This window comes from Gastrolobium bilobum, unplaced genomic scaffold (genome assembly GCF_033153095.1).
Source record: "Gastrolobium bilobum isolate Gb01-03AN ecotype WA unplaced genomic scaffold, APGP_CSIRO_Gbil_v1 utg26390, whole genome shotgun sequence".
Lineage (NCBI taxonomy): Eukaryota > Viridiplantae > Streptophyta > Magnoliopsida > Fabales > Fabaceae > Gastrolobium > Gastrolobium bilobum.
Window position 1 is genome coordinate 7,359 of NW_026895105.1, and position 72,089 is coordinate 79,447.

At 37.0% G+C, this 72,089-nt stretch overlaps 1 protein-coding gene, 1 non-coding gene and 1 pseudogene across 2 annotated transcripts; 2 read left to right on the plus strand and 1 right to left on the minus strand.

Moving 5' to 3' along the window:
- Window positions 1-3,010: 3,010 nt before the first annotated feature.
- LOC133306535 (small nucleolar RNA R71) lies at window positions 3,011-3,117 on the plus strand. The gene has a single exon (XR_009750913.1). It is a non-coding gene; the product is annotated as a small nucleolar RNA R71 (small nucleolar RNA).
- A 12,363-nt stretch (window positions 3,118-15,480) lies between these two features.
- Window positions 15,481-16,899, minus strand: LOC133306080 (zeatin O-glucosyltransferase-like). Its single transcript, XM_061506386.1, has one exon. It carries the CDS (start codon window positions 16,897-16,899, stop codon window positions 15,481-15,483), a length of 1,419 nt encoding a protein of 472 aa, XP_061362370.1.
- A 33,110-nt stretch (window positions 16,900-50,009) lies between these two features.
- On the plus strand, window positions 50,010-57,676 carry LOC133306326 (zeatin O-glucosyltransferase-like; annotated as a pseudogene).
- The last annotated feature ends 14,413 nt before the right edge of the window (window positions 57,677-72,089 follow it).

A 72,089-nucleotide genomic window follows, 5' to 3' on the forward strand; every position in this document is an offset into this window, starting at 1 on the left:
AATTTTTGAAAAATCTTTTATAAACCGCCTGTAAAATCCTGCATGACCAAGAAAACTCCTCACACCCTTAACATTTACAGGTGGAGGAAGTTTCTCTATCACAGAAATTTTTGCCCTGTCCACCTCAATTCCATTCCTAGACACCTTGTGTCCAAGAACTATACCTTCTGTCACCATAAAGTGGCACTTCTCCCAGTTCAAAACCAAATTACAGTCTTGACATCTTTTCAAAACAGAATCTAAATTCCCTAGACATACATCAAAATCAGAACCAAATACAGAAAAATCATCCATAAAAATTTCAATGCATTCTTCTATCATATCTGAAAAAATGGAAAGCATGCACCTTTGAAATGTGGCAGGAGCATTGCATAAACCGAAAGGCATCCTCCGGTATGAAAATATTCCATATGGACCTGTAAAAGCAGTCTTCTCCTGATCCTCTAGTGCCACAGCTATCTGATTGTACCCTGAATAACCGTCCAAGAAGCAATAGAAAGCATGTCCTGCCAACCTCTCTAGCATCTGATCCAGGAAAGGAAGTGGAAAATGATCCTTCCTGGTTGCCTTATTCAGCCTCCGGTAATCAATGCACATTCTCCAGCCAGTGATTGTCCTTGTGGGAATCAACTCATTGTTCTCATTTTTCACCACAGTCATCCCCCCTTTCTTGGGCACGATCTGCACAGGACTCACCCAAGCACTGTCTGAAATTGGGTAAATCATCCCAGCATCAAGCAACTTCACCACCTCCTTCCTCACTACTTCCTTCATAGTGGGGTTGAGTCTCCTCTGTGGTTGCCTTACTGGTTTGACCTCTTCTTCCATCAATATTTTGTGAGTGCAAAAGGAAGGATTAATACCCTTGAGATCTGAAAACTGCCATCCAATAGTCATTTTATTCTTCTTGAGTACATTAATCAACTTCCCTTCTTCCTCATCAGACAACATTGCATTAATGATTGCTGGATATGTTTGATCATCCCCAAGGAACACATACTTCAAATGTGAAGGTAATTCCTTAAGTTCTACCTTAGGTGCTCCTTTTGGAATGTCATCAATCTTCTTCTTAAGCTCTTCCACTTCTGGCTCTTCTTGGTAATCCTCTGTACCTATCTCTTCTTCTGATCTTTGCTCCTCAACTGGGAATTCTTCTTTTTTATTCACTTCTTCCACAACCTCCTGTATCACATCCAATCTAAAACAATCCTCCACATCAATAGGATGCTTGATGGTTTCGAATACATCAATTGTAACTGTTTCCTCATCCACCCTTAGCAACAACTTTCCTTGTTCAACATCTATCAAAGATCTTGCAGTTGCTAAAAAGGGTCTTCCTAACAATAAAGGACTTTCTGTATCCTCTTCCTCCATGTCAAGAATCACAAAATCCACTGGAAAAATAAACTTGTCTACCTTGACCAAGACATCTTCAACCACACCTTCAGGCCTCTTGATAGATCTATCTGCAAGATGCAGAATAAGATTGGTCTCCTTTAAAGTGTTAATTCCCAAAGCTCTACATACTGTCAACGGCATCAAGTTTATACTGGCTCCCAAATCACACAATGCCTTTCCCACCTCCACATCTCCTATAGCAATAGAGATACTGAAGCTTCTTGGATCTTTCATTTTTGTTGGAAGCTTCTTCTGGATTAGGGCACTACACTCTGCTGTTAGGGCCACTGTCTCACCATCAGTTAATTTCTTCTTCTTAGTAAGAAGATCCTTCATGAATTTTGCATAGTGAGGCATATTTTCCAGTGCTTCAGAAAATGGTATGTTAATTTGTAAATTTTTGAAGATATCCAGAAATCTTGCATAGTGCTGCTTCTGAATCTCTTTCTTCAACCTCTGAGGGTAGGGAACTTTAGCATAGGGAGATAAACTATCTGGCTGTTCTTTCTAGTCAGCCATCTTCTTCTTTCCCCACTTCATCATCTTTTGTGGGGAAGCATTTTTACCAACTTCTACCTCTCCTTCATTCTTATTATCCTTCCCTTCCTCTTCTTTGTCAACTCCAACTATAACATCTCTAACAACTACTTCCTTCTCACTTTTCTCATTTCTCATTTTCTCTCCTTCATCATCAGAGACTACATCTTCAACCACAACCTCTTCTTCATTCTTTTTATTTTCCACCTTCTTTTTCCCTGGTTGAAGTACCAACCCACTTCTTGTCATAATTGCTTTACAGTGCTCCTTAGGATTCACCAGTGTATCACTTGGAAATTTCCCTTGTGGTCTCTCTGATATCTGTCTTGATAATTGACCAATCTGGGTCTCCAAATTTCTGATTGATGCTTCCTGATTTCTGAAAGAAGTTCTGGTCTCCTGCATAAATGCAGTTGTCTCTTCCCTGAATGAAGTAGAACCCTGAATATAATCCTGAGTTGTCTTAGATAACTGAGCAAACGCTTTCTCCCATGCAGCAGGATCACTTGACTGCTCCTTCATATGTGGTGGTGGAGGATGTAATGGTGGATTCAATTGGTGGTTGGAACTATAGCTGAATCCTGGGTGTTGATTCTTGTTTTTCCATGGTGGCATATAAACATTCTTTCCCTGATTGTTGTAGTTCCTTTGATTATTCTGATCATACCACACTCCATTCACCTCTGCTTGTTCTGATGATCCCCCATAATCACACTCCTCTGTCACATGGCCCTTACCACAGATAGCACATACACTCTTTGTTTCCACAGAAGCTACCTTTTGTGAAGAGAGTTGCTTAATAAGGGTATCTAATTGTTGCTGCTGTTGTCTCTGTGTCTGCATCAGTTGATCATTCCTTGCCAACAAAGCATCATACCCATCCAACCTGATAATTCCTGTCCTTCTGTCAGCCACTGGAGCATTATCAAATTCTTGAGATGCTAATGACTCAAAGATATCTAAAGCTTCTTGAGGGGTCTTGGTAGTCAATGATCCACCAGCAGTGGCATGCACCAAGGTTCTAGTGTTAGTGGTCATTCCTTGCAGGAAGATTGCTGCTTGTTGCCATGCCTCAATTCCATGCTGTGGACATTTCCTCAACAAAGTCTTGAATCTCTCCCAAGCCTCATAAATAGATTCTGACTCTTTCTGCTTAAAGCTTGTAATTTCATCCTTCAACTTGGCCCTCTTGGATGCTGAGAAAAACCTTTGCAAGAACTTGGTTTGCAAATCATCCCAAGTTGTTATACTTCCTTGTGGCAATGATTGCAGCCATCTCCTTGCATCATCCGTCAGTGAATGAGTGAATAGTCTCAACAGAATTGCATCTCTTGTGACACCGTTTATCTTCACAGTATCACTTAACAATAGAAAGTTCTCTATGTGCAAGTAAGGGTCCTCCGCACTGGTTCCAGCAAACTGATCCTTCTGCACCAAATGTATCAAAGCAGGCTTCAATTCAAAGTTGTTGGGCTCCAGTGTTGGGCGCACAACACTCCCAATTGGAGGAACCACTGCAGGAGTCATGTACTCTCCCAGTGTCCTCTGTGGTGGTGGTGGTATGTGAATCTCTGCCATTATATCTTCCTGATTAACCGTACTTGATTCACCAATTTCTTGCAACTGTCTCCTTTGCCTGGGTGCCCTTTTGTGCTTCCTCAATGTCCTTTCTAATTCTGGATCATATAACAACAAATTTGGATCAAGTGTACCTCGCATGTACCAGAATCAAAATTGACCAGAATTTTAACATAAACTAAAATACTGAAAATAAAAGGATTCAATCTCAGAATTCTATAGTATCAGTTAGTGTTGAAAAACAAATTCCCCGGCAACGGCGCCAAAAACTTGTTGGACGTTTAGCAAGTGCACTAGTCGTACAAGTAATAAAATGATGAGTAAAGATCGTTCCCACGAGGAATTGTGTTCAAACACCAATATACCATAGAAAACTAATTTGAATCAAATAAGAGTTTGTAAAAATCATGAATAATTTGTCACCAGAAAATTGATTTTGAGTAAATTGACACAAGTAAATATGGATTAGGAATTAATAAAAACAACAAGTAGTCAGAAAACAACTTTCCTCCATGATAAACCATATAAGAATTGATCATATGATGAATTCCTTTCCATGTGGTGTTAATCAACCTTTTACTTATCATCAAGATGTAATCCCTTACTACCCTGATAGAAACATTAATCAGAAACCCCAATCCCTTGGTGATTTCTTTCTTAATACATGCATGAAATACTAAGGTTTTAAGATTACATCAGAACTCTAGCATCAATCCCTTGAGTACTAGAATTCTGATGTTGAGATTATCAAATACAGAAGTCATATAAACATCCCTGTTCTATACTACTTCATTGATAGAAATAATTAACTCAGAAAATTTCAAATCAGCACATGAAAAATACTTCATCATATTAATCAAATCAACATAATATTATCATGGAGTTTCATTGCATTCAGACTACAAAGACTCTACTCAGACATGACTAAGGAATAAATAAGAGAAGAAGAAGAAAACTTCATTTCCATGTTGAAAGTCTTCAATCTCCAACTATTACAAGGAAATCCTAATACAAAAACTAAAATAATTTAGAGAGAAGTCAGACTAAGTTTAAGAGAGAGAGAGAGAGTTCAGATCCCCCAAGATCCTCCTCTAAGTGTCAAGGCTTTGCCTTATATAGTGTTACAATTAAAAACAGAAAACTGATGTGGGCGCTAAAACGTCCATAAGTGGCCGTTTTAGCGTCCATGCTTTACGTATGCTCAACTGCTTTTAACTGATTTCAACGCTAAAACGTTAAGGAATGACCGTTTTAGCGTCCAAACTTTGTGAATGCTCAACTAACTTTAACTGACTCCAACGCTAAAACGTTTGATTTGGACGTTTTAGCGGTGAAGACCAGAATCTTTTTCCACTTTAGGGCGCTAAAACGCATATTGCAGGCCGTTTTAGCGTCCAAGACCAGCAATTTTCCATCTTCTTAGTGTAGCAGCGCGCTAAAATGCTCTGTGTGGACGTTTTAGCGCTCATCACCAGCAAGTTTTGGCCTCTTCCTGTAACAGGGCGCTAAAACGCTCAGTGTGGACGTTTTAGCGCTCAACACTTAGGAAATTTTTCTCCTCTTGAGCTCCAGAATCTTCTTCCTTCTCCAGTTGTCTTTCAAGCTTGCTTTTCCTACAAGAATCGTACAAATTTCCAATAAAGCTCTTGAACTTGTAATTGAGGACATCTTGGGACATTAACCTTGTTTTTCATCATTTAATCACACAATTTGATCCTAATTCCTGCTAAAAATCATGATGAACTAAGGGTTCATCAATTACATATGAAAGTAATTGATTACCAACTCTGTTAAAGGTTGGAAATTTGATAACAATAATATTATTTCGTATTTTAGGAATATTTGAGTTATTCTTGTCGGATTGATGAGTTCTTGGTCTCGTTGAAAAGATAAAAGAGAGGTCTACAACTTCTATGAAGAACAAAAGATCCGGTGATGTGGCATGTCACTTAAGTGGGAGTGGGCCCTACAAGTGCCACCTCACTTAAACTCACTTAACTTCACCACTAATATTCAAATACTTCATAAATTATCCATAAAATTCAAAATTTAATATTCACCAAAGTCATTTAATTGCACTTGAAAAGATGAATCCGGAGTTTTCCGGTCTTTCGGAGAAATCACAGTTTTAGCCTAATATGTGCACCATTGACACGTTTCACCAAAAATCCTAATTTTCATCAATTTTCATCAATAATCATAATTCTTAGTCTTATGTACCTTTTCTAACTTATTTTTAAACCTAGAACTCAAATTTCACTTGGCACGTTTTTCGATATAATTGTACCACTGTATTTTTACTCGATAAAAATATTATTCATCATATTTCCAAAAACTTGCATACCCACTCAATGTTTCATTCTGAATTCGTTTCTAGGATTATTTTTCTCTTTTGAGACCTTCTACTAACATTTTGCTGTTTAGGGTTACGTGTTTGTTAAATTATCGTTTTACCTTTTTTACGTATTTTGACCCAAAACACAGGATTTTCACAAATCCTACCCGGTAATCCTTATTTTAAGTATAATTATATGTTTTGAATCTGAGATGTTATAATACCACTAATGAATGCTGGGATCTAAGAGATGCAATGGAAAAGTATATTAGAGATGGAAAATTGCACCAATATCTAATAAAAACCCAAGGATGGAGCAACAAAAAAAAAAGATAAAGGGTTAAACTTGGAGTCCGGCTAAAGAAAATAAGCTGAAGGAGGAAAGCTAGGGTAAAAAGTCGATTAAAGATGATGATGAATTCATAGAACCAGAATTTGAATACAATGTCATAAGTGGAGCTCTTGGAAGAGGGGGAGATATAGTAAGCGCTCGAAGAAAATATTTAAAGGAGGTGCGTTCAGTCAGAGAATGGCCTAAATTTAAGGAGGACCTTAGCAAGCCAGAACCACCACTTTTGTATTTTACGAGAGATGGATTAGAGGATGTGATGCCGGGACATGTTGATGGTTTTGTTATCGCTAGAACATTGGTTAACTGTCGGGTTAAGAAGATCTTTGTGGATAATGGTAGCTATGCTGACCTAATCCTATGGGATGCTTTCAAGAAGATGCATCGGAATGAAGAAGACTTAAAACCCTGTAAAACCACCCTGATTGTGTTCAACAGTCAAAACACCTCCCTTAAAGGGTACATTGACCTCAGACTGACCCTGGGATCGAAGGAGGCATTCAAATCTGAAAGGGTGAGGTTTACTGTTGCTGACTTTTCTTCACCTTATAATGTTATTTTGGGAAGGCCAACTATCCACAATTGGGATATGTTGGTATCCACTTAGCATCAGAAGTTAAAGATGGTAGGTAAACATAACACAGTAGTTACGGAGGAGATCAGAAGGAGTCTCAAGAATGTTATTTCAGGTCGGTAAGGGCCATTGAGGATGGGCCCTCATCTCCAACCCGGATTAGGGAGGGTGATCAATGTAACGCCTAGCAACTTGCAAGGATCAAAGACTGTCCTCACACACTAACACGAGACTTTTCAGCGTGCTTTGTCCTCACTCGCACACTTCCCGAGAAAACTTCCCAAGAGGTCACCCATCCCAGAATTGCCCCAAGTCAAGCACATTTAACTATGGAGTTCTTTCATTTCGGGCTACCGAAAAGTAGATGCATCTTGTTAGTATAGATAATACCTATTAATTCTTATAAGCTATTCCCAACTGTACCGTCCCATACCAGCACACTCTCTAGAATCCTTCTCTTTCAGGTGTCGATTCGATTCATTCATGTACCCCCGTCGCTGGAAGCCTGCCAGAAGCCGCTCCTTGTCCATGCCCTTTCGCACCGGCGATCACTCCTCGTCCTTGTCAGCGCTCGGGATGTTACATGCCCACCAACTTCCGCCTAGTTCATCCTCGAACCACACCTTACTGGAAGAAAGGCCCTGCTCTGATACCATTTGTAACGCTTGGCAACTTGCAAGGATCAACAGCTGTCCCCGCACACTAACACGAGACTTTTCAGCGTGCTTTGTCCTTACTCGCACACTTCCCGGGAAAACTTCCCAGGAGGTCACCCATCCCAGATCCCAAGTCAAGCATGCTTAACTATAGAGTTCTTTCGTTCCGGGCTATCGAAAAGTAGATGCATGTTGTTAGTATAGGTAGTACCAATTAATTCTTATAAGTTATTCCCAACTGTACCGTCCCATACCAGCACAGTCTCTGGAATCCCTCTCTTTCGAGTATTGATTCGATTCATTCATGTAGCCCCGTCGCTGGAAGCCTGCCAGGAGTCGTTCCTTGTCCATGTCCTTTCGAACTGGCGATCACTCCCTGCCCTCGTCAGCACCCGGGATGTTACAATCAAGCTGGTCAGTCTTCAATAGAACAGCAAAGACAGAAAAGTTCTGTTAACATGGTGGAATTAGACATGAGAGACGACACTCAATTGCCTAGACCCAAACCTAATGGCGAACTTGAGGAAATAACAATAGGAGAGCAGAAGCTGACAACCAAGATTGGAAAAGGGCTCGAAGATTAAGTGAAGGTTGAATTTAACCTTATGAATAATAAAGACATCTTCGCATGGAAGTCGTCAAAAATTCCTGGAGTAAGTCCCACATTTTGTTGTCATAAGCTATCAGTATACCCGGGGGCTAAGCCTGTGGCCCATAAGAAAAGAAAACTTGGCTTTGAACGTCGGCAGATTCTGGAGGATCATGTAAAGGAGCTTTTAGAAGTCGGTTTCATCAGAGAAATACAATACACTACTTGGTTATCTAATGTAGTAATAGTGAAGAAGCCAAATGGAAAATGGAGGGTATGTACAGATTATACCGACTTAAATAAGGTATGTCCGAAGGATTCATACCCATGTCGAACATTGATTAATTGGTGGACAGTTCTTCTGGATTCAGATTGTTATCCTTTATGGATGCGTATTCAAGATATAATCAAATCTCATTGTATCCTGATGATCAAGAGAAAACAACCTTTATTTCAGAAAGGGCAAACTACTGCTACAACTTCATGCCATTTGGATTAAAGAACTCGGGGGCCACTTACCAAAGGATGACAAACCGAGTTTTTGAAGATCAGCTCGAAAAGAATGTGGAGGTATATATTGATTATATGATGATATAATCATTAGAGCCCGTTGTGCATATCAAAGACTTGGAGCAGACTTTTGAAAAATTGAGAAGGCATAATATCCTGTTAAACCAAACAAAATGTGCCTTCGGAGTCCCCGCTGGAAAAATTTTGGGTTTCATGTTAACCCAAAGGTATTGAAGCAAACACGGATAAGTGTAGAGCCGTACTAAATATGCAAGCACCAAAAAGCAAGAAGGAAATACAATAGCTTACAGGAAGGTTGGCTTCCCTTACCAAATTCTTGCCACGATCATTAGAAACGGCGTTGCCTTTCTTCAGGTTGTTGAGGAAAGAGGTACAGTACGGGTGGAGCCCGAAATGCGAAACAACTTTCTAGGAAATAAAAAAATGGTTGGCTTCCCCACCAGTTTTGTCAAAACCAAGGTTGGGAGAAACTTTGATAATATATCTCTCAGTTGGTGAGATAACAGTCAGTGTTATGTTAGTACAAGATGATGAGGAAGGCCAACAACTGATTTACTTCACAAGTTGATTGCTATAAGGAGCGAAGCTTAGATATCAGAAGCTGGAAAAAGTAGCATTCGCTTTGTTGATCACTGCTAGAAAACTCAAAGCATATTTCCATGGACATAAGGTGGTGATCAAGACGGATTTACCAATTATGAAGATCCTTCATAAACCAGATCTGACAGGGCGAATGATGAATTGGACAATTGAGCTATCAGAGTTTGATATCATCTTTGAAAGTCGAAAGGCTATCAAATCTCAGGCTCTAGCCGACTTCGTCAAAGAGCTCACTTCGATCCAAGATGAAGATTCACTACGTCAAGATGTTTGGCAAGTATATGTTGATGTCTTCTCCAATGCAAAGGGAAGTGGAGCCGGGATAATCATTGTAAGCCCTGATGATATATCAGTGGAATACTCACTCCAACTAAATTTTAAAACATCAAATAATCAGGCAGAATATGAAGCTTTCATAGCCGGGTTACAGCAGGCTAAGGAATATGGAGGGATTACTTCGAACTCGTAAAAAGAGATGAGAACGCAGAGCTATGGAAGACACGGTCCCCACCAAAGCATCCCGGCAGCAGGTTGTATTATTAGATATCCAACTTGAATGGAGGAATCCAGATAAGCAGCAGAGTTCGAATTGAAGAGCTTGAACATCATTCCGAGGTAGAATAAACTCCGGATTACATCTAAAGTCGGGGTATAAGAACTATATTGAAGTCCAGGGTAAAGACTTGAAGAAAGATTGCTATACCTTGATAATCTGGACAACCAATCCTTATGTTGGAGTGGAAAACTCTAATTTATGCACCCCGGTAGCCTGGACAACCAGTCTACCGTGCTGGGGGCAACTGTTATGGACTTTTATAAGGCCCATATACTTGAGAGGCCCAATAGAGGATGGACTGTTGAATAACATACAGACAATGGATTGGGCCTAGAGGAAGGAAGCCCAAATGGTTCAAATCTTAAGGTAAACACTATAAATAGGAGCTAAAGACCACAGGTCTGGACTAATCTTTCTCTACTATTATTATTACGCAATTACTGTGCACATACACCACCTTTTTTTTGGATAAAGCTTCATAATCGTGTACAATGATTTGCTACTTCCAAAGTACCTAATTCATAGGTATCAAGAGAGAGCACAACATCCTATATTGATCCACTATCGTTTGGCTAGACATATTTGTCACACAGACAGAACAATTACAAAATAATTATATTTAAAATGTACAAAACAAAAACATGGACAGTTCACGTGGCTATAATGTGGAAATGTTGTCGTCCAATTGAATTTGCCTTGCGTGGGTTTACTAGGAGCTTTGATTTTGTGGTCTAGGTGCACATTTCAATCGATAGGCTGGAAAAGAAAGAAAGGAAGAAGAGAGAGAGGAGAGAGGAGAGAGGAGAGAGAAGAGAGGAGAGAAAAGAGAAAAAAAAATCTACAAGTGTCACTCTTTTAGCATAAGGCCCACCATGGTGCACATTCCAATTGAAAATAAATTTTTCCGTTTACCGGGATTGTTAACAGTGTGTTTTGGTTTGGGAATGGTTTTATCGTTGAGAACAGTGATCATTGTGCCATTGTTCATCAATTTTTTTATCTAAATATCACGCGAATAGTACTATTTTCCAATCTGCCACGGGGCAAGTTCGCTTCTGACACAAGCGACCTCGATTTGCTGATGTGTCAGTTTCCTGGTGGTGTCAGAGTTCGCTTCTAACACAGGCGACCTCGGTTCCAACAATATTTTAATCAAGTTCGCCTACATGATAGGGGAACTTCATTTTTTTTGAATTTTTTTTTTTAAATTTAATATTTGTTATCCACTAAAAATGTGACACGTCAGCAAACCGAGGTTGCTTGTGTCAGAAGCGAACTTGCCCTCGTGTCAGATTGGAAAATAACACTGTTCGCGTAATATTTAGATAAAAAAATTAGTGAACAGTAACATTTTGGTCAGTATCCCTTATCGTTGCGGAGGAAAGTTTTCGACTTCGAGTTAGTGAGGTCCGAAAGACTGGTGTAATGTGCGGCCTTTTCATAATAACGTGAAAAGTGAAATATTTTCACTCATCATTCAAAAGTCAACTAATTTTTTAAAATAATATACCTGTATGAGAGAGAGGTGTGCATTTAATTGCCTATATATCAACATAAACACGTACGGAAATAATGCGAGTCTTGCAGTACATACGTGACAAAATCACATTGGCTTTTATACGAGTCATGCACGTACCCAAAATCGTATTAGCTTTTATACAAATCATGGACGTATGGGCATATCCCTTATCCATATCTCACCCTATTATTTCGACAAATTATTTCGCTTTCGAATCAATCAGAAAAAATAATTTCCTTTTAACATTAAGTAGATCAAAAAGCCATAATGTACCGATGTTTGTTATGCATTATGGTTAATGACTTAATGTTATATAAACTTATATAATTTATCTTACCTGTATTTATTTTATCAATTTTTACCTTTAATATCAAATGAGTTCCTAAAGTTTCTGTATTTAATATTTTTTTATGATTAATGTTACATGATGAATTTTAACCGTGTTTATTCTATCCATTTCATATGATTAATTTCACATAAATCCTTTTTTTCTAATTGCAGTTTAAGAGGGGGGGAAATGGCTTTTGGATTTAAAATGACATTAGCGTTTGGAAATAATGGAAGAGTAACAAAAAATGGAAGAGACAGCTCGAGGAAGGACACTTACGGTGTGTTTGATATAATATTTACTAGTAAACTTTTTTTTGATAAACGTCAATTATCATGTTTAATAAAAGTAACAAAAATTAATTTCTGGATATTTAAGATTTACCAGTAATTTGATTTACAAATAAAAGACACTATACAGATTACCAAAAATAATATGGTAATTCAGAATTTCAAGTAAAAGGAAACACAACAATAATTTTTGAGACAAAAATACTCTAACACATCAAAACCTAGTCCCAATCTATCAATTACAAAAGTAAAAATAGTTTGGGGTTATTTTTGTAAAATAACCTCATATTCCAAGTCATATTACGTTCTAAACCAAACATGGAATCAATAATCTTTACTCAATATTTTCGGTAATATTTTGACGAACCAAACACATTTTCGAGTAAACTCAATTTCTAGTGTATTCCTCGTAATCGTGATTCTCGAATACCAAAAAATTTCTCTTCTGTCAAACACACCTTTAAGAAATAGTGATCAAAATATTACTGTTTATCAAAAAATTTATCCAAATGACAAATGAATAATATTTTTTAACAGATTGACATGCAACATAATTCATTATGACTGATAGCGAATTTTGTCGTCTATGATTTCGTAACACGTAGCCACATTGAGTACCAAATTTGTTATCACTAGTAGCGAACTTTGTCCCGTCATCTTTTTTCTGTTAAAATATGTCACGTGTCACAAAATTATTGACGAACGTAATTTGCTACCAATCATAATGAATTACGTGGTGTGGCATTTTCATAAAAAATATTGAATATGTGATATTTGGATAAAAAATTTGCTAAAACAATAATATTTTGGTCGATATTCAAGACGTTTAAAGCAATACATATCCACAATGCTAAGGAGTGCATCTTGGTATTATTGTGGCATCAAAAATTGGATGCAACATTGATTTTATATTATGCATTACTCGTAATATATAAGTAAACCATACTTTTTTTTTCTGTCGCCAAAACAATTGCAACTCACGTGGTATATTTTTATTCGTCGAATATTCCCACTCTCATTGTATATTAGATTTTACGACTGCTGAGGTGACACTAATCACGTGTGGATATTTTAAAAATTTCTTTTAATACCTGTTGAGTGAATCATAGCTACATTGAAAATTGTCATCAGATCGGTAGTTATATACTGTGATGCACGTTGATACGAGACACGAAATACGACATGACACGATATTTTGATACGTTAATTTTAAAAAATGATATATTTTAATACGTTGAGATACGTTTTGATATTAAATATATTTTTAATATATATAATATAATTTATATTTAATACATATAACAGTATATAATAAGTCATATATTCAAATTTCATAACATAAGTATATAAAAATAATAATTTTTTTTCGTACCTTGTTAATTTTTCATCTCAAATTTCATAACAAAAAAAAATTGATTTATAAATGATTTTTTATTTTAAATAATAAAATAAAATAAAGACTAAAAAAAAATGTGTCGTAGCGTTGACCACGTGTCGAAAAAAATTGACTGTGTGTCAGAAAAACGTGTCCGAGCGTGTCCGAGAGTTGACCACGTATCTTAAAATATTGATCGTGTGTCGGAACGTGTCCGTATCGGACACCTGTCCGACACGCACGATTCAAAAAAAACGCGAGTCCTTGCTTTAGAAGTTTTATATCATTTTTAGAATTTTATGTTATATGATATGATGGTTAGGAAAAAAATTTAAATATTATTATTTTAATAATTATTTATGAAAATATAGTTGATTTGAAATTTAATATATACAAATTAAGGAAAAAATTATTCTCATGTTATGTGAGATAATTTTTTCTTTTTATATATCATTTGTATCATTTTTTTCTTTTTATTTTTGTTTTATTTTTTCGGGATGTAGTTTATAAATTTATTTTTATAATATGAAATAATTCATTTCAATTAACGTGACATTAATAAAATCCATAAATTAAATAAGCATCTATTGAATTCAATCACATCCAGAATTGAGTATGACTACTCACATCCATACCCAGACCTGAGCCAAGGGAAAGAGATGCTCTGTATGAGATGTGATCAGAAAAGAGAAAGATACGCCTGCGCAGATCCATTCGGCGTGGAATCAGCTCGTTAGTACAATGTTTTTCCTGGTCGGCCAAACTTCGAAGCATATGACCAGTATCCTGTGTCCACGAAGTTTGACACAAAGATCGAGCGAAATACACAAAATTTTGAAGCGGTGGAGACGTCGCTGCTCAATATATCATTCGCTCATCCAGTTGATGAAGGCTTTGATATTTTTATTACAGATAAAAATTATCTACATTTGTTTAAAAAATAATGTTGGGATTAAAAAATTATAATTAAAGAGACTATAATAACTTTTAAATAAATATAATTATAAAAATACATTAATTTCTGCCTTAAAATAATATCATTTTAGACTAAATTTAGATAAATTATTTACATTCATATTAGAAAAAGTAAATCCTTATTTTATTGCAAAAAGCTATTCACATTATTTTAATGCAGATTGCTATGTATGGAAGCTGATCGTTTCCAGATTACGATCAACGCTGGAGGGAAAGATGTGAGTAGGGGTATTAACGACTCAGCCGAATTTTGTTCTTAAGCATGTGATATGTTATGAATATAATTATCGACTTATGATCTGATTTATTTACAAATAATAAAAGCCTGGTTTAACTTGTTAGTCTGTTTAACAAAAATAAGATAACAAAAATTTATCCAAATAGAATATACGATCAACAACATTAATATTTTCATAAATATTCATAAAATGAATGTATATCCAAACAACATAATATAGAACAAAAAATTCAAAAAATTTATTTAACCAATAAGATGGGGTGAAATGAATTGAGGAGAGAGAAAGGATTATTACAAGCCGTGTTTAAAAACTCAGTCCAGCCATTAACCGGCCGAGGCCAGGTGTCACGGGATTACGAGTTCAACTAGGGAGTCATACGGTCACTATGCTGACCCAATTTTACATATTAAAAATATATAAATATATATATATATATCCTATATAAAAATATTAAAAACAAATTACCAATCATCAAAGATTCAAAATATACTTAACATAATTCACTAATTACAACCAGAGGTCAATATTACACAACCTAATTAAAGTATCAAGATATCAAAGTACAAAACTCATTCTAATGGGATCATTTCGCTGATCCGGTTCTGCTTCTTTTGAGAAGGTCTCTGACAGAAAAAAGATTTAAAGAGAGTAAGAATGAGTTTTTATTTTCCATCGAGGACCGTAAAGATTTTATTTGTATGGTAAAATTGTTACCTTTTCTAGAAGATATAACCCTGAATATAGTAAGAATGATAGAATAGAACGTGCTATTAAATTCGATTTTAAGTCATAGATTATATATAAGTTCATAACTTTGACTAATTTATGAGCACAATTATTTATACCAGGGAAGGATTGTTTTGAATATCTAGATAAGAAAACATATTTTTGCATTCAATTTATTCGTTAAGCAAAAAGGCTTAGCTTACACGGAAAAATCTGCGTATTTTGTGTGCCAAACTTATTTTGCATGTGCTGCTGTGAAATTCTGCCACATCCTCTGTGGTAAGACCATTCTGTGCATGCCAGAAGAGTATGTGGTTGAACCATACTATCTAGTAATATGAGCCATGAAAGAATCAATTTCCATGCGAGAAACACCACCTTCATCCATGGACTTACGGATGGCTTTTTTAAGATCAATTGCTCTCTCTCGTATCTCATCACCTTCCTTTGTTTCCATCAACCTTCTCACAGCATTCTCAATAACTGATGCAGTCACCGACTCATCTCTCTTATCCCAGTCCTTCACAACCAAACCAATCTTCAGAACTTGTGTTATCAAAACACTGTTTCTTGGCTGGTCAGAGTGCATAGGCCATGTGGCTATTGGAACCCCCATGGTTATGCTCTCTACGCATGAGTTCCATCCACAGTGACTCATAAACCCTCCTGTTGAAGTGTGGCTTAGAATTTCCAATTGGGGTGCCCAGTCTCTCACAATTAACCCCATTCCTTCAATTCTCTCTTCATACCCATTTGGAAGCTCATGTCTTCTTACTTCATCTCCATTGAAGATGTCTCCTTTATCAGCATCTCTCAGCACCCAGATGAACCTTTGCTGGCTTTGCTCCAATCCAATTGCAATCTGTTCGACTTGTTCCTCTGTCAATGCTGTTGTTGTCCCAAAAGACACATATATAACTGAATTTGGCTCTTGTTTATCAAGCCACTCCATGCTTAAGTGCCTTTCCTTTATGTTTTTCTTATCAATAACTAGAGGGTTGAAGGGACCCAATGCCCAATGCTTCTTGCTACCCAGGATCCGTTCTATCGATTCAATGTAAGGGCTTTCAATTGTCCTTGTTGTGTTGTGGATGTTCCCATCATTGAATTTATGGAATTCATTTTGTTTAGTCATGAACTCTATGAATTGAATTGGTAAGCATCCTTCCAGAGAAGGAGCTTCTGGGATATGTAAGTTTTCTACATGAGGCCTTCCCATTGCCTCCCAAAAAAACAAGAAGGTGAAAAAGGCAGAGATGCTGTGAAAAGTGTAATTCTCTGCATTTGTTATATTTGTGGCATCTTGTGCCACTGATGCCATTACGGAATCATGGATAACAATGACCCTTCTAGCTACAGAGGAAAGGGATTGTAGAAGTGCTGCCACAGGCTCACGCAGATGTGAAGAGGCCTCAAATGAAGGAATCATATGAGTTGGGAAATTGGTTTCTTCATTGGGGTTGGGAGGAGGGGAAAGAAAGGGAGGAACCTCAAAATCATGGAAATGGATGTTTGAAATGGATTTTGGGTCCCAACCTTGGACACGAACTGTGGCCTGTCGATTATGTGTGGCTGTGCCAACATAATGAACAGGTATATTGTGTGATAAGAATAGGCGTGACAGATGCAGAAGCTGATTGAGATGGCCTTGTGCTGGGAAAGGTATCACAACAACCACCACTTGGTTTTGATGACAGCCGTTGCTATTATGGCTTTCACTAGTGTTTTGGTAATTAGAAGCCATTGGCGTACTTTGGTAGCTAGAATCTGCTACTGAACTTTGGCACTGAACTTATTGCTTTGCTAGGTGGTAATATATGTTGGGGTATTTATAGAACCAGATATTAGAATTCGGTGGCTTTTTTACTCATTTAATCCGAATTGTCTAACTATCCATCTGTTTAATGTAAGAAATTTCAATATTACATTATATGAAATTAGAATACCAAAAAATTTAAGATTATTTGTTGAAAACATAATTCTTAATTTGTTGGAGGCTTTTTGTTTTCTATGATGCTCCTTCAATAGAAAGATCAGGATCTTCCTATGCTATTCACACATCACTCTCTGATCACAACCTTCGATGGGACGAGTTGTGGAGTTACGGTTTTAACCCTAGTACTCTTCCCATTATGAGTCTATGAGTCTATGGGTTAGGCCTACACTGATCAGTTTACAGATACATACACTAATCAATTTACAGATATCCAAACCCAAATTAAAAGATCACTAATTAACTGGATTTTATATTATATCCCTATATGAATCATGAAGCCTGTTCTTATTAAAATATTGAAGCCCACTATAATTATAAAAATTTATAACATTTAATTCTTTTCTTAAACGATTTACCAATATAGTATGAACCAGATATTAGAATTCGGTGGCTTTTTTACTCATTTAATCCGAATTGTCTAACTATCCATCTGTTTAATTCTTTTCTTAAACGATTTGGCATCACTAATTAACTGGGCTATTGTTTTTGGCATCACAACTTGGTTCTTTTGGCGTAACAGGAATGAAAAAATCTTCTCAAGTTCTGCTCGGTCAGCCTATATAGCATCTACAGATCAGTGATAGAGTATTGCAGAAGTATTGTTCAAGCTAGAAATATGTTGGCTAAAGCTGGCTTACGACATGGGATTCGAAAGGAGAAGCTTATAGTTTGGTCCCCTCCGTCTGGCCAGTGGGTTAAAATCAATGTTGATGGGGCAAGTTCATTGAACGGTATTCAATCCGGCTGTGGAGGAGTGGTTTGGGACTACTGTGCAGGTGCCTGGCTTGTTGGGTTCTACAGAAACCTCGGCTGTGGTAATGCTCTGAACGCAGAACTCTGGGCATGCTTGATTGGGTTGGAGATATGTTGGAACATAGGCTTCAGGTTTGTCTGGTTGGAAGGGAATTCTCTTTTGGCGCAACATCTGATCCAGAATGGATGTAGCAGTTCTCATCCTTATTTTTTCTTAGTAAGACACATTCGAGATATGCTCTCTAGGAGCTGGGTTGTTCACTTTACGCATATCCGTCGAGAAGGAAACGACGTAGTAGACTGGCTTGCTTCGTATTCATATGGTTCCCTTGGCAAATGCAGGAGTTGAAAGAACCCCCCCACATGGTTGCTTTGGCAGACTGTTATGGGATATCATTGGAGTTGGTTGGCCTAGGACCTGTACCTAGGATCGTTTATATTTTTTGTTGTTTTCTTTTGTAATTCCGTTGATCTCCAAAAAAAAGAAAGAAAGGATGAGATAGTTAAAAAATTAATCACCATTAGATTAATTTTGTAGTAACGATGGTAAACTTTCCTCGTTGTAACTATAACCACCTCAAAAAACTAATATATATCTTAAAAAAAGTTGAGCTTTTAACTTTGTTTTTTTTTTTTCCTTTAATTATAAGAAAAAACTTTTTTTTATAATAAGAGCTGTTGTAAAAATATGGGTTGGCTTAACTTTTACTTATGAGGAAAAAAGAATCTATGTTGTAAATAATTATTATTTAGTTATTATTTAGTCATTTATTTGTTGTATTAGGCCAAGTCCATTAGGTCAAAATTAGGTCAAGTATTCTCTATAAATAGATAACCCTTTGTACAGATTATATACAATTCAATAATATTTCAAATACCCTTTTCTTTCAAGTTGGTATCAGAGCTCTCGATCCTGAGGGCTCTGCTTCCGCGCCTATTGTCTTTAGAACAAGAACCTTTTATTCTTTTTGTCTCTCGCTGCCATCAGCCGCCACCGGATTTTTTCTGGGGACCTCTTGGACCGAGAAGATCTCTGTTATACTGGATCTCTGTTACTGTTCATCGTCTCTGTTACTGTTCATCGTCTCCATTATTCTTCATCACAAAACAACATCTGTTCATCACGATTGGACCCTTTTCCGGTGGTTTTTCAACTCCGAACAGACCCAGAAAGAACCGCGCTCACCGGACGACGTTGCTCCAGAAATTTCAGACCGGACGGCCACGCACGCGCCCACACGCGCCGCTCCTTCAACCGCGAGTGAATCCCACGCGCAGCCAATCTCACCGGCGCGTGGCGGCGCGTGAGACCATTTTTCCGGATCAGACCACCGCGATCTAGATCGTCCCTTCATCCTCTTTCTGGATTTGTGCTCCTCTCTTTGATCGGACATCGTTTGGTATTTATTTGTGATTTTTTGGCTTCTTGGAGCTTTTCTTTAACCATTTTCTGTGCAGTATGGCCTCTTCTCAAAGGAGTTCTTTTTTAAAATTTTATGATGGTACCTCTTCTAGACCTAAGAGAGATGACCGATGGTGTTCTTATTGTAAAAGAATAGGTCATATCAAGGATTTATGCTTTCGCCTTTATGGAAAGCAAACTGTCTTAGAAAAGATGGCAAGGATGCGTGGTCAAGCGCATTTTACTTCTTCTGAAATAACCCCTGCACCTAATGAGACCCAATCTGCATTTCGTCCAGATGAGTTGGAACGAGTCCGAACCATTCTTGATTATCTGAGTAAGCCATCTGATACTAGTACTTTGGCTATGACTGGTATGAGCTCCAAAACTCATTCTTTCATTTCTTCATGTAATGATTTTAAACATTCTTGGGTTGTTGATTCTGGTGCTACTGATCATATGGCTTGTTGTGCTGACTCCTTTATTTCTTATCATCCTACCATTGGAACTCATACAATATCCATAGCTGATGGCTCACATACATCAATTGCGGGTTCTGGTGACATAAACTTACAGCAGTCCTTACATCTTAAGGATGTTCTTCATGTTCCTAAACTCTCCACGAATCTTCTTTCTATTCACAAAATTACAAAAGATTTGAATTGTATTGTAACCTTCTTCCCTACCCATTGTGTTTTTCAGGATCTCGCCACGGGGAAGACGATTGGTAGTGCTAAAGAGCAAGGTGGGCTATACTATCTGGTGTCACAATCTCCCGCAAATAAAGTAACATATCACACCTTCATGTCTCATGGTCAATCAACTGCTGATTCTTTAATTTGGCTGCATCATAAGCGTTTGGGTCATCCTCCATTTAGTTTACTCAAATCTTTATTTCCGTCATTGTTTTTGTCTAAGTCTGTTGAGTCTTTTCATTGTTATGTTTGTGAATTTGCTAAGCATCGTCGTGTGTCTTTTCCTTCTAGTATTACTAAGAGTGTTGAACCTTTTGATCTTATTCATTCTGATGTTTGGGGTCCTTCTAAGGTCCCTCATTCTTCTGGAAATAAATGGTTTGTTTCTTTTATTGATGATTGCACTCGTGTAACTTGGATTTACTTAATGCGTGAAAAGTATGAGGTACCACAACTGTTCTTTCAATTTTATAAAATGATTGAGACTCAATTTTGTAAAAAAATCAAAAGACTAAGGACAGATAATGGTACTGAATATGTCAATCACTTTTTTTCCCAATTTATACAAAATCAAGGTATGATTCATGAACTTACTTGTGTAGACACCCCTCAACAAAATGGGGTTGCTGAAAGGAAAAATCGTCACCTTCTTGAAGTTGCTCGTGCCTTACTGTTTCAAACACATGTACCCAAATGCTATTGGGGAGATTCCATTCTTACTGCAGCGTTCTTGATCAATCGTCTACCCACTCGGGTTCTCGATCATGTAAGTCCTATTCACTCCATGACTTCTTTTTTTCCTTCTGTTCCAACTTTGCAAAGTCTTCATCCTCAAGTGTTTGGGTGTGTTGTCTTTGTTCATATTCATAAACAGCATCGCAGTAAGTTGGATCCTAGGGCTCTTAAATGTGTCTTCCTTGGATATGCTCCTGATAAGAAGAGCTATAAGTGCTATCACCCTGGAAGTCAGAAATTTTTTGTTTCTATGGATGTTACATTTCAGGAATCTGAGTCCTTTTTCCAAGGTCCTCATCTTCAGGGGGAGAATAATTCACCATAAGACTCATCACCTTCCTTCTTTGAATCTTCAGTGTCTACTCCTTCACCTGTGTCAGTGTATCCTCCTCTTGGTCCTGTTCCTCCTGTGTCTGATCCTCTTGTGAGTAATCCTCCTCTGACTGATTCTTCTGTGATTGATACATCAAGTACACCAGAGATACGGAAGGTTATGACACCTGAAAGAAGGAAACAACCCACATTGTCTCAGCAGCAACCTCAATCGTCTGAACCACAGGTAAGTCTTGAATCTCATATTTCTGATCATGATGTTAATACTTCTGATGACTTACCCATTACTACTGATTCTGATGATTTACCCATTGCTCTTAGAAAAGGAAAAAGAGCTTGTCCCAAGAAATCTTGTCCCTCCTGTCCCTCTTGTACTCAATACCCTATCTCCCATTTTGTTTCCTCTGTTAATCTTTTTGTGCAGCACAAAAGCTTTATTTCAGCACTAGACTCTTTTACAATCCCAAAATCAGTACATGAAGCCTTGAAAGATAGGAATTGGGCTCAAACCATGCAAGAGGAGATGAATGCTTTGGAGAAAAATAAAACATGGGAGGTTATTGATAGACCCAACGGAAAGAAAGAAGTAGGGTGCAGATGGGTTTATGCCCTGAAATATAATTCTGATGGCATTCTTGAGAGATACAAGGCTCGATTAGTGGCCAAATGTTACACTCAAACCTATGGCATTGATTATGAAGAAACATTTGCTCCAGTTGCAAAGATGAATACAGTAAGAATCTTGTTATCCCTTGCTTCCCATTACAATTGGGATATAAATCAATTTGATGTGAAAAATGCTTTCCTCAATGGTGAGTTAGAAGAAGAAGTCTACATGGAAATCCCGCCTGGTTTTGATTCTGTGAAGGAGGAAAATAAAGTTTGTAGATTAAAAAAGGCCTTGTATGGATTGAAGCAGTCACCTCGTTCTTGGTTTGGAAGGTTTACTAAGGTTATGATGACCTTAGGATACAGACAGAGTCAAGGAGATCACACTCTTTTCTTCAAGCACTCCCAAAATGGGAAGCTTACTGTGCTCCTTGTATATGTTGATGATATTATTATCACAGGTGATGATTTTGTGGAGAGACAGATTCTGCAAACACGGCTTGCCTCTGAGTTTGAAATCAAAGTCCTTGGGAAACTGAGATGTTTTCTAGGGATAGAAGTAGCTCATTCAAGCAAAGGAATTTTTATCAGCCAGAGGAAATATGTTTTGGATCTTCTCAAAGAAGCAGGAAAGCTCGGGTGTAAACCCTCTAATACTCCTATTGAGCAGAATCACAAGATGGGCTATGAAGAAGAGAGTCCTCCAGTTGATAAAGGACAATACCAACGGCTAGTTGGGAAATTGATATATTTGGCCCATACTAGACCAGACCTAGCTTATGCTGTTAGTGTTGTCAGTCAGTTTATGCACGATCCAAAGGAAAAACACATGCAGGCAGTAGAGAGAATTCTTCAGTATCTTAAAGGTACTCCTGGTAAAGGATTGTTATTCCGACGTGACGGCAATCTATCTTTAGAAGTCTACACAGATGCTGATTATGCTGGATCCGTGACTGACCGTCGTTCTACCACTGGTTATTGCATGTTTCTTTGCGGTAACTTGGTGACATGGAGAAGCATGAAACAAGATGTGGTTGCCAGATCAAGTGCAGAAGCTGAATTTCGAGCTATGGCTCAAGGCATTTGTGAGTTACTGTGGCTGAAAATTGTACTTGATGATCTCAAAATAAAATGTGAGGGACCTATGAAGCTGCTATGTGATAATAAGTCCGCTATTTGTATAGCTCATAATCCAGTTCAACATGATCGGACTAAATATATTGAGGCCGACCGTCATTTCATCAAAGAGAAACTTGATAGCGGGTTGATTACCACTCCATACATTCCCACTGGGCGTCAATTAGCTGATTTATTAACAAAAGGGCTTCCTTCAGACAGATTTCAAGAACTTACTAGCAAGCTGGGAATGATAAATATCTATTCCTCAGCTTGAGGGGGAGTGTTGTAAATAATTATTATTTAGTTATTATTTAGTCATTTATTTGTTGTATTGGGCCAAGCCCATTAGGTCAAAACTAGGTCAAGTATTCTCTATAAATAGAGAACCCATTGTACAAATTATATACAATTCAATAATATTTCAAATACCCTTTTCTTTCAAGTATCTATAGTAAGTAATTAAATGTAGTATTTGTGATGTATGCGTAAGAAATATAATTATCTAAAAACTCGACAAAACAGCTCTGATAGGGTCAGGGCTTCCGATGTCATCCTCTACCGCCAATCACAGTCGTTCTTTTGAGGAAGAGGACAATCTCCAACAGAGTGTAAAAAAAAGTAAGGGAGGTGATAGCAAATTCAATAGTGATCAAACCATGACTCCACGGGAAGAAGATTGGATGAGAGACAACATGTCTTTCAAGGAGATGGTGATGTGACATAATGGAGAATGAGAACACGAAATTGAAGCGATTAACGACAAAGAAGAAGAAAAACATCAAGAAACTCCTGCTTCAGAGAACCAGTCGGATTTGACGGAAGTGGTAAAAGAAGAGGATGCTGAAGGCAAAACAAATTTCAAGTTGTCTGCTGCCTTTAAGAAGAAAGCGTGGGAGCCATGGCACAAGTCCTTCTTTGTGAAGCTGATGGGGAAAAAAGTCTCCTTACAATTTATGAAAAAGAAGTTGGAGAATCTGTGGACCAAGCAAGGTAAGGTGTTTGTTACTGACCTTGAGAATGACTATTTCTTAGTGCGTTTTACGGATAAAAAAGACATGGATTTTGCTCTCATAGCAGGACCATGGATCCTGTTTGACGATTACCTACCAATTAGGTCATGGGAACCCGATTTCCAACCTTTCTAGGCTTCTATTAATCGCATTATGGCTTGGGTGCGATTGCCTGAATTTCCCATGGAATATGTTAATACTGCTTTAATTAAGAGTATTGGCAACTGGTTGGGAAAATTTGTGAGAATTGATGCAGCCACCACTTCCCTAGCTAGAGGCAGATTTGCTAGGATGTGTGTTGAGTTAGACCTCTCCAAAGCTCTCCAAGTAGAGTATAAGGTAGAGGGAAGGCTTAAGAGAGTGGAGTATGAAGGTTTACAATTAATCTGCTATGATTGTGGCAAATATGGGCACAGGATGGAGAATTGTCCTACAAAAAAAATTCTGGTAACGGATATGGAGGAAAAGGCTGGATCGAAGAAGGTATTGAATAGTCAAGAGAGTAATATGGAGGATACAGAAGTGGTAGCTGAAGACAAAGCTAAATTCGGCCCTTGGATGCAGGTTTCACGAATTAGAAGGAATAAAGTTAACCAGGAGAATACTCTTTCCCAAGGAAGAGGGATACACGCTTCTGTGAGGCTGAAAAATTCTTTTCATAATCTGAAGGATCATATAGTACAAGGGGGAAAGGAAGACGATGAGGGAGATGAGGAGAAAAACCAGGAACCAGTTCAGAGGTCCTTTCAATCCAAATCTAACAAGCATCTATCTTCTGCAGTTGGTGTGGTAGAGACTAAAACTCATTTTGTTCTTACGGGTAAACACAAGGATCACAGCATGCAGAACCAGAGGGTGGAAAAGGGAAGCCATAAGAGGGAAACAGTGCCTGTCCAACGATTTGATCGAAAGAAACAGCCTATTATGGAGCAGAAAAATCAGGTTGTTAACTTTTTAGCTAATAAAGAAGCAAACGCAGATAAGCATCATGGAGGGAAAGGTGTGAAGGCTGTCATTCAGAATCATAACTATAAGGGGCATGATAATTCTGTTTTGAGTAGCCATATTGAGCCAAAACCTCCTGACTTGATGATGGTAGATGATAAACAGATTAATGTTGAGAATGGGATGGAGTGTTCTTATGCTACTGGTAGTTGTAGCTTGAGGGAAATGGAAAAACAGGTAATATCTGACCCTGTACATCTATCCCAAAGTTTATGATGAATTTTCTCGTTTGGAATACCCGAGGGGCTGCTAAAAGAGAATTTGGTAATGCCCTTAAGTCCTTAGTTAAGAAGAATAGGGTAGAGGTGGTTGTCCTTCTTGAACCTAGAACTAAAAGTGAGGTGTGTAGGAATCTTTTGAAGAAATTGGGTTTTGATAGTTTTGTTGTGGAAGAAGCTCAGGGTTTTAATAAGGTTACTATTAAGGCTCTCTTTCAGTCTCCTCAATTTATTCATTGTGAGGTACAACTGCTCAATGGGAATTTTTTTGTTTTCACGGCAGTTTATGCTAATCCAGCTCAGAACATACGAAATCATCTTTGGGATGATCTTCGTTGCCTTAGTAGTACTATAGAGGGTCCTTGGATCATGGGGAGGATTTTTATGAGATTGCTTTCACCCATGAGAAAAAAAGGAGGTATTGCAGCTGATCCAATTAAATGTGATAAGTTTCTTTCTGTTCTTGAGGAGTGCTAGGTTGCTGATTTGGGGTGTGATGGTTCTATTTTTACTTGGCAAGGACATAAATGGGCTAATATGAACAGAATTTATAAGCGTCTTGATAGAATAGTAGCTAATGTGGAGTGGAGAATGTCTTTTGATGATGCTAGAGTCTCTTCCTTGCCTAGACTGTTGTCGGATCATAATCCTCTCCTCATTAAGTTGTTTGATGATTCCATGGATAATAATAAGAAGCCCTTTCGTTTCTTTGCAGCTTGGCAAGAGCACCAGAATTTCAATGACTTCCTTAACTCAAAGTGGGACTTGAACTTTGATCTTCCTTACATGCTGCAGAGATTGATCCCTGAAATCAATGTTTGGAATAAACAAGTGTTTGGTACTATCGACAGGAGGAAAGATAGCCTGATCAAAAGGATTGCTAAGATTCAAGTTAGCCGTGAAAGAAATGATTCGGCTACTTTAAAAAGTGTTGAGAACCAGTGTCAAGCGATGCTTGTGAAGGTGCTTCAAGAAGAGGAACTGTTTTGGTATCAAAAATCTAGGCAAAAATGGATTACTGATGGTGATAGAAATACCAAATTCTATCATCTCAGCACAGTGGTGAGGAGAAATACAAATAAAATTTACCGTTTGAAGAGTAAGGGTGATGCCTGGATTACAAATGCGTCTAAGCTTAAAGATCTGGCGTTTAATTTCTTCAAGGGGCTGTTTACTGAAGAGTTGCAGGATAGAAGATGGCTTTCATCTACTAATCTGTGGCCAGAGATTTCGGGGGAGGAAAAAAAGTTTCTTGATAGGATCCCAAATGAGCTTGATGTTAAGACTGCATTGTTTAACATTGGGGCTCTTAAAGCTCCTGGAATAGATGGATACCCAGCTTTGTTTTTTCAGAAAAATTGGAGTTTGATTAAAGACCAAATCTACTCTATGATTTATCAGATTTGGAACTACCCGAGTTTATTGGCTTCAATTAATGCTACTCTTCTGGTGCTCATTCCCAAAGTCCAGAGTCCAGTTCATATTAGCCAATTCAGACCAATTTCTCTGTGTCCTGTGATGTACAAGATTGTCAGTAAGATTATTGTTAGTCGTCTTAAAACAATAATGGAAAATGTGGTATATCCTGCTCAATCTAGTTTTGTGCCTAATCGGCACATTCAATATAATATTATTGTGGTCCAAGAGTTAGTGCATTCAATGAGGAAAATGAGAGGTAAAAAATGCTTTATGGCAGTTAAAGTGGATTTGGAGAAGGCTTATGACCGACTCAACTGGAATTTTCTTCGTAATGTTCTTATGGAGATTCAAATTCCTAGTCACCTTTCGGAGTTAATGATGGCTGCTGTAACTTCTCCAAAAACTAGCATCCTTTGGAATGGGAGCATGACAGCCGAATTCCAACCAAGTAGAGGGGTGAGGCAGGGGGATCCATTTTCCCCTTACTTGTTTGTTTTAGCAATGGAGAAGTTATCTCACATTATTCAGACTGCTGTAGATGGTAAGATGTGGCAGCCTATCAGAGCAGGTAAGAATGGTCCTAAAATCTCTCATTTATTATTTGCTGATGACCTGATGCTCTTCTTGGAAGCTAGTGAAGATCAAATGCGTGTTCTACTTCGCTGTTTGAATTTATTTGATGAGATTTCTGGGCAAAAAGTTAGTGAATAAAAAATTAGTGTTTATTTTTCTAAAAACACTCCTTCTGAGACAGTTGATAGAATTTTAGAAGTTAGTGGGTTTAAACGTGTGTCTAACATTGGACGATACCTATGTGCTTTGAATCAACATAGTAGGGTCACAAAACATTGCTTTGCTGGTGTTGTGGATAGAGCTAGAGATCGGTTGAGCAGTTGGCAGTCTAAGACCCTGTCTCAGGCAGGCAGAATTGTCTTGTCTCAATCTGTTTTGTCGGCTTTACCTTACTATCATATGCAATACTGTTTGGTGCCGAGGGCTGTTTGTCATGAGTTAGAAAAAAATTCAAAGGGCTTTTATATGGAGGGACTCAGCTTCCAAAAAGAGTATGCACCTTATTGGGTGGGATACTATTTCTTTGCCTAAAAACCAAGGAGGATTGGGTTTAAGGAAGCTCTTGGTAATGAATGAAGCATTCATTGGGAAGATGGTTTGGATTTTTTTTATGGACCCTGACAAGTTATGGGTTAAGGTGCTGCGAGCTAAATATGGTAGCATTACCAATAATCATTGGAAGATTGAGAACTCTAATTTGTGGAAAGTAATGTGTAATGTTTAGCATAAGCTGAAACCGAGATTGGTTTAGGAAGTGGGGGATGGTCTTTCTATCAATTTTTGGGAAGATAAGTGGATGGACCATGAAAGTAATTTAGCAAGTAAGGCACTTTTGCTGATCCCACAGGCGGAAAGTGGTAGAAAGGTGAGGGAGTTTGTGATAGAGGGTGGGATGTGGAACTTTGAGGCTATGGCCAATTATCTCCTAGCTATTGTCATTCAAACAATATGTAGTATTTTTCCTCCTCAATGGGGGAATAGGACTGACTGTCTTAGGTGGCATATCAAGGGGATAGTAATTTATCTGTTAAGCACTTATGTAGTGCGTTACTCAATCAGGATGGGGCTGATGACAGGGAGAGTGATTGCTGGTCGGCTATATGGAATTTAAAGGTTCCTCACAGAATTAGTGTTCTGTTGTGGAAAATGGCTCATCATAGACTACCCACAAGAAGCATGCTTGCAAGATTGGATATGTCTCTGCCCATATGCCCTTTGTGTCAGTTGGAAGATGAATCTATAATTCATATGGCTTGAGATTGTATCAATATCAAGAGGATCTGGATGGAATTAATTGAACCCGATTTCTCTAATGATTTTTTAATGCAGATTTGGGTACTTGGCTGTTGCAGAATTTGACGAACGATGTTGTCATGCGGTTTAACGCTAAATGGTCTACTGTGTTTGCTATCACTGTTGAAAGTGCCTGGCGGTGGAGAAACGACGTGGTGCATGGTCAAGATGATAGTTGGTTGGCATTTACAAGCCAACCGATTGAAAAAAGAGTTCATGAAGTTTCTAATGCTTGGTTGCAGTATATTGATGGCAGAATTCATAGGAGACCGATTGTCATTCCTGTTATTTGGCATCCTCCAGAGACTGGCTGGATTAAAATTAATACTGATGGGGCAGCCAATTTTGATGGTGGTGGTGCAACGTGTGGAGGTCTTTTAAGAGATGAAACTGGTTCCTGGATTCAAGGGTTTGCCTATCATATAGGTAATTGTTCTGCCTTTGTAGCTGAGTTTTGGGGTGTTCTTAAAGGCCTTGAATTGGCTTGGAATGGAGGCTGGAGAAGGTGTGTGTTAGAAAGTGATGCTAAATCAGTGATCACTTTGCTCTCCACGAGTGGAGGAGCAGCTCGAGAGTCCTGTCTAGTGACTCACATTCGAGCTTGGTTACATAGAGATTGGGATGTACAGTTGGTGCATGTCTTTAGAGAAGGTAATGGGTGTGCGGATTGGCTTGCTAAATATCCTTTGGAGCACCCATTTGCGGATAATTTTAGCATGTTTCATTCCCCCCAACTGGGATTTTGCCGTTGTATTTGGCTGATTTTTCTTCTGTTTGTAATTCCCGTAGGATCTTTTGTGAACTGAGTTTCTCTTTGGGGTTTTATTCCCCTGTTCTTCTACCCAAAAAAAAAATGTAGTATTCGTGTGCAATTTACAACGCAATCATTGAAGTTGTTTGATAAAAGGAATACAAATTTGAATTCTGTGAGAGGTACATCAGGAGAGTGAAATAAACGTAGCCCTAATTATGAGAAAATCAAAGTAAAATTTTTGCAAGGTGTAAACACTTGCATAACAGATTATGAAGATTATGGATAGTTCCAGAATCACAGATTGCACTATCACTCTCCCTTGGAACTATGTTTGGGATTGGAAGGGTCCTGAGGGAGTTCGAACTTTCTTGTGGCTTATGCTAGGAGAAAAACTTTTAACCAACGAAAGAAGGTGTAAGCGGCATATGGCAAGTAATAATATATGTCAGGTGTGCCATCATTTTCCTGGATCCACCCTTCATGCTATCAGAGATTGTGATGGAGCGCTGCAGGTGAGGAAGTTCGTAGTGAAGCAAGAAGCGTGGGCAGACTTTACTTCCCTTGATTTGCATCAGTGGATGATAGCGAACATGTCTAATGATCAGTCTTGGTTTGCTTTGTCTCATTGGTCATTGTTCTTTGGGACTATCTCCTGGTTCATTTGGCGTGCTAGAAATAGGATAATCTTTCAGGGGACGACAGAGATTGCTTACAACACTTATAGAGCGGCTATGGGATACAGAGAAGGGGCTATTTGGACAGCAAATGTATTGGATGAAGCTATTCTTGAGCCTAGTCCGAAAAGGGATAGACTTGTATCCTAGGTTTTCCCTCAGGAGCCCTGGGTTAAGCTAAACGTCGATGATTCTTGTATCAACAATGTGGAGGCCTCTGCATGTGGAGGAGTAATTAGGAATTCATCTAGCAGGTGGCTAGTGGGATTCTGCAAGAATCTTGGCAGTGGTACTATTCTAATGGCTGAGTTGTGAGGTTGTCTTCTCGGGCTTGAGATTGCTTGGAAGAGGGATTTTCGCTTTGTTTGGCTTGAAGGAGATTCCCAATAGCTCAACAGCTTATTAAAGAGGGGTGCAACCTTAGTCACCCAGTGTTTATTTTTGTCCAACAAATAAAGAAGATGTTTTCTTGGGATTGGACGATAAATATCACCCACATTCATTGGGAGGAAAACGAAATTGCAGATTGAATGGCTTCTTTTGCTTACATGTTTGATTGGTCCTTACAGGAGTTTACCTCGCCTCCTTTAGGCTATTGTGAAAGGCTAAATAGGGACTCTACTAGAGTAGCTTGGCCGAGATTTTGCAAGTAGTTTTTTTTATTGTCTTTCTTTTCCTGTAGACTTTTTCGAAAAAGAAAAAGATTATGGATAGTTAATAAGTCAAATAAGTGGGTTCAGCGACACTAGGATACTCATTATTATATTACAAAAATTTCTAAATATTTTTATTTAGATAAAATATTACTTTTATGGATAAAAACTTATTTTTTATATATATTATTAATAAATTGATATATTAATATAAATATATTCATTTTTATTTTTCAAAAACATTAAAAATAAGTATTTATATTTTTTTAGAATTTATCTTGTTTAAATGATATTTGTGTTTAACAAAAGTTTCCATAGTAATATTAATTATTATATACCCTTTATGCTATTTCTTATTAGATTAGAGCTTCTATAAATTATTTTATCAAACAACTCATTTACAGGTTGAGTTTTTTGAGTTTTTTCAACGTATTTTTCGGCCAACAGTTGAAGACTAATTCTTTTGAGGCATAGAGATCACCAAAGTGGATATTGCCTCTACCAACAAAGTCTTTTCCATACACACGGTCATAGATAAAATCTTTGTCAACATGTTTAAGGGATCCAACCATCTACCAACTATGACGGGCTTTGTTGGTCACTGGTTGAGTTTTAATATAGTAGTTAAGCTACACAAAATCATATAGTTTTCAAATAGTTTTTTGTTTTACTTTTGGTTTTGATGGTGTTTGCCTTTTTAAATGACATAAGTTATGTCATTTTAGGAGAGAGATAGATACAAGAAACGGAATGATGGGGGAGAAAGTGAGAGTTTTTTTTAATTTAAATTTTAAATAAAAAATATTATTCTGTGTCTATTTCTCTCTTAAAATGACATAACTTTAAATTATTTAAAATAACATGCACTTTTTCCTTTATTTTTTAACTTTAGCTTTTAAGTTATAAATAAGCTAATAAAAATTAGTAAATAATTTCCATCGTCGAATTGAAAGGAGTCCTTAATTGAAATGAAGAAGCCATTTATCAAAAAAAAGAAATGAAGAAGCCACACGACGAAGAATGAGAAATTGGGAAGAAACTATAAAACTGAACAAAAACAACAATTCGAAGTATTCTAAGAGCCTGTTTCAATGAGTTTTTTTTCTCAAGAATTTTTTTTTTAAAAAAAGTGCTTCTCACTCCATATAGTTATTTGGATGTCGGCTTTTTAAAAAAAACAGAAGCCAAGGTCAAAAATTATTGTTATTGTCGTCGGCATCGTTGTTGTTGGTGCTGCCCTAACCCAAAATCTAGCTTTCATATGTCCTTATTAGTAATTCTATATATGAAAATGCTTTTTGAATTTAACATTCAAATAATTTTTAAAAATTATTACATTCAAATACAAAATAATTTTAATTTTTAAGAAAAGTTTGTCTAAAACAGTAATGCACGAAAAGTTGTTGTTGTTTTTTTTAAAATATTCATCCAAATAGACTCTGTGAAAATGAATAGAGTTAATATAAAATTGGAGACAAGGAACAAAAAAATTGTAGACAAGGAACATATTATTTCATATACTTCAAAACATTTGAATTCAGGAAAACTAAATTATTCCAATATGAAAAAAGAAGTTTTAGCAATTGTTCTTTGTATTTTAAAATTTCAATTTGATATATTAAATTAAAAGTTTTTAATCAGAGATGACTGCAAATCTGCAAAATACATTTTATAAAAGGATGTTAAAAATTTAGAATCTAAGCAAATTTTTGCCAAATGGGAAATAATTTCATGTGTTTTTTATTTTTATCCTAAAAAATGTTTTTGATTTTGATATTGAGTACCTCGTAGGCACTTCAAACTTTGTCTTGATTATTTCACTTGCGAATTTCTGCAGAAAAGATACCTCAAAATGCTGAAATTGGCAAGGTCAACCTCTTCGAAAGGAAGAGGAACAAGCAAATTAATCCTAGGGGGATTAATCAAACAATCTGGGTCATCATCTCAGAAAACTGCGTCAGAAAATGCCAAAAAAATTTGGTTAGGCGTTTTAATTGTTCACTTCTTCAAATTTGAAGTTATATATCATGATTATTTAGACGACTTAATCAAGTTATTCCTAGTATACTCTAGAATATATCTGTCTGCTAAGTCTATCTAAGCGTGGCTCATTTTAAAACCGTCATTGTTGGTTGTGTGTATTGCATATGTATAAATATAATATTTTATTTTGTCATGCTTCATTTTTAAACTATCAACTATAAACACTTTGGCTTTTGTTGAGTGATGCTAGCTATGCCGTCAATTTCTAAAATAATAGTTTTACATATAAGACTCGATTATACAAATGATGAATTTTTTTATATAATTACAATGCGAACCAAAGTGGCATGGTCTGCATAGTTTTCCATGCTGGAAATACTTGATGTTTATTGTAGCAAAATAATATTTTATTTTGTCCTGCTATTTTTTTTAAACTATGAGCGATAAGCAATCTGGTTTTTGTTGAGTGAAGCTATACGTCAATTTCTAAAATAATTGTTTTACAGTTGAAATTCGATTAATTCATTACCAACTTTTTATATAATTACTATGAACAGAACACTTTCGCCGTTGGTGTTCTTAAAATCTCAACGTATTTCTCCGCTTTACCGAAAATTTCCTCTGCCTTTACTGTACTTCAATTTGGTAGTCGCCTGAAACATCCTAGTAGCCATAAAAAAAAAAAAGAAAAAAAAAAGCAAAAGTGATTCGCACAAGGGTGTGTTTGGTATATGTCATCTTGAAATACTACTAGGCATTTGAGAGTTTAGGGTTTAGGGTAAGTAATTTGTCCATGTTTGATAGAAGTTATTTAAAAATTTGTCTAGCTAACCCATTTGCCTAGCAATTGAACTTTGTATGCAAAATTGGACCAAAAATATGGTGCTCAAATCCTACTTGGAGAGTGGTATTTGAGTGATAGCTAGCTAAGTGAAAAAGGTGAACATGAGAGATGTCAAAACTACCGTTTGATGATTTCAGCATTAGTTCTCAATAGGGTTATTTTGTAAAGGATTATTTTGTAATTTCAGCCTAATTTTTCATTAATATTTTATCTTCAACCAAATATAGATTCAGAAATTTCACTCAATTTTTTTAGTAATATTTTATCTAACCAAACAATTTTTTTTTTAACTTTCTTATCTAACTCACTTTTCTGAAAATCCCTATGAATCAGATTTCTCTCGTAAATTTTTTTTTACCTGCAGCAAATGTCCCCTAAATCATAATAGTGACGAGCAAAATAGGAGTATCCTAAACCGTAAAAAGGAAGATCGTGAAAGAACTATACAAGCGTCATGCTAAAAACTTAATAGGCATGGTTTGCATAATTTTCCATGCCTGAAATAGGTGATGTTCATTTTAATACAAAGGTCACTGATCCCTATATAATTTAATGCAAAATCTAGAAGTCATCATTGTAATCTCAGTTACCACCTTTTTTAGGATTTTGGCATAGAGACATATGACAATGATGCCTAAATTTAAATCAAACTTACATTTCTAAAGTTACCACCTTCCGTTGTTTTAAGTTCCTTTAGGGCAAGATGTTCTTCTACAGGTATAATAATAATAAATTCCATATTAAATTATAACCGTTGAATTGGGTACATTTGATGATCATAATTTATTAGAAATTATTAATTAACTAATAAATGTAATATAATAAATTACAATAGTCTAATACACAAAAATCAATGAAGTATAAGACTTTTATTCTTATACGGGTGTAAATTGATCATGTCTCTTATGACTTCTTAAATTATAATCATTGGATATACGAAAATCAAAGGTTGAGATGTGGTGTAAGACTTATTAGTCTTTTTTTTTTTTTGATAACAGACTTATTAGTCTTACACGCACACGCACACACACACATATATATATAGAGAGAGAGGGGAGGCATGAGCCTTTAACACCGGTATCAAACATTAAAATTTAATATCAAATCCTAACCGTTAATTTCCGTCAATCAACGTTTATAATTTTCGCCAATCAAACTTATCAATTAATTATTAATTTTTCACAAATGATAATTGTTGATTGACAAAAATTAACAGTTAGAATTTGGTGAAAAATTCTAAAGTTTGAAACCGATGTCAAAGAATCCCCTCTCATACACATAGACACATCTCTCTCTCTCTCTCTCTCTCTCTCTCTCTGTGTGGGGGATCCTTTGACATTGGTGTCAAACTAAAATGTTTGACACCAAATTTTAACCGTTAATTTCTGTCAATCTAACGGTTATAATTTATTAAAAATTACTAATTAATTAATAAGTGTGACACAATAAATTATAACCGATAGATTCCCAAAAATCAACAAAGTTTGACACAAAATCTTAATCGTTGATTTTCGTCAATCAAACGGTTATAATTTATTGAGAATTTCTAATTAATTAAAAAAAGTGACCAAATAAATTATAACCGAACATCAACGTCAAAAGATTTTCTAACACCAATGTAAGAACAATAAATCCTATACTCAATCTCAACTATTCATTTTCGTGTATCAGAAGGTTATAATTTATTGGGCACTAATAATTAATTAATGAGAATAACCCAGTCTATTACAACCTTTTGATAGATGGAAATCAACGGCTAAGATTGAGTGAAAGATTTATTATTTTTACACAAGTGTAAGTTGATCCTATCATATATATATATATATATATATATATATATATATATATATATATATATATATATATATATATATATATAGGCTTATCGTTTCTCAAGTTGCTTGAGATAACTTTATCTCCGGCTATTAAATCATAATCTTACAAAGATGGATCAATAGTGATAAAGAAAGTGAGAGAAAAAGGGAATCATAACCATTCAAAGGTGAATCAATTAATATAAAGAAAGAAATAAACAAAACGACGTAATTTTTTGGGTAGACGAAGATAAATATATCTCAAGCTGCTTGAGAAATATTTTTCTATATATATATATACACACACACACACACACACACATGAGGGAGGATTTTTTTACTGTAGTGTAAGATTCAGAAACGTTACTTTCCACCTCAACCAATGATTTATGTCCATTGTAATTTTTTTAAGGTTGTAGTTCACCAGATTGAATGTTTACATGTACTCCTTTGAATGAGGTCTCATAATTGGACCAACTAGAACTTGGATTGGATTCCTTAAGGCTGTAACATCCCGTAATACTACGGATGTTAACATACGTGATATTTGGCCTATACAGCAGAAGACTTCATTTCGAAAACACAATAAAGCGTCTTATAAAAATACGAGTAAACTTTTTCCAAAATGTTTTCTAAAACATTTTCAAAGCGTTCATATGATATAATGCATTAGCGTAACATTAACATCTAAGTTTACTAATTAAAAACCATTGGCCATCATTAGTGGCTGTTGACCATCTGAATATAACCTCAAGTGTCATTCCTGACGGAGTCTCACAGACAGCATAACAGATGTATTTCGGATAACTGGGAACATGGGTCCCACACATACAATAATCTTATAGATACAATAATTAAATAGACAGCTTGCAAGTCCCACACGGACTGCAATCCCCTCTCAGGTCAATACAAACAATAAGGCTCCATGCCCGAATAACTGGCTACATACATCAAGTCTATATTAATTTCCAAAACGTCTAAGCATCAGCAAATAATCCATGGCTCCAATACTACAGCCATGAGCCTAAATAAATACATGATATAATATCCATAAAATATTTAAGCATATTAATAATTAAATAGACAGCTTGCAAGTCCCACACGGACTGCAATCCCCTCTCAGGTCAATACAAACAATAAGGCTCCATGCCCGAATAACTGGCTACATACATCAAGTCTATATTAATTTCCAAAACGTCTAAGCATCAGCAAATAATCCATGGCTCCAATACTATAACCATGAGCCTAAATAAATACATGATATAATATCCATAAAATATTTAAGCATATTAATAATTATACATGCCATCATAAAGTCTAATCATAATAAAATAAATTAGCATCATCATCCACTACTCCAAGGCGGGGGCCTTGTCCCTGGAAGCATCACCGCTACTCTGGGTACCTGAAATGATGTCCTCAAACGGGGTGAGATAACACATCTCAGTAAGCTCAAGGTTCATAGAGGATCTTCTAATCCCCTAAGCCCACTTCCTGGATGACAAGTCAGATATAGAGCATATGATACAGGCATACAACATAAACATAGCATCATCATATCATCCTTGTGTAACCTCGGGGTAAAAGCCATAGACGGTTACACATGTGTGACTCCAGGGTCAAGCCATAGACAGTCAACATAACTTCAGTATGAAATAGCTCCCAGAGACAAGTCATAGGTAGCCTACATACAATGATCATTGGCCAGGATTCTCATAACATATATCATCAGTGCATTATCATAACATCAAGAATCATATAACATCTATATGAATGTGAATGAATGCACATATACATTATACCACATACTTTCATACAATACTACCATAATACCCACCATCATGGTGGGGCCACAAGAGAGAGGAGCAACCAGAACTAGGAGCTTACCTCACTGAGCTTATCACAAGCCCAATTTCAACAGTAAAACATGTATGCTCCAATAAACCCTCAAGTGCCAAGTCCTCTAGGCAAACCTAGAGCAGGAATCATATACATCATTAATACTCAATCACTTTACGATTCCACATTTTATTCTTACATGTCAATAATATGCCCATTATAAGTCTAGACCGATTATTACATAATTACGTATTTTAGTGCATTATTACAAGCAACCTCCATCTTCAATCACTTACATAACTTAGAATCACATTCTAGGCTCTCTTAGGTAACTTAGATTATTTTTACGCATCCAAGCCTTAACTATGTGACAAGGCCGAATTGTATGCCTAGATATTGCCAAGGTTGGATTTCCATGGATGTTTAGTTCATCCTTAATTCTTTCTAAGTTAAACTCCCTTTTTACATAATCCTTAATTATACTAAGCATACCTCCTCTAGGTAATTTTAATTATTAACTTATGCATATTAACACATTGATATTCTAAGACCATAGCTTGTTACACGAAGTTACAAGTTGATTAAAGCCTTAGACACATAATCGAACCTTAATCCATTATTAATTAAATTTTTCAACCCTAAACCCTAATTATTCTCTAAATGGCCAAACCATATACATCACTAACCTAGGATTTGCTTTCATTAATTCACATGGTCAAGTGTCCCTAAGTCCATCCTAAACTTTAGGCTATCATTTAGTTCCTTAATTAGGTTTAATTAACAAACCCCAATTAGGTTTAATTAGAAACCCCAGGTTACTTTAAATTTTAGGGTTTATCCTTAATTAAGTTCATTATGAAATCTCACTTAGTCATATTATGTCATGGTACCTCAAGTTCACTAATTGTATGATTAGTGCTCCTAAACCCTAATTAGGTCAATTTTTAGGGTTTAATATGTAATTAGTTTATTATGCATAGTCCACCTCACTTAACCACTAGCTTAGTGTCCTAATTAGGTCTTATTATTAATTTTAACATAGTGACCTCACTTTAAACGCACATGGACGAATTGCTTAGTGTGCAAATTAGGGTTTTTAAGCTTGTTTCTTTGTCATTTCTTTAGTTAATTAGTCCCTACACTTAATTAATCCACTAATCCATGATTTCTTTATTTTTAACACAACTAATCCACCTTATACCAAAGGAGGCATATTTTATTATTTATGTTTATTAGAGTTTTTAGCCATCCTTAATCAAGATTAGTAGGTTTCACTTAGAGATAACCCACTTAATTAATATTTCTTAGTTCCTCGTAGGATTTTTCAACACTTAACAACCTCTTAACATTTTTTAGTCATCAAACCCTAGTTCTCCATGAAATGTCTGAACCTTAATGTGTCTCTTTTAGGGTTCAAGTTCATCTTTTTCCATGAAATCCACACAAGGATCCAAAGGTTGCACCTTTACACATCAAATCAACCATTTCTTGGTTCAAAACTCACACACACTCAAGAACAATCACCAAAATCCTTACTTTAAATTTTTTTCAATATTATTCTCCCCACCCACATACAAAACCGAGATGCACAAGAGGAGAGGAAGGATTTTGGGTCATCTTTTTCCCAAAGTGGTGCTTACTTCTTCAAGCTCACATCTTTAGCTCCAAGCTTTACTTTTTACCAACAAGGATGCTCCTTTAAACAAGAACACACCTTCAAAAACATGCTCAAGAGTTAGAGCTCAAGAACACAAGAGAGAAAGATGATGTTTTCCAAGAAAAGTTTAGAAAACTTACACTAGAACTCAAGAGAACCAAGCACACAAGTGTTGTTCTTCAAGAGAACTTAAGAACACAACTCCCTGGCCCTTGGAGCTTCAAAATCCGTGACTGTTCTTGGGTGTTAGGGACACAAAAATTTTCTTCACACCATGAAAATGGTATGGTTGTGAAGAGGAGAGTGAGGGGAGCAAGTTTGGTGAAGGAGCTTTGGTGATTTGAAGAGATTTTGGAGGAGAAATTCTAGAGAGAAGTGAGAGCAAAGTTTGAATTTTAGATTTTAAAGAGAGAGAGAGAGAGGGGAATGGGGAGGCATCTTGCTGAATGGGGAGGGAATGGATGGTGCCCTAATTAGGGGTGCCATGTCACTTTAGTGACACTTTGTCCTCTAATGAGACCCGATGTATTTTTTATTTGAACTGTTGTCAAATTTTTACCTGAAAACCCCCAAGTCTCTAACTTTAAGTACTTAACATTAATTTTGTCTAATTTTCATGTTCATAACTTAAAAATTTGATTATTAGATCACAGATCCACTAACAGTTGTTTAATTGCACTATAATCTTTACCGTTGTTCTTAAATGTACTTGGATTTTATAATCTTCTTAACTTTAATATTATTGGTCTAATTATGACTTGTTAGGCATATATTGATATTTCTTTCCATTTTCTCATCTTTTTTCCGTTCTGGAATTCTACCAGCTGCTTCTATAGCAGTACAAAATACCCGGCAGAGGTGACTTTTCCAAAATACCATAATATGGGTATCAAACTTCATCAAATCATATACTAACCTCATTCATGATGTTTAAAGCATTATATTAGCTCTTTAACTATAATTTGCTAACTTGGAGCTATTCTACTGACTGTTACAGTGTCAGCAGTCAAACAAAAATGACAGATGAAAATTCACCTGTGTAAAATATCCTCAATATGGATATCAAAATTCTTAGAATTTCATCCTCATTCTATTTATGACCATAAGGTCCTAATCATAACCCTCTAATTTAAAAGTAATATAATTAAAGTTATTATATTTATCTTTATAAGACGCTTTATTATGTTTTCGAAATGAAGTCTTCCGCTGTGTACGCTAAATATCATGTATGTTAACAACCGAAGTAATACGAGGTGTTACATTTATGGTATCAGAGCAGTTTCATCGGGAAGTTCACTGATGTATTGCTTAAGTGTTAGAACTGTTTATTGAGTGTCTCTTGAGTGTCATGAAATTGCATATGCTATCACTTGTTTGAGCGTAGCTAACTCATACTTTATGCAGTTTTGTGTAGTGATCATGGCACCTCGGGGGAGACCCAAGCGAATAGTTCAAAACCTGCCCCCTGATCCTATTGTTGTCGCTATAACAGCATTACAGCAGACTCTGAATGATACCAGGGAGGCTGATTTGAAAAGAATTGAAGGATAAGTTAACTACCGCACCAATTTTGATTCTCCCTAACCTAGAAACGAGATTTGAGATTTATTGTGATACATCCAAGTATTGATTAGGATGCGTGTTGATGCAGGAGCGAAAGGTAGTGGCCTATGCTTCTAGAAAGTTGAGACCCCATGAAGAGAATTACCCGACTCATGATCTTGAGTTAGCAGCTGTGGTTTTGGCCTTGAAAATATGGCGGCACTTCTTGTATGGTGCTACTTTCACCGTGTATAGTGACCACAAAAGCGTGAAGTACCTGTTCGATAAAAAAAAGCTTAATATGAGGCAACGGCGGTGGATGGAATTTCTAAAGGATTATGACTTTGATCTTCAGTATCATCCTGGAAAGGCAAATGTAGTTGTTGATGCCTTGAGCTGAAAGACCACGGGAGTGGCTAGCATGATGATTGCAGAGTATAACTTGATTGAGGAGTTCAGGGATTTGAGAATTTCTGTGACACCACTTCAGACTTCATATTTCATGACTACGGTTGAAGTCCGAAATTCACTGATGGAGAGAGTTAAAGCGGCCCAAATGCTTGATGAAGGGATTTAAATAATGAAAGGGAAAGATTTTGTGTTTATCGATACTTCTAATGTGAAATACTACAAAGATCAGTTAATTGTTTCGAAAGGGAAAATGGTGGAAGAAGTATTAACAGAGGGCCACATGGGTAAGTACACCATCCACCTAGGTGCAACCAAGATGTGTCAAGACTTAAAGCGGAATTTTTGGTGGTCTGGGATGAAGAAAGACATAGCCCAGTTTGTGAATAAGTGCCTTATTTCTCAGAAGGTAAAAATTGAGCATCAGAAGCCTTCGGGTTTGTTACAACCATTAGAGATTCCAGAGTGGAAGTGGACGAGTATATCCATGGACTTTGTTGTCGGATTACCGAGAAGCCAGGCTGGATTTGATTCTATATGGGTTGTGGTTGATAGATTGACTAAATCCGCCCACTTTATTCCAGTCAAGACGACTTTCTCCACGAAGCAGCTAGCCAGACTATATGTCAGAGAGATTGTAAAGCTTCATGGCATTCCCAAAAGCATAGTCAGTGATCGGGATCTGAAGTTTACTTCACGCTTCTGGGAAGCGTTACATGAGGCCATTGGTGCTCAATTGAGATTGAGTACTGCATATCACCCGCAGACAGATGGTCAGACAGAGAGGACCATTCAGACACTGGAGGACATGCTGAGAGCTTGTGTGCTTGAGCAGGGTAATACTTGGGACAAGCACCTGCCACTAGTTGAGGTATCCTACAACAACAGTTATCATGTCAGTTTGGGCATGGCTCCTTATGAGGCCTTGTATGGCCGTAGGTGTAGAGCACCTACTTGTTGGACGGAGATTGGAGAAAGACAGTTATTGGGGCCAGACTTAGTCCAAGAGACTATAGAGCAGATTGAGATGATCAGAGATAGGCTGAAGAAAGCCCAAAGCCGTCAGAAGAGCTACTATGATGCCAAGCACAGACCCCTTGAGTTCTCTAAAGGGGATCATGTATTCATCAGATTATCACCTACTACAGGTGTTGGGCGTGCCTAGGGAGTCAGGAAGTTGAGTCCACGGTTCATTGGGCCCTATCAGATAATAAAGAGGGTCAGACCGGTGGCGAATCTACATGACATTTTCCATGTGAGTCAGCTCCGCAGATATATATCTGATGATTCACACATTGTACAACCAGATGACATAGAGGTTAAGAAGGATTTGAAGTTCGTTGTGGGACCTTCTAAGGTTCTTGCTCAAGAAGAGAAACAACTTCAAAATAGAGTCATTCCAATGATCAAGATTCAATGGGAAGGATTGACACCTGAGGACGCCACATGGGAGCGGGAGGATGATATTCTCCAGCGATATCCCGATTTTGATATCAGGTATGATACGATTTTGAGGACAAAATCTTTTTAAAAGGTGTGGTGAATATAATAACCCTAATTATATGACTTTTAAATTAGAGGGTTATGATGAGGACCTTATGGTCATAAATGAAATGAGGATAAAATTCTAAAAATTTTGATATCCATATTGAGGATATTTTACACAGGTGAATTTTTATCTTTCATTTTTGACTGCTGACACAGTAACAATCAGTAGAATAGCTCAAAATTAGCAAATTATAGTTAGATAGCTAATATAATGCTATAAACATCATGAATGAGGTTAGTATATGATTTGATGAAGTTTGATACCCATATTGTGGTATTTTGGAAAAGTCACTCCCACCGGGTATTTTGTACTGCTGTAGAAGCAGATGGTAGAATTACAGAACAAGAAAAAGATGAGAAAATGGAAAGAAATACCAATATATGCCTAACAAGTCATAATTAGACCAATAATAATAAAGTTAAGAAGATTATAAAATCCGGATACAGTTAAGAACACCGGTAAAGACTACGGTGCAATTAAACAACTGTTAGTGGATCAGTGATCTACTAATCAAATTTTTAAGTTATGAACATGATAATTAGACAAAATTAATGTTAAGTACTTAAAGTTAGAGTCTTGGGGGTTTTCAGATAAAAATTTGACAATGGTTCAGATAAAAATTACACCAGGTTTCACTAGAGGACAAAGTGCAACTAAAGTGACATGACACCCTTAATTAGGGCACCATCCCTTCCCTCCCCATTCAGCAAGATGCTGCCCCATTCCTCTCTCTCTCTCTCTCTCTCTCTCGAAAATCCAAAATTCAAACTTTGCTCTCACTTATCTCTAGAATTTCTCCTCCAAATCACCAAACCCACTTCACCAAACTCTTTCCCCTCACTATCCTCTTCACAATCATACCATTTTATTGGTTAGAAGCAAATTTTTGTGTCCCTCACACCCAAGAACAACAACGATTTTGAAGCTCCAAGGGCCATGGAGTTGTGTTCTTAAGTTCTCTTGAAGAACAACACTTGTGTGCTTGGTTGTCTTGAGTTATAGTGTAAGTTTTCTAAACTTTTCTTGAAAAACCTCATCTTTCTCTCTTGTGTTCTTGAGCTCTAACTCTTGAGCATGTTTTTCAAGGTGTGTTCTGGTTTAAAGGAGCATCTATGTTGGTAAAAAGTGAAGCTTGGAACTAAAGGTGTAAACTTGAAGAAGTAAGCACCACTTTGGGAAAAAGATGACCCAAAATCCTTCCTCTCCTCTTGTAAATCTCGGTTTTGTATGTGGGTGGCAAGAATAATGTTGAAAAAATTTTAAAGTAAGGGTTTTGATTATTGTTCTTGAGTGTGTGAGTTTTGAACCAAGAAATGGTTGATTTGATGTGTAAAGGTACAACCTTTGGATCCTTGTGTGGATTTCATGGAAAAGGATGAACTTGAACCCTGAAAGAGACACATGAAGGTTCGGCCGTTTCATGGAGAACTAGGGTTTGATGACTAAAAAATGTTAAGAGGTTGTTAAGTGTGGAAAAATCCTAAGAGGAAGTAAGAAAGATTAATTAAGTGGGTTATCTCTAAGTGAAACCTACTAATCTTGATTAAGGATGGCTAAAAACTCTAATAAACATAAATAATCAAAATTCCCCCCTTTTGTATAAGGTGGATTAGTTATGTTAAAAATAAGAAAATCATGGATTAGTGGATTAATTAAGTGTAGGGACTAATTAACTAAAGAAAGGGAAAAAAAAAACAAGCTTAAAAACCCTAATTTGCAGACTAAGCAATTCGGCCATGTGGGTTTAAAGCGGGTTCACTATGTTAAAATTAATAATAAGACCTAATTAGGACACTAAGCTAGTGGTTAAGTGAGGTGGACTATGCATAATACACGAATTTAATATTAAACCCTAAAAATTGACCTAATTAGGGTTTATGAGCATTAATCATACAATTAGTGAACTTGAGGTACCATGACATAATATGACTAAGTGAGATTTCATAATGAACTTAATTAAGGATAAATCCTAAAATTTAAAGTAACCTAGGGTTTCTAATTAAACCTAATTAGGGTTTGTTAATTAAACCTAATTAAGGAACTAAATGGTAGCCTAAGTTTAGGATGGACTTAGGGACACGACCATGCGAATTAATGAAAGAAAATCCTAGGTTAGTGATGTATATTTCGTTCATTTAGAGAATAATTAGGCTTTAGGGTTGAAAAATTTAATTAATAATGGATTAAGGTTCGATTATGTGTCTAAGTCCTTAATCAACTTGTAACTTGGTGTAACAAGCTATGTTCTTAGAATATCAATGTGTTACTATGCCTAAGTTAATAATTAAAATTACTTAGAGGAGGTAAACTTAGTATAATTATGGATTATGTAAAAAAAGGAAGCTTAACTTAGAAAGAATTAAGGATGAACTAAACATCCATGGAAATCCAACCCTGGCAATATCTAGGCATACAATTCGGCCTTGTCACATAGTTAAGGCTTGGATGCGTAAAAATAATCTAAGTTACCTAAGAGAGCCTAGAATGTGATTCTAAGTTATGTAAGTGATTGAAGATGGAGGTTGCTTGTAATAATGCACTAAAATACGTAATTATGTAATAATCGGTCTAGACTTATAATGGGCATATTATTGACATGTAAGAATGAAATGTGGAATCGTAAAGTGATTGAGTATTAATGATGTATATGATTCCTGCTCTAGGTTTGCCTAGAGGACTTGGCACTTGAGGGTTTATTGGAGCATACATGTTTTACTGTTGAAATTGGGCTTGTGATAAGCTCAGTGAGGTAAGCTCCTAGTTCTGGTTGCTCCTCTCTCTTGTGGCCCCACCATGATGGTGGGTATTATGGTAGTATTGTATGAAAGTATGTGGTATAATGTATATGTGCATTCATTCACATTCATATAGATGTTATATGATTCTTGATGTTATGATGATGCACTGATGATATATGTTATGTGAATCCTGGCCAGTGATCATTGTGTGTAGGCTACCTATGACTTGTCTCTGGGAGCTATTTCATATTGAGGTTGTATTGACTGTCTATGGCTTGACCCTAGAGTCACACATGTGTAACCGTCTATGGCTTTGACCCTGAGGTTACACAAGGATGATATGATGATGCTATATTTATGTTGTATGCCTGTATCATATGCTCTATATCTGACTTGTCATCCAGGAAGTGGGCTTAGAGGATTAGAAGATCCTCTATGAACCTTGAGCTTACTGAGATGTGTTAACTCACCCCGTTTGAGGACATCATTTCAGGTACCCAGAGTAGTGGTGATGCTTCTAGGGGCAAGGCCCTCGCCTTGGAGTAGTGGATGACGATGCTGATTTATTTTATTATGATTAGACTTTATAATGGCATGTATAATTATTAACATGCTTAATTATCTTATGGAGATTATATTATGTATTTATTTAGGCTCATGAATGTAGTATCGGAGCCATGGATTACTTACTGATGCTTAGACGTTTTGGAAATTAATATAGACTTGATGTATGTAGTCAGTTTTTTGAGCATGGAGCCTTATTGTTTGTATTGACCCTGAGAGGGGATTGCAGTCCGTGCAGGACTTGTAAGCTGTCTGTTTAATTATTGTATCTATCAGGTTATTGTATGTGTGGGACCCATGTTCCCAGTTATCCGAAATACAGCCGTTATGCTGTTCGTGAGACTCCATCAGGAATGACACTTGAGGTCATATCCGGATGGTCAACAGCCACTGGTGATGGCCAATGGTTCTTAATTAGTAAACTTAGATGTTAATGTTACGCTAATGCATTATATCATATGAACGCTTTGAAAATGTTTTAGAAAATATTTTGGAAAAAAGTTTACTCGTATTTTTATAAGACGTTTTATTAGGTTTTCGAAATGAAGTCTTTCGCTGTGTACGCTAAATATCATGTATGTTAACAACCGGAGTACTACGGGGTGTTACACAAGCATTTATTCACATCAGTTTGTCCCATACATATAACCTGTTTTAGGAATGGAAAGGTAATGAGAAGGAGGATATAACGTTTAATGTATCGAACAAGGGTTTTTTATTTTTTTTGGAAAGATTCCCTAATTAATTCCATAGATTCCTTATGGACTATTATGGAGTTCGGGCGAGTTCAGGATTAAGGTTGTAAACCCCTCCCAAAGATAATACTGAGGAGAATGAACAAGGTTTGTTTACATTAACAAATTTAGGATTAAAGCAATAACAGAAGTGTTGAAAATCGACAATCACACAAAATTGACAAAACAGAAAAGAGAAAAGATAAGAGAGATTGACACAATGATTTATCCTAGTTCACCTAATATAGGCTACGTCCAGCTTGTCTGTACTATATTCATCTCACCGCCACTCGTTACAAGTAATTTGGTTTACAAGGAGAATATAAATAGGATTAGAAAAATCCTAACAACAGCTATTCATGGGTCAAAGCCCAAACTACTATGAAAATAAAAAATTACCATAGATCAGAGGCCTATAACAGTACCTAGCCTCTACGGGCACAGGGGCGTTGCCTGATAACTCATATTTTATTACACTTATTTGTTACTCTTGATTAGTATTTTTAGGATTTATTTGAATAAAATAATGATGTTTTGAGTTAATTTACATTTTTAATTTTTGATTGGGTTTAATTTATTTTCGTCAGAATTTTTCAGCTTTGCGTTACTTCTATATTTTGGCCATATCTTGGTTCACAGTTGTCGGATTGACTCCGTTCTTGTTGGGTTTTTCAGATAACACAAAGGGATACAATTATTATGAAGAGCTCGAAGCCCAATTAGGATTGGAAGCTAGTCGATTTCTTGCGCCAAGTCGGACACGTTTTGCTGAAGTTTTATTTTATTTTATGTATTTTATTTCGTATTTTAGACATATGGGCCGGTCAGAACTGAACCCTAACCCGCTTTGGGTAGGAGTATATGACGGCAGAGTAGGAAACATTGTATTCATTCTGTAATTTTCGAAATTGAGGATCAAAGTATTTTCTCTGAAGCGTTCTTCATCTTTTTCTTCTTCTTCTTTTTATTTTAATCATGTTTACCTTAGCCATGCAAGACTTAGAACCTTTTAATCAACCTAAGGGTAACGGATTCCATGGATTGGTCTTGAGGGTCTGCGCTTTATTTTAAATCAGTCTTGTTTCCTTTCCCAACTCAGATTGATATCGTGCGATCGTGGATATTCAATCTGAGGTTCGCGATTGCGATTATGGAAAGGAATTAATCATCAGATTTGATGATTAGGTTGATTGACCCTATGACCTTAAATCAAGGGCTGATACTCTGCGATTGTATGAGTAGAAGCACCGTATTTGATCAAATGCTAAGCAATTGCTTAGAGAGGGTAGTCAATTGGAAATAAGGATTCTGATTCGATTGACAAATCAATCACGATTATGATATCTTCTTATCCGAGGAAAGACGTCCATGGAACCCTAACCTTAGGTTGGTTAATTTTTAATTACGAATTTTTATTCCAAATTTATATTCTGCCTTTTTAATTATTCAATCAAAATCTAAAACCCCCTTTTAATTTTCTGTCATCATAAGCGATTTTTACCAAAACAATTTCCTTGAGAGACGACTTAGGGTTTCCACTTTACTACAGATTTTTTGAACCCTAATAAAAAATAATTTTTAATTTGCGCGAGTTCGACAGCTCGTGTCACTGCCCCCGGACCCCTATCCGCTCACCTGGAAGCGGGACTCCAGTTGCCTTTCTGCTGATCCCGACAACACGGGCCCTCATCAACATGCAAAGTATGAGCCATACCCAACATTCTCCCACTTGGTGAATGCTTCGCATGTTTCTTCTATCCCAATGCAGTTGTACACCATTCAAACTTCTCAGAAGTCACTGCCTTAGTCAGAAAATTAGCATTGTTGACCTTGGTGTCAACCTTCTCCAACAATATATAACCTTGTCTTCAATCTTCTCTCTAATGAAGTGATACTGTATACCGATATGCTTGGTCCTCGCATGGAAACCTGGGTTCTTAGCCAAGAAAAAAGCGCTCAGACTGTCACACCCAACAATCATCTCTCCTTATGCAAAGCCAAGCTCTTTACACAACCTCTGTAACCAAATAGCTTCCTTAATAGCATGTGTCAAGGCCATGTACACAGCCTCTGTAGTAGATAAAGCAACAGTTCTCTGCCTCTTACTCATCCAACTAATAGCTCTGCCAAATGAGGAAATAACATATCCACTTGTAGACCTTTTACTATCAAAGTCACCTCCCCAATTAACATCCACAAAGCATCACAGCTCTAATAGTGTCTGTCCTCTTGAGCCCTTCACTCCTTTATAACATAACCTAAGGTCAGACGTACCACAAAGATAATGGAACACACGCTTCATAGCCGTCCAATGCTCTCTTTTCCTGGCTTGGACATATACTTGCTCAATACCCCCACTACTTGAGCAATATCAGGTCGAGTATAAATCATGGCATACATCAGACTCCCAACTGTACTAGCATAAGGAACTGATTCCATCTACTCTTTTTCTTTTTCAGTCTTGGGACACCGATCAGCCGGTAACTTAGAACCAGTAGACATAGGAGTCAACTCAGGTTTGCAATCAGTCATCTTGAATTTCTTTAGAACATCCTCTATATACTTCCGCTGACTCAACCATAATCTTCCTTTGTCACGCTCCCTCTTAATCTGCATACCCAAGATCACATTTGCAGCGCCTAGATGTTTCATTTCAAATTGCTTTGCTAGCAGTCCTTTCACAATGCTGATCTTCTTCAAACTATTTCCAACGAGTAACATGTCGTCAAAATACAAAGATAGAATAACAAAGTCACTTTCTAACCTTTTCACATAAACACAGTGATCAGCATCACAGCGGTCAAAGCCAAGCTTCACCATATAAGTGTCAAACTTCATGTACTATATCCTAGGGGACTGCTTCAGACAATATAGAGATTTATTCAGCTTGCAGACTAGCTCTTCATTGCCTCTTACTATGAACCCTTCTGGTTGCTTCATGAAAATAACCTTTTCCAAATCACCATGAAAAAAACGATCTTCATATCCAGCTACTCCACCTCTAGGTCATATGCAGCTGCTACAGATAAAACCAGCCTTACAGAATTTAACTTTGCAACAGGAGAAAATATTTATCCAAATTTTTTTCAAAATAAACTCTTTCTCAAACTCATACCCATGACATTCCATGCTTTCCACTGTTTAATTTATATATATTTTTTTAAGAAAAAATTAAAAAATATCTTACACTAAAGTACTAACCATATAAATTTGGGAGACTATGTAGAGTTATTAAAAAAAAAAACTTTTGTTACCATTCAACGATGGCGGCACTCGATTATCTTTAACCTTTATAAATAAATTGAATACAAATGAAAAGAGAATGTTATATTTATAAACTTTTTGTTTACAAACTATATTATGTCAAGAGTGTAAGATATACTGTAGTTCGAAAGTTTGTAAAAAGAAAATTTCTCAATATAATCCTGAAATGGAAATATTCTCAAAAACTCTAAATGATGAAGTCTCGTGCACCAGGCGGTCTTTTAAAATAGACTAAATACCCTTTTTGGTCCTCAGCAAATTTTACCATACCCGTTTTAGTCCCTAGCAAATAAAAAGGCCCATCGTGGTCCCTAAGAAATTCAAAATGTACCCATTTAGTTGAAATCGTGATTCCTCACAAATTTTCAAAAAAAACCCATATTAATTCCTAAAAGGACTAAAATGGGTCCATTTTGAATTTCTTAGGAACCACGATGGGCCTTTTTATTTGCTAGGGACTAAAGCGGGTATCGTGAAATTTGTTGAGGACCAAAAAGGGTATTTACTCTTTAAAATACTAGCTTTTAACGACAAAGTATTGATCTGTTACTTTAATTCTAATATCTGATTCTATAAATACCCAACATACCGCCTAGCAAAGCAATATCCAACACACAAAAAGTTACATAATCCAGTGCCAAATTTCAGTAACAGATTCTACCTACCAAACTTCGCCAATGGCTTCTAATTACCAAAGGAATAGTGAAAGCCATAGCAGCAATGGCTTTCATCAAACCCAAGTGGTGGTGGTTGTGATACATTTCCCAGCACAAGGCCATCTCAATCAGCTTCTGCATTTGTCACGCCTAATCTTATCACACAATATACCTGTTCATTATGTGGGCACAATGACACATAACAGCCAGGCCATAGTTCGTGTCCAAGGTTGGGACCCAAAATCCATTTTAAACATCCATTTCCATGATTTTGAAGTTCCTCCCTTTGTTTCCCCTCCTCCCAACCCCAATGAAGAAACCAATTTTCCATCTCATATGCTTCCTTGCTTTGAAGTCTCTTCTCATCTGCATGAGCCTGTAGCAAAACTTCTACAATCCTTTTCCTATGTAGCTAGAAGGATCATAGTTATCCATGATTCCCTAATGGCATCAGTGGCACAAGATGCCACAAATATAACAAATGCAGAGAATTACACTTTTCACAGTATCTTTTCCTTTACCACATTCTTTATATTTTGGGATGAAATGGGAAGACCTCAAATTGAAAGCTCACATATCCCAGAAGTTCCTTCTCTGGAAGGATGCTTAATAACCGAAGATATGGATTTCATTAAAGAACAACTCGAATTCCATAAATTTAGTGATGGAAACATCTACAACACAACGAGAGCGATTGAAAGCCCTTACATGGAGTTGATAGAACGCATCATGAGTAGCAAGAAGCATTGGGCATTGGGCTCTTTCAACCCTTTAGCCATTGAAAAGAAAAATACAAACGGAAGACAATTAAGCATGGAGTGGCTTTATAAACTATTGGGTTTGCTCTTTTACTAAAGTCCAAATGGGCTATTAGTATAAGAAGGGCTCAAGAAACCTAAAGCCCAATAAGCTAGGTTTCTTGGAACCCATATAAATTGTACCACTCAAGTCATCAGCCTCTAGGGTTTTTCAGATAAAGAGGCAAGCACAGATCTGAATAGTGCCACACACTTCCATTTTCTTCTCGTGAGATAGTTTGGAAGGTTTACCGCAACAGTTCGTGAGTTCGTGTTGTGATGCAAAGGACTCAAGCATGTGGTGCATCATCATCTCACATCTGCGCCAATAAAAAGGTAAATGATAAAACCATGATGATCTATTACATCCAAACCGCAATGGTCTTAACGCTTCCGGATGATGCAATTGCTCCTACAATTGGTATTAGAGCCGGATTGCGAGTTTGGATGTGAATCTAATTTTGATTTACAATTTTCATGTAATAATTAGCATTGTAAAATATGGCACCTAGGTTATATAGCAATTTCTCCTACTTAAACAAGAGCCAAATTCAGTTATATATGTGTCTTTTAGGACAACAACAACATTTTCAGAGGAACAAATCGAATAGTTAGCAACTGGATTGAAGCAAAGCCAGCAAAAGTTCATCTGGTGCTAAGAGATGCTGATAAAGGAGACACTTTTTATAGAGATGAAGTGAGAAGACTTGTGCTTCCAAATGTTAGAATTGGTATCTTCACACAGATGCAAGAGACAACCACGCAAGTGTATCTATAAAAGCTTTCTCTTATAAAACTTGTTTTTTTGCTCTTCATTGTCTGTCTTGTTTAGAAAGAATACATCTACTTATAGGCTGTAGTTTGCTAAAAAACTTAAATCCTATTAATAGCCATAAAACAGAAACCGTAGAAACCCACAACCACTTAACAAAAACAAAAACAAAACAGCTAAAAAATGGCTAACTCTTAACCATCATTCATTCCTAAAAACAAAACTTCTAAACCCATTAAATGAAAACGGACATTTAATGTTTATCTAATAACACTCCTCCATAAACTTAAATGTTTCTTCCATCTTTCATGCCAATCATTCTTTTGCAGTTTTCCAGCAGTAACGTCGGTCGTGGTTTTGTGAAAATATCTCCGACTTGGTCTTGACTTGCCACATGTAATAACTCCACATTTCCTTCCTTTACTTGATCCCGGATGAAGTGAAATCGGACGTCAATATGCTTGCTTATCTCATGATTCACCGGGTTCTTGGCTAGCTCTATAGCCGACTTGTTATTAACTCGGATCTCGGTTGAGCCGACTTGTTTTTCCTCCAGCTTGCTTAGTAAGTTCCTGAGCCATACTGCGTGACAAACACACCAAGACGCAGCTACATATTCAGCTTCACAGGTCGACAAAGTCACAATGGGTTGCTTCTTCAAAATCCAAGTGAATGTCGTGCTGCCCATGAAGAATACATATCCTGATGTACTCTTTCGATCGTCTACATCTCCACACCAGTCACTATCAGTGTACCTAATCAACTTATAATTTTCGAACCTCGAATAGTGAAGGGACAGTTTTCACTGGGACCTTGTATATTCCTCAAGATTCTTTTTGCCGCCTTCTAGTGTGAATAACTCGACTCCTCCACGAACCGGCTTACAATCCCAACACTCAGAGAGAGATCCGGTCTTGTGCATGTCAAATAACGAAGACATCCCACCAAATTTCGGTAGTTTCTTGCGTCAACTCGATGTCCAACATCATACTTTGAGAATTTTGAACCGGGTTCCATAGGAGTTGAAACCGGGTTGCAATCTGCCATCTTAAATCTTTTGAGAATCTCATTTGCATATGCCTCCTAAGAGACAAAAATACCCGAGTTGTCTTGTCTAACTTCCAGACCAAGAAAATATTTCATCAGACCGAGATCTGTCATCTCAAACTCCTTTGTCATTGTTCTTTTGAGTTCTTGTATCATTCCATCATTGTTCCCCATAAAAATGAGGTCATCCACATAAAGAGCCACAAACAATACATCATCTTCATTTTTCTTTATATAAAGTGCATGTTCATAGGGGCACTGTTCAAAACGGTTTTCTTTGAAATAAGTGTCAATACGAGTATTCCACGCCCGAGGTGCCTGCTTCAACCCGTAAAGAGCCTTCTTCAACCTCAACACTTTCCTCTCTTCTCCACCTTTCATGTATCCTGGTGGCTGTTCGAGATAGACTTCTTCTTCAAGTACTTCATTCAAGAATTTCGAATTGACATCCATTTGAAATATCTGCCACCTATGTTGAGCTGCTTGTTATAATATCCCTAACTTAAGAATTTAATTAATTACTTGTAATTAAGTAATTAAGCATGTATAAATGGGTGGAATTAAGCAAGAGGTTAAAATTAATGAGTTAAGGGAACTTTTGAGGTAAAAAGTGCAGTCAGTGAGAATTAAGGGATAAAAATATGAGTAGATAAAAGTACCCAAAATATAAAAGTAAAGTTAAAAATATTACTAGAAAAAAATTCTAGACCATTTGGTGATGAAAAGAGGTGAATAGATACATGAGCTTATACCCAGTTAACATAACTTAACATATGTAAATTGAAGAATCAGCCCCACTTTCCCTCATTTCTTCCTCTTCCACGCGTGAAACAGAGAGAGGGAGAAGTGAGTGAAATCCATTGATGAGCAAACCCTAGCTTTCCCATTTCTTGACCAAATTCATCTGTTCTAAAGCCAAAAACGTAGAGAATCCTTCCTTCATTCCAAATCCTAGCTTAGTTTTGGTGGGAAGCTTTGTGGAGAGAGATTTGTTCCTCCAAAGATTTCGACCCTTTGAAGAATTGAGGAGTTTTGTGGCATCTTCACCCATGGGAGCTTAGGAGACCTCTATTGCTTGGTTGTGTGACCTATTGTGGTAAGTTTCCACTTCTCCAACTTTGTGTTCATGGAGTTTTCTAGAGGTTGAAGACAATGAATAGTGTTTTTATGGGTTTTATGAGTTTGAGTTAAATTGAAGCTAAGTTCCTTTACAAATATTGTTAGGAATGCTAAATAAACGATAGAAATAAGTTTACAGTGTTATTTTAGTATGCTTTGATATTGGAGAAATCTATGCTTGGAACTAAGGATTTTCTTGCATTGTTAGCATTGTTTGATTGTAGGTTTGATTGTATTCCTTGTATTGATAGGATTGAGGCAAGAGGACCAAGTGGAGTGACCAACCCTTGTGGTTGTGTTCAATTGAGGAAAGGAAAGTTTTGAGGAAGGTTCAAGTGCAAGGTAAACCTTTGGACCTTGGGGTTGATCCCCTTGAATGTTCCTCCATACTCCATTGAGGAGGAATGGTTTATGAGGTGTGATATATAATGATGATAGTTGTTGTATGCTCATGCATTGATTCATGCATTAAAAAATATTATGATAGCTTAATGATAATTGATTGATGTTTGATTGTTTAAGAGTAATAGAGGAGTGGTTAATAAATGTAAGTATTGATTGAGGTAATGATTGATAGAATTATGATGAGGATCATTGGTAGGAACTTCCCTTGGAAACAGCCCTATGTGGATCTCCATGTGGTAAGAGCCTAAGAGAAACAGCCCTATGAGGATCTCTCTTGGAGGTTCCTAGATTAAGGATAGGGACTTCCCTTGGAAACAGCCCTATGTGGATCTCCATGTGATAAGAGCCTAAGAGAAACAACCCGTCGTGGATCTCTCTTGGAAGACCATGTGATGTTAATGGATAAGAATGTGTTAAGCTGTTATGATTATATGTTCATCGAAAGTGAACCTTAGGGTGGAGTGATCTCCAAGCATCATTTCAGGTACTGATAGAGGTGAGGATGATCGAGGCAAGAAGCATGAGTAGATTGTACATGATATATGACATTTTGAGATTTCTTACATGTAGAAAACCTCATGTGTAGGATATTTTGATGCATTAGTTGTATATGAATGCATATAGGACTTAGAAGTGATCATGGATGTTGTTTAGCCATGGTGTACATATTTTGGAACTTTGATCATTGCTATTTCTAAGTCTTTGGTATGTAATCCTTTTGAAGAACAATGATGTAATGGTATATTTGAATATGGATGTGATATGAATCATGTTTTTATCCTTTAGATTGTAAAAGGATTGTTGAATGTAGATATTATGGAAGGGCATGGATGCCATTTGATAAATGTGTGTCTTAACATAGTTAAGGATCATGTATTAAAGTTGTATAATGTCAATTAGGTGTAAAGAGAACGGTGAAAAAGGGAAAAAGTCTCTCATGAAGATACATGAAAACAGGGGAGGGCATGTTTTGCCCAGTTGGAGAGCGTTTTAGCGCTGAAATAGGCGCTAAAACGCGCTATGTTCGTGAATTGGAGGAAAAGTCTCTGCTTTTGGGCGTTTTAACGTGAAAATGGGCGCTAAAACGCTCAAGTGGGCATTTAAACGCAAAAGTTGAGCGCCAAAACGCTCTGGAGACCTGGAGAAGGCAAAATTTTCTGCCTATGGGCGTTTAAACGCTAAGTTGGGCGCCAAAACGCTCAATTCGAAAAATCAGCAAAAACTTAATTTAGTAAAATTGGCATAACTCGAGCTACAGAGCTCCGATTTGAGCACGGTTTGAACCCACTCGAAGCTAACAAAGAGATATATAACATAGTGTAAGATGAGAACTATATAGAAAGTATTTTATTCATATAATAATAAAATAAATGAAGACATTTAACAACGCGTGGTCTAACGAAATAAAAATATGATGTTAAGCTTAATTTATTTTATTCCGCTATGTAATATGGTTATGATCACACAATTGGGTATTTTGAATTCGGCTTTGTTTAAAAAGAAAAATTTATCCGGATTTCTAATTGAACCAATGTTATTGTAACTGCGCTTAATATCATAAATCAATGTTAACGTTCCGACTGTACAACGGGGCTTTACACTTGTGAAATCAATAGCCGAATTGTCTCCATTCTCGCGGCGGGAGCAAATACCTCGTCATAATCAATTCCTGCCTTTTGCTTGTAGCCCTTTGCAACTAGCCGAGCTTTATATCATTCTATCTCCCCTTTAGCATTCATCTTCTTCTTGAATACCCACTTTACCCCAATGGGCTGACTTCCTCCAGGTAGCTCGGCTAACTCCCACATGTTATTTCGATTAATGGCTTATATCTCCTCATCCATGGCGTCTTGCCATTTCTTATCTCAGATGGCTTCTTTAAAGCTTATGTTCTCAAAATCTGCAAGAAGACAAACAAAATGTACCTCACTTGTTGACTCATATATGTCCTGTATGCTCTGCATCCTGGGTTGTCGTACCTCGTCTTCATCATCAGAAGCTTCAGGACTTGCCAAGTTGATAATTTGTGTTGAGATTTCGCCTTCAAAATTCACCTCGAATGAATTGCTCCAGTCTCACTCATTTGCTTCATTGAACCTTACATCTCGGCTCACTACGACCTTCTAGTTGACGGGGTCAAGCAGCTTATACCCCTTTGTTTTTTCATCATATCCCATAAAAACATATTTCCTGCTTTTGTCCTCGAGCTTAGTTCTGAGCTGGTCCGGTACGTGTGCATAGGCCACACTACCAAATACTCTGAGATGAGCCACTGATGGCTTTTGACTGCTCCAAGCTTCCTGTGGTGTTTTCTCATTTAAACTCGAATATGGACATCGGTTCTGCACATACACAACACACTGCACAGCTTCCGCCCAAAACTCTTTCGGCATCTTCTTGTTCTTCAACATTGATCGAACCATGTCAAGAATAGTTCGGTTCTTCCTTTCAGCCACGTCGTTCTGTTGTGGTGAGTATAGTGCTGTTAGAAACCTCCTTATCCCATGTTCCTCACAAAATGTCATAAATTCTGTTGAGGTATATTCCCCACCTCGGTCAGAATGCACCGACTTGATGAATCTTCCTGTTGCCTTCTCAATCATTACCTTGAACTTTTTGAACACTTCAAACACCTCGGACTTCTCCTTCAGGAAATAAACCCAAGTTTTTCGTGAGAAATCATCAATGAATGAAATAAAATATTTCTTACCGCTAAAGGATTCTGGGGTGATTGGACCACACAGGTCAGTATGAATCAACTCCAGAGGCTGCTTGGCCCGAAATCTCGCCATCTTCTGAAACGTGGTCCTAGCATGCTTGCCAAGTACACAACTCTCACAAAACTTTCCTTCATAGTTGATGTCAGGCAGTCCGCCCACCATCTTCTTCTTTGCCAGCTCGATTAGACTTCATGTATTTTGCTTGTAGCCCTTTGCAACTAGCCGAGCTTTATATCGTTCTATCTCCCTTGAGCATTCATCTTCTTCTTGAATACCTACTTTACCCCAATGGGCTGACTTCCTCCAGGTAGCTCGGCTAACTCCCATGTGTTATTTCGATCAATGGCTTCTATCTTGCATCTGTGTGAAGATACCAATTCTAACAAATTGGTATCACCAAATGGGTTTGAGGAGAGAGTTGAAGGAATGAGGTTAATTGTGAGAGACCGGGCACCCCAATTGGAAATTCTAAGCCATTCTTCAACAGGAGGGTTTATGAGTAACTGTGGATGGAACTCATGCATAGAGAGCATAACCATGGGGGTTCCAATAGCGACATGGCCTATGCACTCTGACCAGCCAAGAAACAGTGTTTTGATAACACAGGTTCTGAAGGTTGGTTTGGTTGTGAAGGATTGGGATAAGAGAGATGAGTTGGTGACTGCATTAGTTATTGAGAATGCTGTGAGAAGGTTGATGGAAACAAAGGAAGGTGATGAGATACGAGAGAGGACAATGGATCATAAAAAAGCCATCCATAAGTCCATGGATGAAGGTGGTGTTTCTCCCATGGAAATTGATTCTTTCATAGCTCATATTACTAGATAGTATGGTTCAACCACATACTCTTCTGGCATGCTTAGAATGATCTTACCAAAGAGGTGGTACTAGTACCAAATAGGATATGGCAGAATTTCATAGTACCTAAATAGGTTTGGCACATCATACGCAGGTCTTTCTATGTTTTAAGACATCATCTGGTCAAAAGTTTCCGGGAAGAATATGCTGAATAAAAAATTTTATTTTGATTTATTTGGCTTAGTATTATATGGTTCAAATATATTTAGAATTTTTTAAAAAGTTTATTGTTCCTCTTGTTATATGAGATAAATTTATTTTTTGCAACCTTAAAACTACATAGTTTTGAGGGTTAGGAGAATTAATAATAGGTGTTTTGGTAAAATTTATATAATAAAGAAATAAGCAAAATTATCTAAACAACCTTCATTAATTCCCTCAACTCTAAAAATGACGTAGTTTTGGGATTGTAGGAGATAATTTTATCACCTGTGACAGGAGAAATAATTTTCCCTTTTTTAATTCAATTTCTAGAATAATCTACTCTAGATTAATCCATGAAAAATCTAGAGATTAGTTGCACATGTTATAATTAATGTTTAGACTAGAGGATTATATAGAAAAATCTAGAAAAACACTTGTAGGTATTGGATGATAAATGTGTTGGCATAATCCTAATCATTGGTTAAGGAGATGCCTCTAATATAAATAGATGTGTTTTCTACAATTTTGTATCAAGGCTACAAAGAGAAATAATATTGAGTAGAAATAAAAGAAACCACTTTCATCTAAGTTTTCTCCTTTCTAAAATAGGAAATGTGAACGTGTAGCCTCACGCGCGCGATTTTTTTCTTTCTGCTAGGGTTTTCCTGTACGAATTCTGATTGAACTATGGAGATCGAAGACGGTGATCAGCAATCTAGGAAGGATGACGATGGATCTAAGAACGGAAGAGGTAGAATCTTGGCTGATGAGGAGAACTCTCCTCCGATTGGGAAGAAACTGAAAAGTGAAGTAACAGAGGACTTGACTATGGATGAGGAGATGCATGAGGGAGCTGCGGATGTCTCGGGTTGTCTCAATCATGCCCACTTGATTCCAGATGAGAAGATGATGGAGGGTAGCGGAGGAGCTCGGGCGAGAGTAGTATCCTATAAGGATAAGCTACTGAAGTTGAACGAAAATGGCGGTCAGTCTGATAGTGAAGAAGAAAATTGGATCTCGAAACAAAAAAGAGAGGAGGAGGAAGCAGACCTAATGGAAGGTCTAGGTCAGATTGTAGAAGACGATCCCCTATGCCCAAGGTATACATTCTCTGTCGAGGAGCACAAGCAGGATTGTGAGAAATGGCGTAAGGCTCTGATCATCAAGATGCTGGGTAAACGTATCGGTGTGAAATTCCTGATGGCCAGACTTCAAAGGATCTGGAACCTGGTGAGTTCATACGAAGCTATTGATCTGGATAATGGGTTTCTGTTATTGCGGTTCCAAGATGATGGTGACTATCGTAATGTCCTAGAAGAAGGGCCTTGGATTGTAAATGACCACTGTGTGGTAGTCCAAAGATGGAGGCCCTTTTTCGACCCTTATGACGATAGTGTCAAGAAATTGGCGATTTGGGTGAGAATCCCAGGCCTTCCAATCGAACTCTACATGGTTCGCCACCTGTGGCGCATTGGTAATATCTTTGGTCGCACTTTAAAAGTGGACAGGAACTCCCTGAGGAAGAGTGAATTTGGTGAGGAAGTTATTACTGAACGTGCCAGATTCGCTAGAATCTGTGTCGAGGTTGATTTGAGGAAGAGCTTCCTGTCTAAATTTTGGATAGGAAACAGGGTGTTTGAGGTAGGGTATGAAGGCCTCCACCTAATCTGTTTTAAATGTGGTGTGTACGAACACAGGAAGGACAAATGTCCTGCTGATCAGGATTCTTAGAAAGCTGGGCTTTTCTAATTCCTATAGACAGGATCCAGTTGTATTCTCTGGTGGGATTTGGTTGCTTTGGGAGGGCAGTATGGTGGATGTGGAGGTTCTAAATAATCATCACCATTTTATTCATACCAGAGTGACTTATCTGGAGTCCAAATAATCTGAGTTTATTACTTTTGTTTATGGAAGTCCTAGGAGTTTGGAGAGGAGATCCCTGTGGCTTGAGTTGGAGGCTATTAGCTCTGATAATTCTGCTCCCTGGTTGGTCTTGAGGGATTTCAATGCGATCCTTAATGCTTCTAAGAAGATAAGGGTAAGGAGTTGTGTTGGAAAATTATGGAAGAGTTTAACCAATGCTTAATTAGTTGCAATATCAGTGATATGGGATACAAAGGCCCTGATTATACTTGGAAACGTGGAAGACTCCATGAGAGGCTTGACAGAGCTTGTTCTAATGAAGTTTGGAGCATAGCCTGGCCTAACAGGTATGTATCTCACCTTCCCTTCTACAACTTTGATCATAGGCCTATCCTCATATGTGATGGGGGGCATTCTGTTCCTTTGGAGCATACTAGGAGCTTCAAATTCATGGCAACTTTGCTAACAGACAAGAGTTTCAATGAGTTGGTTAGAAGGAGTTGGGATTGTAATGGGAGCTGGTTGGTTGCTAGGAAGCAGTTTGATTCTGATGCTAAAGTTTGGCACCATGATGTGTTCAAGGAGAAAATCAAACAAAAAAATAGACTGTATTCCCGATTGAATGGTCTTGATTCCTATAGATATGGAAGATATGATCAAAATACTGAATTGCTTCAAAAGGAGCTATGGAGGGAGCTTCAGTCTATCCTCATTCAAGAAGAATTGATGTGGTTTTAGAGATCCCACAACCAATGGCTGAAATATGGAGATAAAAACTCCAAATTTTTTCAAGCCTCAACCGTAGCTAGGAGAAGACATAACAGGATTGTGTCTCTGAAGGATGAGCAGGGTATTTGGATAGCTGATACTGATCTGCTAGTTAATATGGCTACTACTTTTTACCAAGATTTGTTCAAAGCTGATGGAGAGAGGGAAGGGAATTTTCCTATTCAGAATAATTTCCCTGTTTTAACAAGTTCGGAGAAGAGAAATTTGGCCATTGCTCCTTCTAAGGAGGAAATAAAAAGGACAGGTTTTTATGATGGGAAAGTTTAAAGCCCCTGGTCCGGATGGCTTGAGTGCCATTTTCTTCCAGAGTCAATGGGAGACCATTGGGGAATCTGTCTGCAAACTGGTTGAGGATATCTTTTTTAATCCTGAGAAAGTGAGGCATATAAATGGAACACTAATCTGTTTAATCCCCAAAAAAGAGAGTCCAGAAACTATGAAGGAGTTTCGACCCATAAGCTTATATAATGTGGTGTATAAAATCATCTCTAAGATCATTACTGGTAGGCTGAAAAATTTGTTGCCGAGGATTGTGTCCCCTAACCAATGCAGTTTTATTAGAGGTAGGCAAGGTAATGATAATATTATCATAGTGCAGGAGATCATTCATTCTATGAGAACCAAAAAGGGTAGTAAGGGGTGGATGATGATAAAGGTTGATTTAGAAAAGGCATATGATAGACTGGATTGGAGTTTTGTTCTTGAAACTTTGAATGACATTGGCCTACCTGATTCCCTATGTCAATTAATCTATCATTGTATTTCTTCTGTTTCTATGAGCCTACTGTGGAATGGGGTGGTTACTAAGGGTATATATCCTGAGAGAGGCATCAGGCAAGGGGACCCTATTTCCCCTCTTCTGTTTGTTCTTTGCATGGAAAAATTTTCCCAACTTATCCAGATGGCTGTTGACACTAAAGCCTGGAAGCCTATTTTATTAAGGAAAAAGGCTCCCCCGATCTTTAATCTTCTCTTTGCAGATGATATTATCTTGTGTGCTGAAGCCAGCTTGGAGCAGGCCCATGTAATTAATTAGGTGTTGAGGATCTTTGCTGATGCTTCAGGTCAGAAGGTGAGCAAGGATAAAACCAGAATTTTTTTCTCTAAGAATGTATGCTTCCAGAAAGCCAAAGAATTTAGTGAATCTTTGGGGATGGGGGTAACATCAGACCTGGGAAAGTACCTTGGTGTCCCCATTCAACATAAAAGAGCCACCAAGTGTACATTGAGAAACATCTTGGACAGAGTGTAGGAAAGATTATCTAGATGGAATCAGTCTTCCCTATCTTTAGCTGGACGGTCTATTCTAGCCAAATCTGTTTTAGAAGCTTTGCCTGCTTATTCCATGCAATCAGCAGTGTTACCTCTAGGTATTTGTAATGAAGTGGAGAATATGACTAGGGATTTCATTTGGGGTTCTTCTCAAAGTCAAAGAAAAACCCATCTGGTGAGCTGGAGCAAGGTTTGTAGACCCAAGAAGGAGGGAGGTTTAGGATTCAAAGATCAGAAACTAGTCAATAAAGCCTTCTCCATGAAATTGGGCTTTGACATTCTATCTAACAAGGAGAATTTAAGGGTGAAAGTGCTTTGAAGTAAGTATAAAGTTGAAGATTCTTTTAAGCCTGATTTCAGGAAAGGCAGGGGTGTTTCAAATACATAGAGAGGTATTCAGAAAGTGTGGGACCAGGTTCTAGAAGGGTCCAAAATTATTATTGGAGATGGCTCAAATACATCCTTCTGGTTTGATAGATGGGTGCCCAATGTTGGCAGATTATTTTATTGGGCCTCTTCCAGTATTCCTGAAGATTGTAGAAGTTGGAAGGTGGCTGACTGTATCCAAGGGGGTAGTAGGGATTGGAACAGATTCAACTCTTTCCTAAATAATGAGATTCTGGAGGCTATAAGGAAGGTTACTCCTCCTTCTGGCTTTGTTGGGGTAGATAGAGAAATTTGGTCCTTATCCAATTCTGGGATTTTCACTGTTAGATCGGCCTATAGCTCCCTTTCCAGTTCTTCCACGAGTTCTTGTCCTTTGAATTGGGATATTATTTGGAAATGGGAAGGTCCTCCAAGGATCAAATTTTTTCTTTGGCTCTTAGCTGGGAACAAGTTACTTACTAATGAAGAAAGAACCCGCAGACACATGACAGTGCTTGATTTATGTCCTAGATGTCAGATGTCAGTGGAGGATACTGATCACATATTTAGAAATTGCCCTTGGGTTCGGGAAGTTTGGAATTTATGGGTTGATAACAGTGAGATGGTGCCTTTCTTGGAGAATGATATAGCTACTTGGTTGACTAGGAATCTGGGTAGGGAGATCAGGAACAGAGATTGGAGGTTGAAGTTTGGTGTGATTTGCTGGTTGGTTTGGAAGGACAGAAACAATTTAGTGTTCAATGGTAATTCCCTTTCTCCTCAGGGGATTTTCTCACAAGCTTCTTTTTCTGCAGCCAACATCAGGGAGGCTAATAATATTTTATCTGTTGCTGGTCTTGCTGTTATAAACCAGATAGAGATTCTGGTTAGCTGGAGGCCCCCTTGGCCTGGTTAGATCAAGGTTAATACTGATGGATCCTATTCTGAGAATTTGGCTCGGGCTTCTTGTGGGGGAGTTGCTAGAGATGAGGAAGGGAAGTGGATCATAGGGTTGTCCAAGAGACTATATCCAGAATCATCTTTAATGGCAGAACTTTGGGGTCTCTTAATTGGTCTTGATTGGGCTTGGGTGAAGAACTTTAAGAAGGTTGTCCTGGAAAGTGATTCTCTGGTGGCCATTCAACTAGTAAAAAATGGTTGTGTAAAGTCTCATCCTTGTTATGAAATTATATCCAGAATCAGATCAATGCTTGATGAAGATTGGAGGGTTGAAGTTTGTCATGTTTATAGATAAGGTAATCTTGTGGCAGATTAGATGGCTACAAGTGGCAGCCAAGCTGTTTGGGATACAAAGTAGTATAGTAGAATTCCTACTGGCTGTGAGAAGCTAGTCTTAGATGATAGGAGGGGCAATTTGATGCCCAGAAACTTGTCTGTGTAGTTTTCTTTTATTTCCTTTCTATACAAAAAAAAAAAAAGTTTTCTCCTTTCTCAATTAATCTTCTTCCTATGCTAAGCATTCTTGCTTAACTAATAAAATGAATGCAAATATAAGTTTTCTTATCAAGATATTTATTTCAAAACAATCTCTCTCTCTCTCTCGTATAAATAATTATGTTCATAAATCAACTAGAATTATGAAATTATATATATAAATCTATGACTTAAAGAATTTAATCTATATAAAATTATCTTTTGTATTTTATAGACAAAAATATTTCTGCTTTTACTATAACAATTTTGTTCCCATATTTACATAAAAGTAAATAGGTATTATCAATTTTTTTTCTCTTCTTTTTATAATGGACCCAATTATTTTTATGTGAGTATGATAAAAAAATTTCTCAGCAGAAGCATACACATTAAACCCTATATTATATTCTCATATTTGTTTAGGGGAAATAATTCCTCCTATAGACACAATGTGAAAAGAAAAAATACTCGTCCAAAATCGCGGATCAACCCACGATGGCCTGAAGCAGAAAGCGATCCTTCAGCTAAAAAACGACAAGGAGTACCGACCCGTTCAAGAAAGAATATAGGTACATGAAAGGAAGGAGATGCAGGAGCAAGAATCCAAGAAAGGAAACTTTATTTCACGTGAATGCTATGGGGACAGTCTCATATTAATAAAATATTATTTGTTTATTTTTTTAAGTTATCTCCGATAAATCTTAAAATCTTAAAAGTTAAAATGGTAACACCTCATTAGGTGATTATGATTGTGAAAAATAAAATAAAAAATTATTGTTTTTCATTGCGGAAACCATGAACCTTTTATAGTCCTCGTGATTTTTTCTTAGGATCTACTAGTTAAAACACGTAGGGTTTTAAAGGTCATATCTTTCTTTTTTTTTACTTGTGAGCACCAAAGTGTACGAGGCCTCTTGCTAATTGCCATCTCCTCTTAAGGTTGGCCTTTCCTCTAGGGGTGCCTTTATCTAACAGGAAAACCTCTCCTTTCATAATCCAAGTGCTGAAATCTTAACATCTCATTGGAGGCAACTCTATCTCACTAATAGTTGTTCCTCCAAAGGATTGGCTCTTGATAAGTCTTTGAAAAGAGACTTTAGAATAATAGGATTAGTGATATGGTGACATATTTAATCCTCTTATATCTATGTTTATCATACTTTACATGCAATTGTCAAGAGCTTTTATTAGTTATACTTGTTATGTAGAAAACAAAAGTTGAGCCCAATGGAAGAAGAAAAGGAAAGAAAAGTCCATGCCCAAAAGTGATGTCAATCAATAGAAAAAGAGTGGGCCTCAATAATAGGTGCAGCCCAATGCAAAAAAAGAAATACATTGAGAAAAGGTTGCAGCCCAAAAATAGTCAAGGCATCAGATTATTCCCCATTTTCCTAACCATGCGAACCCTAGCCATCCATAGTTCACAGAATACCCAAATCGTTACCTAACCCCTTCTTACTTCACCCCACCATTCGAACCAGCCACAACAAACCACCAAGCTGCTCCAATCGACATGATTCTTGTCGACCATCTAACCACAAAAGCCTTTCCTTATAGTGATTCACTTGACCATTGTTCTAGAAGCCTGACCTTAACTGAATAGTGACCTGGAGGTTGTTACAAGTGGGTAGAGGGATTCCTTTTGGTGGAGCACTTGAGGAGAGCGTGGAGTAAGGATTGATGGTGTGACGTGCGTATAAGGAGCATGTGGGATCACTGTTGGTGAGCGATGGCCCATGGCCCATGCATGTGAGGATCGAGTATAAGAAGCGAGAAAAATTTGTAGAGGCACGGGCTCCTCTTCTGTAATCTCTCTTCCCTATTTTCTTAGACTTTTTATTTTTAGTTTCTGGTGTTGTAATCGGTTTGAATTTATTTTGTTTTGTAAGATGAGCACAGTGACGGGGCTATTTATGTGAATAGTAATCGTACTGTAGAGTAGATATTTCTGCATTTTTATGTTCTTTGCATTTTCATTTTTAATTCTGTATTTGAGCTCTATCCTTATGGATTTGAGCTAAATAGTGAAGGTTGGGTCTAGGTGTCCTCAACCATCAACGTTCTATGGATATTTTTCTTTACATGCACTGTGAATGTTAATTTCAGTTGTTTAAATCTTGTATTTCTTTGTTGAAGAATCTCTGCATTTCGGCCGAGTGTAGAGTCTTCCTTAGAACTGAGTTGTTGGGAAACAATTCTTTTCTGACCATGGTTTGAACGCATGGACTTGAATGAGGAATTATTCAAGGGGTTAATTTAGAAATGGGTTAATCCACCATGCAATTAAGGCTACGATCTTCAAGAACCCAGTTACCATATGCATAGGGATATGTTTGTGGCAGATTCTGGGCAAAATAAATTTTAAGTGATTAAAAGTTAAACGTTGAGTCAGTTAATTGAAAATAGATGTTGAGCATTTTTGTTAAAGGAATTTATCCACTGCAATGTTGTAGGAAAAGGTGAACCCAAGCCCAACCCAATTTTCTAATTAAAGTCTAAAAACTCTTTCTATTCTGATTTTCCTTTGGTCATTTAAACTTTTAGTAATCTTGTGAAAATATAAACAAAAAGAAAATCCCAAAAATAATTTTTCAACTTATTCTCTACCCTCTATTTGGTGTAGTGAGCAAGTCCCCTCAATTTTTAATCAGAACTCTTCCAGTATTTTCTTTTAACCAATTTAATTTTAATTTTTTTTAGAATTTAGTTTTGAGCATTTGCAATTTTTCTTTTGTACTTTTTCGCCATAAGATCCTTGTGGAAACGATATTGGGGTCTTAAATACACCCTATATTACTTTTGGCTGCGTATACTTGCGCATAACTTGCATAATCTTTAGCAAGGCCAACAAATTTTTTGCGCCGTTGCCAGGGATTGAAGGCGTACTTTGTCAGATTTTTTTGTAATATTGCTGGTTCTAAGTTTGATTCTTTTTGCTATTTTTTTTCTTCAATGGTGGTAGCTTAAATTTTAATTTTGTTAAGATTCTGAGTTCTACATTTAATTTTTTTTAGTTGTTTTGCTGTTTAAATTATTACTTTACAGTTTCGTAGATGTTAATTTGTTTCTTAATTGTTCTTGTTAGTCTTTTATTTTTAGTTTCATTGTTTTTTAGTTTGTGAATTTCTCTTGTTTACAATTCTGTCTGTTGAGAGGCTGTTATATCTTATACTAGTGTATTACCCGTGCGATGCACAGGAGAAAAAGATCAAAATATTTGTCGTCCGCCGTGGTTGGTTAATCGCATTGCAAACCTTATACTTACAAAAACTTGTGTTGTTATCTTGTTCTATATTTCAGATGGAAAAAACTACAGCATTGACACAGAACTTTGTAAATATCAAACATAAACAAAAATATGCTATCCAGAGTGATCAATATTATGCAAATCAAATATAGTTATTTACTCGATGAGTTATGTAAAAAATAAATACGCCATAGTAGACTATGTTAAAATGAGGATGGCTAAAAAAAGAAAAACGCATACAACTTATTGCTAACTATAACAGCCACCAATAAAATCAAGGTAACAAACAGACCAAGCAAATATGGAATTAAAAGATCAGCTTGTACCTATAATAAGAAAACCCTATTAATTTGATGTCATTCTGTAGCAATTATTGGAGGGATGAGTTCAACACATACCAAACATGTGATTTCCTATGTTTAAGCATTACCAGGGACATCCTCTTCTACCATCATATTTATGCCTACCAAAATGCAAATGCTCATTAAATAAATTACGCTAATATGTTAACACCCAGAAGTAAGTCTCAGCAAAAAAATTTGGGTTAACTTTTTTTAGAACCCAAAAAACGTTGTATGAAAGGTATTTGAAAGCAAATTAACCAAATAGTCATGTATGAGTCCTGTTTTTTGCTTACATTGGAACAAATGTGTCTAAACAGCATCAAATCAATACACATGCTAAAAATTTGTAACAATATAAAGAACCCACAATCATAAATTTTTAAAAAATAACAACATACATTCGGGTCCACCAAAGACTTAAAGAATGAGGTGATAATAGTTTCGCTGCTTCAAACACTTGAAACTTGATATCTTGGCTCATTATATGACTCCAAATTATTTTTTTACGTTGACCTTAAATAACATGGACTTTCCATTAAGAACGTTAAGTTCTCTTGGATAATGTCCAAATCAGCACCCTACATAAAAAAAAAACTCGTTCAAAATTAAGTATAACTCGTGCGATGCACGAAAAAAAAAAATTGGTCTGTCTGTCTTATAACACCTCGCATTTCTAAATTATATAGTAATATATTAAATGAGGATTAAAGGGAAGGATTAGTGAAAATCCTGGAAATTAGGTTAAAACACAAAGAAAAGGTAAAACGGTAATTAGCCAAACACGCAACCCTATGAAGGTAAAATTGAATAGGAGGTCCCAAATGATAAAAATAACCCTAGAAATGGATTCAGAACGAAAAATTGAGTGGTTAGGCAAGTTTCAGAAAATTCTGTGACTAGTGTTTTTAATGGGTAAAAATATCGCAGTACAGTTGCACCGTTAAGCGTGCCGATTGAATTTTGAGCTCTAGGTTTTGAATACAAGTTATAAATGGCATATAGGACTAGGAAATATGATTTCTGATGGAAATTGACGGAAATTAGTAAGTTTGGGGAAGCATGCCTATAGCGCGCGTAACAGCTTAGAACTGCATTTTCTCCGAACGACCGGAAAACTCCGGATTCATCTGAACAAGGGTAATGAAAGGACAATGGTTAATGTTAGAAAATAGAGTTTCTAAATAGGTTATGAAATTATGGACGTTTAGTGGAATCGAAGAGAGTTTTGAATTATTTTGAAATCGCGTGAAGTGGCAGTGGGACCCACCTCACTTAAAATCACTTAAGCCACATGTCCATGGACTATTCATCATCACCTTCCTCTCCTTTTCTCTCTCCAAACCCGTGCCACACCCCCCATCCCCTTGGCCATTTGCATTTCAATTTTCTTTCCCTTCTGACTTCATCAAATCATCATCAAATCCCACTAGATTTTGAGAAATCCCTCCCCCAAGCCCGCGACCTAAGTGTGAAGATTTACACTCATGGAATTTTTTGATGCTCCAATGGTTTAGTATGATGTGGAGGAGCCCTAGACCAACCTTTTGAGTAAGTTTTATCCCATTTTATTGGTTGGATTTGTTGATGCAATTTCACGAATCCTAAAGGCTTTTGTGTGATTGATGTAGTTAGAGAGCTCAAATGAAAAATGTGTATTAGATAAATATGTCTTAGAATGATGTTTTGGAGTGTTGTATGTCATAAAATTTATTGGTGAAAATCGATGATAACTTAGGAAAATTTGGATGAAATGCCATAACTTTGTGTTTGGGATTGTGTTAGGAGTGTGTAATTAAATTGTTGGATGTTTATATGAGTTAATGATAGGATGCATTACATAGTTGAATTGAATGGAATAATCCTTGGTATAGGCCTAGGAAGATTTCGGCCAAAGAGGGGCAAAAGAGGAATTTGATGTTGTGGAATTGTATGATTGGTATTATGTGTTGTTAAATGGTAATTAGAAGGGTTGTGTGATGGTTGGATGCTTTGAAAATCAATGGAAAAATATTAGATTGTGTATTGTCCCTAGAAGGAAATAAATGGGCAAAATGATGTTAGGATGGTGTAAAATAAAAAGAGACACCTAAAATGGCATCTTGGTAGCCTTAGAGTGCTTAAGAAAAATAGGAAGAAAATAAAGAAAAATATTTTGTGTTTTAACACATGTATGGCCGAACCTCACTTGTTGGGGGAGGAAAAATTGACGTTATGTGAATTTGATGGTTTACCGTATTCTGACGATCCGTATATGGTCGTTGCAGGTTACCTTCCGCGAATTCGAACCTTGAACCGTGAGCTCGGTGGGTTGCCCTTGGTCTCAGACTAAAAGGGATTGAGTTAAGTCCTTTGGAACCTTGCATATGTACTTGAAAACTTTCATGTGTTGTGTGGATGGTAATCAATTGGGAATATCCTCTGTGTAGGCATTTCTGTTGTGTAACTAGCTCAGAAAATATATTGCATTGGAGCTGCAGGAGAGGATTATACAGGTAACCTCTTGGTACTGGGGCTTGATCCCCTTGTGTGTTCCACCATTCCCGTTGAGGGTAAAGGTAGGAAGTGTATGTAAATAATATAGGATAACATGTTCATGCATATTGTATGTGTGTTGGTACATAGAATGTACCGTGTCTCTGGCCAGTAGACTGTTTGCCTTCGGGCGTTACGGACTTCCACTGGATAGGTCTCCGTGAGGGAGTTCCAGTTGACCTGGGGTCGTGGTGTGTGATCCGGATAGGAGCACACTAGGAAGTCTCGGGTGGATATGGATGGAGGGTGCCTTGGTTGATGTTCTGGGAACACGCCTTGGTTTGAAACCCGTAGGCTTATATGCCGAGCCAATAGGCTGGACGTTGCGTGGTTTTGGCATTAACCAATCCAGCTTCATCGTATTTTGTATCCCTATGCTCCCCTATTTCACTAAATCCCTTGTTTTATCCTGTTTTCAGATGTTATGTTGTATTATTTATATGCATCAAAGTGAGCCATTGGGCGGAATATTCTCCAGAACCTCTGGGTTACTGAGATATATTCGTATATCTCACCCCGCTTTTGGGACCTTATTTCAGGAAGTAGCAGTGGTGATGGAGCGGCGGGCAAGAAGCCCGTAGGATGATTTCGAGGTAGGACTACCTATTTTGCATTTTGTTGGCCATTGGGTCTAGGCTAGACTTAGGTCATGAACAATGCATATGATTAGGATTGTTGTTATCATTTTTTTCATGATGTATTTTGTCTAAGTTTAGTCTTGATTGTCATGTTTTATTTGAAGGTTATGATTTGTAAATTGTAATATGTCATTTGGAGGGTTTGTAAATTGTACATGAAGACGTGATGTAATATGAAAGTATGTAATATGATGAAAGGGCAATAGGCCTATTCTAGGATTGATTTATGTTTTATGTGGCAAGAAGCATGCAAATGAATATTGTGATTGAAATTGATTAACTTGAGAAAGTAAGCATGAACTGAGCATATTGATGAAATAGGATCTAAACTGTGATGGGTTGTAAGAGCACCAAGGCATTGCTGGTCCTTGTATGCCATCCAATGATTATTAGGTACAAATTGAGGTTAGAGAACACTTTTCATAATTTGGGATTTATTGGAAAAACAAAGGAGACTCTGGCAAAATTTCTAAAACATAAATAGAGTGATGCCCAATTTTCACCCCTATATGATATAACTGGACCCCTTGGCCTTCATGGAAGTTATAGATCTTTCTTTTACCTTTCCAACAAGACCAATTTTGTGTCCATACGATTAGTATAACTCAAGTTATGGATAAAATACCAAGATAGGTTGAATCTTCCCTGTTTTGTGCCTTCCTTCAGAACTGTGGCGCTCTTGGCGCCAGGTTGACACTATTAGCGCCACCCATCAGTAGGAGGCAGTGATTTTGGCGCTATGGGCGCCAATCTGGCGCTATGAGCGCCATCCTCACTGCCTCTGGCGCGGGATCTGGCGCTGTCAGCGCGGGGTCCTGTGCAATCAGCATCCTTTTTCTTAGAAAATTCATATCTTGGGCTACGGTGCTCCAAATTGAGCGCGATTTGAACCCAGGCGAAGCTAACGAATAAATCTATAACATAATTAGGAATTGAGGACTTGAGAGGCATTTAGTATGAAACATGGATAGAATGAGACTTGAGAGATGTAACAAAACGATAGAAAAGTAGTTTAAATAATTATTCCGCGAAGCGTTTAAAGTTACGGTCACAGCCTTTATTTGTTACTCGTTATTATTGTTTTAAATGCTCGCGTAATAAAAGAGAAAAAGTTTGCTCGCATTTTATAAAAGAAATTTTGTGAATGTAACTGGGCTTAATATTATAATTAATGTTAACAATACCGGTGTACAACGGGCTGTTACATGTCTCGTAAAAGTTAATGCAAATCATAAAAATATATCTCTGTATTATATTTAAATCAATATTGTTAGCTACCTAACTCCAAATTTTTGTACATATAGACTTGGCAAATTTTTGAGTTATTATGTTTAATATAAAAGAATACGAAAAATTTTGTAATTTAATTATAAAAAAATATTGGCGAGCCAGTCCTCCGGACCGACTCCAGTTTGCAACCTCTAATAGTCAGCATTATATACTAGCATGTAATAAATTTTTATATTTATCCACACAAAAAAGTTCTTATATTTCCATCTAAGTTTTTAAATTTTATTTCAGAGATGGACATTTATTTATTACAATCAGATTTATAAATAATAATAAATAATTATCTTTTTACAAGGATTTGTGTCGTTAGTATTTGGAATTTTAAAAATTTGTATTTACAAAAATTAAAATCAAATTTAGGAATTTAATTATAAAAGAAGAAGAATAAAATTTTAATTTAATTACAAAAATGTGTTGGTGGGCCAGCCCTCCGGGCCGAGCCCAGTTAGCCTCATCTAACTATC

What these genes read in the sequence shown, in the direction of transcription:
- LOC133306080 (XM_061506386.1), bottom strand. Translation starts at nt 16,899, where the DNA reads ATGGCTTCTAATTACCAAAACACTAGTGAAAGCCATAATAGCAACGGC.